General features: G+C 44.7%; 1 long non-coding RNA gene across 2 annotated transcripts; it reads right to left on the bottom strand.

Annotated features, from left to right (window-relative positions):
* Positions 1-15,366: 15,366 nt before the first annotated feature.
* Positions 15,367-45,377, bottom strand: LOC132534757 (uncharacterized). Of its 2 annotated transcripts, XR_009546467.1 has the most exons (4): positions 45,270-45,372; positions 41,667-41,705; positions 21,342-21,469; positions 15,367-15,551 (listed from the first exon to the last, which is right to left on the bottom strand). It is a non-coding gene; the product is annotated as an uncharacterized LOC132534757 (long non-coding RNA). The 2 variants fall into 2 exon arrangements; XR_009546468.1 differs by lacking the exon at positions 41,667-41,705 and having other exon boundaries at positions 45,270-45,377.
* Between the last annotated feature and the right edge of the window lie 26,712 nt (positions 45,378-72,089).

Here is a 72,089-nt window from a genome sequence, read left to right as displayed (position 1 = left end):
ACCCACATTCCATTAAGAAATCTCCAAGTATGGGGACATATATCTCTATCTGTGTCAGTGGATGGTTCACCAGTTTGGGACCACCCCTCCCCAAGGAAATCACTATAAGTCATTATAGTTTTACTATCTTGGACTCAGCAGACAGGAAAATCCATAAGGCTCTTAAATGTTGTTGTGTGTCATATACTCATAGACTCACATTTGCAAGTGGGTTAGCATTTGGGTAGTGTGACTTTGGACTTAATTCTCTGTAGAAAAGGGACAGGCTTTGATGGGACAGACATGGGATAGTTCTTTCCTAGAGTTGGCCAAAAGTTAACATTTCCAGGGCTGGTGAAATAGTTCACTTGGATAGTATGCTGCTTCTTTCAGGTACGCTACCCAGGTTTGAGTCCACCCCCCACCACTTTGAAGGAAGCTTCAGTGCTGTGGTCTTTTTTCTCTCACTCACTCCTTCTGTCTTTGCTTTAAAAAAGAACCTGACATTTGCCTTCACACCCATTAGGGTGCCTTTTATCAAACAAAAGGAGGGTCAGAGACAGTTCATTGGGTAGCCTACATTGTCATGTGTGCAACTCAGGCTAGAGATTCAAAACCACGGGGGGTGGGGGGGGGGCTATGGCAGAGGAGGAAGACCTGATGCCTTGGCCTCTCTTTCTCTCTCTTTCTTTCTCTCTTTCTTTCTTTCTTTTTTTATATTTATTTATTTTTCCCTTTGTTGCTCTTGTTTTCTTATTGTTGTTATAGTTATTATTGTTATTGTTACTGATGTCATCATTGTTGGATAGGACAGAGAGAAATGGAGAGAGGAGGGGAAGACAGAGAGGGGGAGAGAAACATAGACACTTGCAGACCTGCTTCACCAACCTGTGAAACGACCCCCCTGCAGATGAGGAGCCGGGGGCTCGAACCAGGATCCTTCAACAGGTCCTTGCACTTCACGCACTTAACCCACTGCACTACTGCCTGACTCCCTCTTTCTTCTTTCTTTCTTTCTTTCTTTCTTTCTTTCTTTCTTTCTTTCTTTCTTTCTTTCTTTCTTTCTCTTTCACTTCCTCTTTCTCTTTCTCTTCCTCTTTCCCTTTCTCACTCACAATGTGAGTGGTGAAATCAAACATGCACAGGGTCTTGTTTTCACAGAAAGAAAAAAAGAAACCGAACACAGAGACAAACTAAGAAGCATTGTGAGCGTGTAGAGAAGTTGGAACCCTTGTGCATAGCTGGCCTGAGTGCAGTATGGTGTCCCACTGTGGTGAACAATGTGACCATTCCTTAGATAAGGTAATACGAACTTTTTCAAATACAGAGAGATGGGTCTGTGGAGACAGCATAATGGTTCTGCAAAAGACATTCATGCCTGAAGCTCTAAGGTTCTGGGTTCAATTCCCAGCACCACCACCAGCCAGAGTTGAGCAGTCCTCTGGTCTCTTTCTCTCACTAAAATTAATAAATCAATAAATAAAATACGTTTAAAAGAGAAAGTGGCTAGAAAGACGGGGGGGGGGGTTGGGGGAGGAGAGGGAAAGAGAGGGAGAGCTTCCCCTTCCCCACAGTGCACTGGGGACTGGGCTTGAATTTGACAAAGGAAGTGCACTATCCAGATAAGCTATTCTGCTAGTCCAAGTTAATTTATCTAATCTATATAACTAAGTTATATACATGTAACTACTGAGTCATTATATGCAATTTAGTCATATATAGCTACAGTATTTATAGTCAGCAGTTAACTACTTAGTGATTATATATAACTTCACTATAAATATAAGGTATGCACACCCCCACACACATGTGCAGTAGAATGAAGGGAGTGTGAGACGGCTCAGTATCTCCCCACTGCCTCTGCCTCCCACACTCTGACATCCCAGCACTCAGCTCCGCTCTCTCCCAGGCCCATGGCTCTGAGGGTCAGCAGTGAGCAGCCCTGGTACTTCCTAGTCCTCTCTGGCATCTGCTGTGCACCCCCCACCCCCAATACACACACACACACACACACACACACACACACACACACACACACACACACACGTGCTTTTTATTCTAAAAACTGTTCGTCAGAATTGAGCCATGTCGCTGGGGTGAGAGCTCAGCTGGTACAGTGCAGGGCTTGCTTGCCAGAAGCCTCCCGGGTCCATTCCCAGCGTGGTGTATCCCAGAGTAGCATTCTGGCTTCTTTCTCTCTCTCTCTCTCTCTCCCGCTCATGATTTAAATACTAAAGTAAACTATTTAAAAGTGATAAATTAACAAAAACATAAAGGAAAAAAGAAAAGAAGGGAAGAAAGAAAGAAAAAAGTAAAAAGACAGATGCTGAGATGACCCAGAGTATTTTTACTGCCCCTCACCAGCTCTGCTCCATCTCCTCTGATAATTTTATGATTGCAACCTAGATGTAACTTCCTAGGTTAAGAGTTAACAGCTGCTCCCACCTCTTTTTTCTCCATCTCCCCTCTTGCCTTCCCTCTCTCCTTCCCTTCTTCCCTCCCTTCCTTCCTCCCTCCCTCCCTTCCCTTTTCTTTCCTTTCTGAGAAGCTCTTGCCTCTCACGAACAACTCTCACATTCAGATATATATATGGAGAGAGAGAGAGAGAGAACTCTCATGCCTGAGGCTCCAAAGCCACAGGTTCAATTCCCTGCACCACCATAAGCAAGAGCTGATAAGTGCTCTGGTAAAAGAAAATGGTGGGTGGGGGGAGAAGGGGAAAGATAACACAGCAACACAACTTTTTCTAGTGCTATAGCACCTCCCATGTGGTGCCAGGGCTTGAACCCAGGCTGGACATGTGACCAGGTAGGTGTTCTCCCAGTGAGCACTCTCTCTCTGGCTCAACCCAGGCTGGACATGTGACCAGATGGGTGTTCTCCCCAGGGAGCACTCTCTGGCTCTCCTCCTGTTAGGCTTCCATGAAACAATGATCCATCTTCCCCCCAACATCCCATAACCATAGAAAATAGGCACCCTTTCCACTATTTGCAATAAAAAGCGATTTCCTCTTGAAGCTCTGGCAAGACTCATGCATCTCCATGACCTCTCAGACTTGAGGTCACCGCAGCTGGCTTCCTCCTGAGAACAGAGGTGGGAAAGGCTTCCCTGTTCCCACAGCCAGCTCTGCATAGGGCCTTGAGGGTCTGGGGGAGGCGGAGGCAGGGAGCCCCACGCACAGGGCGGTGCTGAATAAGAGCAGGCACCCTGAGAAGGAGAAGACTAGTGGAGGAGGCTGGGTCAGGAGGTGGCCCAGGTCTTAGGGACTATGAGCTTTCCAGATCTCTGAGGTGACGAACAGTTATGAACAAGTGCCATCGACTTTATGAGTACACAGCACAGTGAGACAAACACTCCTGGAAATGTTGACAGTGACTTGAGAGCTTCCTGCTTGTGTGGACCAGGGTACCAGGCAGAGTGACCCCTGCAAAGGGCATCCTCAGTCAGCCAAGTCCATCCACAGGCAGGACCACTGCTGATGAGAAAGGCTAGGCCGTGCGGCCTGGTGGCCTGCGGGTGCTGCTGTGTGTGCTTGGGCATCATACAGACGAGTCCAGCCCATGACCAGCAGAGCCATTCCCTGTTCTTGCTGGAAACTGAGGATCTAAGCAAGAAACACCTGCCTTGAAATGATCAGTGTTTGTTTGTTTCAAGTTAAAAAGTTTGTTTGTTTAGAGTAAAATTAAAAAGTTTTCATCGCAAGAAAGAAATCTTATCCTGCATGAGCAGGGCTCATCACCACATGGGACACCGTGTATGGCATGGGGAGAGCTCCAGGCTGCTGGCGCAGTGCCGCCGTGCCTCTCCACTCACTCTCTCCACTTTCTGTTAAAAGGCAAGAAAAAACAAAAAGGCAAGAAAAAACAAACAAGAAAAAAAAAAAAAACCCAACCGAACGAAAACAAATTGATGGGCCGAGGTATCAAGCCTGCATGGGATCACGGATCCATTCCTGATCACATATTAAAAAGGAAGAAGGAAATAACGGGAGTGAGTGGCCCAAGTGATGGTCCAGTGGGGAAGGTGTTGAAATGTGAGGTCCTGGATTCAGTCCCTGGCATGGAACACACCAGAGTGATGTTCTGCCCCCCACCCCATAAATAAATACACCTTTGAACAGAAAATTATGTGATTACTTACGGCGACTGATATTAAAGAGCCTCATCCTGGGGGTGCCTTTGCAATGCTTACAAGCACCCAAACTGTCTGCTGGGCATTTGAAACTATTTGGCTGTGTAGACAGAAATTTTCCCTCAGTATAAACTAAGGTTACATATTAGGTCTGTGTGGATGTAGAGATGAGTTTATGAGTGTTAGACAGTAAATCGTTTTCTCTGACCTGAATGCTTAGCTGTCTTCTTCTGATTTAAGAAAAATGAAATACAAGCCTGTCAGCATACCCTTGATGGTGGAACAGTGCTTTGGTCTCTCTCTTTAGAAAAATAAACAAACAAACAAACAAACAAACACTCCTTGCACTGCTGTTTGCTCTGCTCAAAATGTTCTTTGCCCACAAAATCCCACAACACACATGCACCCCGGAGCCATGTCTCTGCAAAATAGCAACTTGCTGTAAATGTCTGATGTAATGGTCCTGCCTTCCAGCATTAGCCACCTATCTCCATTCATTGAATGCTTCTCTCTCTCTCTCTTTCACACACACACACACACACACACACACACACACACACACACACACACACACACACACCAATCTGACAGGGAAGAGGTGAGTTTCTATGGTTTGGATTCACATTTCTCTTAAGAATTAGTTCTCTTTGGATCTTGTGTCTGCTGGTGGTCTATATGCCCTTAAAAATAATATATATGTAAGTCTTAATTTTTTTTTTTAATCAGAGCACTGATAAGCTTTGTTTCATGGTAGTATCGGGGATTGAATCTGGACTTTGGAGCCTCAGGCATGAGAGTCTATTTGCATAACCATTATGTTAGGTCATAACCATTATGTCTACCCCCACCCCAATTAAGTTTATTTTTTTAATTGAATCCTAGGATTTCTTTACATATTGTGGATACTAACCCATTATCAGACAGTTGGCAGATGTTTGCTCCCATTCTATAGGCTTCCCTTTCTCTCTGTTGCCTGTTTGTCGTGCTCCTCAGAATGTCTAGAATCACATGCTGAACACTCAGTAAGTCACTGTTAAATTAAAACAAGTGAGAGATATGTAGAACGAGGAGAGACATGTAGAACGGGGCTAAGGAGACAACATAGTGGTTCGGCAAGAAGCCCTTCATGCCTGTGGCTAGGAGGTCCCCGTTTCAATCCTCAGTGCCACCATAAGCCACAGTTGAGCAGTGTTTTGGTAAAAAAGAAAGGAAGGAAAAGAAAGATGCTGAAGACTATGAAACAAGTTTAGAACTCTTTTGCCCCAGGGCTGAAATGCAAGGAATTAATGAGAATGGCTTCACCGGAAAGAGTTCTTACCAGGGGCCAATTATCAGAGAGTAAAAGAGAGAATCCTTTCAGTGTGCAAACAGAGAGAGAGAGAGAGAGAGAGAGAGATGGGGGGGGGTGTTAAGTAGAGCAGGCACCAGGAATCACGCTTGGAGTAACAGGTATGATCCTTTCAGTTGCAAAACTCTTAAAGAACAGAGCTAATGGCTCCTTGAAAGGTGCAGGGAGGGGCTTGCTTCAGGCCTTCTGGGAACCCAGCTCCACTGGGGGGTTGGGTGGGGGAGGGGGTTGAGTGAGAGGCTCCCCAACTCTCCTCCCCTGGAGTGGCCTTTCTGGCAGACTCCACTTTGGAGCCAAAGAAAGGCACTGCTCCAGCCTCCCAAACCCAGCCTGAGAAGAGTCTCTTCCCAGAAGAATCTGTTAGGTCTCCTTGTCTTTCTTCTGCTCTAATGGGGCCATTTTTTGCCTTTGCACCAGGGCCTTCAGCAGGGTCTGGTGCTCTTAAAGGGGGCTGCTGAGTAGAAGTCTTAGTACCAGGGAGAGTGGTAGGAATATCCCCTGACTCACTGAGTGTAAGGGTGGGGGGAGAGGGCACCACTGAACACACTTACAGTAAGAGAGTGTTTGGGGGCTGAGTGGCCAAAAAAGGAAAATGTCCCCTCTCTTGGCCCAGGAAGGCGAGTGTAATGGATTGGTTTGGCGTGAGAGGACTGAACTGGAGCTAAGAGGCTGCACAGAGTGTCCCTGGGGACAGTAAGGAGAGCTCATTAGCAAGTGTGGAGGGAAATTACATTCTCTTTCTCACAATTCCTATGATCTAAGACAGGAAGAGAGAGGAGGTTCATTTTGTTGAAATGGCAAAAGAAAGGGGGGGGGAGAGGACTTTTATTCTGTTTGCACCCAGCTCCAGCCCTAAACTGCCTGTGTGGGTGGGAAGTGAATTATCTTATCACCCCGAGAAGCCCTGTATAGAAGGACTATTCTTTCCTGACAGGATTATCTTAAGTCAGTCATTTCTGGATCTAGGAAGTGGTGCAGTGAATAAAGTACTGGACTCTGAGGCATGAGGTCCTGAGTTTGATCCCTAGCCTTACATGTGTCAGAGAGAGTGATATGCCCTTACTAATCAATAAATATTTTAGGGGACTACGGAGACAGCATTTGGTTATGTAAATGACTCTTAAACCCAAGACTCTGAGGTCCCAGGGTCCACCCCAAACACCACAGGTGAGAGCTAAGCAGTGCTCTGGGCTCTCTATCCCTTCCTCTCTCTCTCTCCCTCTATGTTAAGGGCATGTGATGGCTAGAACCTCCCAAAGGTCATTTGCCTTCTAGTCTGTCCTATGAGGAGCAGGATTTAGAGCAACAGCTGTGAAGCCCTTCTGTCCCAAATGCTTTGGTTACTGTGAGTATTCTCATAAATCGTAAATTAAAAACAAACAAACAAAAAACCACCGCTTTGGTCCTCATTCTGTATTTGATCTCCCCCATTCTCACAGTCATGCCCCAACTATTTATTTATTACGAATACCTTCACACAAGCATACTTTGGCCTGGACTTTCTGGAAACAATCAGACCTCGGCTCTCTCTTTGGCCAGCGACAAGGGGAAGGTTAGTCTTCTGCCATTTCTGTTCATTGAAGTCAGAGCCAAGAGATCACTCCTCAAGTTGGGTTTACTTATTGGTCTTTGCTGCTTGAAGTTAATTTATGACATACCCAACCAAATCCTTATCTCCTTATTGGCCCATGATGGTTTAATTTTGCATCAAGGCGAGGGAACTCTAAAGAAGTATGTGACGGCCTTAGTCTTTCAAGTCCTGTGTTTGTCTCCTTGACCATGACTTTACATAGCAACCGTCAAGCCAAGAGGCCACACTCTGGCATTCTTGTTCAGTATGCAAGGCTGTGTGTTTTGATCCATCTGACCATTTCAAATTACCATCATTTTTATTGTGTCACAGGGCTATCTGTTGAATTCTGCATGTACACAGGAAACATTTCAAGACATCGCTTGCATGGGAAGATTTGAAGTATCCCAACTCAGATAATAGCATATGTCAATTTAGCTTAATTTATGAATCTCTACCAAGATCACATTCCATAGGCATCTCCCTTGGGATCAACAATGAGTGACTCTCAGAAGGCTGGACTAAGCTGTTCTCACTTGGATGCATTTACTGGACTACAATACCACTAGTTTAAAGCTCTCTTCCCTAGAATGTACAGATTTCCTTTTAGCCCAGGAGGCATTACCATCCCTTCAACTTTCTCTGCTCATCACTGAATGAATGATGGTTAAACAGTGGTATACCCATTCCAAGGAGCTGAGTCCAGATCATGGAGTAAGAAGGAACAAAGTAGACATTCTTCAAACAATCTGGACAGATCAGAGATGGGTCATGCTGAGTCAGTCCTAAAGTTACCCACTGCACAATTCCACTTCAGTGTTTATTTTGACTTGTGTTTGACAAGACAGATGCAAATCGAGAGAAGAGGCAAAGACAGAGAGAGAGAGAGAGAAAGATAGATAGATAGGTAGAGAGAGAGAGAAAGATAGGTAGGGAAAGAGAGAGAGAGAGAGAGGCCTGCAGCCCTGCTTCACTGCTTGTGAAACTTCCCCCGTAGGTGGGAGAAATGGAGACTGCGCATGATACTGTGCCTGTATGTGTGTGTTTATGGTTATGGGGAAGTTGTGACAAAATGAACACATCTCCTGCCTCTGTTCCCTTAGGTCCCTGTGGCAGTGACCCTCCATGAGGGGAACACTTTCACCTCAGCCATGGCTTCTAAATACTCTAACTCTCCGCTGAAAGGAAGCAAGGCTCCGTAGAGAAGGACTGATTTCTGGGCTGGGAGGAAAAGTACCAGCTGGCCCTGGAGTATTTATTTATCCTAGAAAGCAGGGAGCTGGTCAGAGGATGACAGGCACTTGTCAAAAGGACTCAGAAACCACTTTAAAGGGGTCCCAAAGTCTGCCACACTTTAAGCACACAAATATAAATAGCAATGATTTATAAGCAACTGGACAAAGAAAGCATGAGTGTATTCTGACACAAATATGTCAATGAAAGAACATGGGGCCAGGGAGTGGTACAACCAGCTGAGTGCACGCATTACCATGTGCATATGCAAAGATGCAGGTTCAAGTCCCTTGTCCCCACCTGTAAGGGAGAATCTTCACAAGTGGTGAAGCAGAGCTGCAGGTGTGTCCCTTCCTCTCTCCCTCTCTATCTCCTCTTCCCCTCCAAATTTCTCTCTGTCCTATCAAACAAAAGAGTAAAAAAAAAAAAAAAGAAAAAAGAAAAAAAAAACCCAAAAAGAATTAAAAGAAAAGGCTGCTAGGAGCAGTGGATTTGTGGTGTAGTCACTAAGCCCCAGTGATAATCCTGGTGGGGGAAAAAAAAAAAAGGAAAAAAGAAATGAAAAAGACAAGAGAATACTGCAAGTCTGATGGGGATCAGGAAGTTAGTTACATAGAGAAAAAGAGTAAGTTTGAAGGGAAGGAAACAGACCAATACTGCTTCCATCTGGTAAACAAAGCAGACCTCATCCGTAAGGACAAGAATTGAAACCCTGTACCACTGGATAAGACGCAAGAGGAAAGGGGCAGTGTCACTTGTTTGGCTCACTTGCCAAAGATGCACAACCTGACCAGAACCACAGGCCAACATCAGGCCAGGCCAGGCTGGGGACATGCAACAAAATAACCACTGACCTAACATCCTCAGAAGAGTCAAGGGCAGGAGCAGCTAGAAGAGACCAAGTCTGTGTTCCCAGAGGAAGAGACCTCACAGCTGCACGCAGCCTGTGATTCTGGGCAGAGCTCTTCTGCTGGAAGAGACTTGATGGGCATTTGGCAAAAGCTGGCAGAGGTCTGAAGAAATACACGGCAGTGTTATAGCAAGCTGATTGCCTTGCTTGGTGGTTATCTGCTGCTTACACAAGAGAAACGTCTGTAGGAAATATTTAATATAGAACTAGGGGGATGGTGAGGCATCGGGTTAGCAACATAATTAGACACAGCAGTTAAGCTCTGGAATAACTATAACTAGTGAGTAGGGGTAAGAAGGGCTAGGCGCTGACTGGCAGCACAACTCACCTGGTTAGTGTGCTTTGCAATTTGGATTCTCGGGGTCTACTGTGCTGGAGGACACTTTGGTGGTGGGGTCTCTCTTCTCTTTCTCTCCCTCTATCTCTCTGAAAAAATCAGCCAAGTGTGGTGGAACCCTGACAATAACAAAAAAAAAAGAAAGGTTAAGTGCTCCCCCCACCGCTTCGAATAATACTTACAACTTTTCTATAAGCTTGAGGTGTTTCAAAAGTTAAAAGAAGGACCAGACAGATGCTCAGCAGGTCGGGCTCCTGCAAATCCGTGAGTGTGTCCCAGGTTTGAACCCTGGCATCCTGTGGGAAGTGCTAAGACCCCAAGTGTTGCTGATGGTCTGATGTCTTACCTGCTATCTGAATGAAGAAGCAGCCCAGGGCTATGCACATGCAATGCACAAAACCCCGGCTCAAAAGCAGACAGCACATAGACAAAGAAAACAAAGAATGAAGAAGCTACTGTCACCAAACTAATCCAGGTATTTAAAATCAAGTATCTCTCAGGTGTCATCACTCTTCAAATTTGCTCCTCCCTGATTTTTTTTTACATATTTATTTATTTTCCCTTTTGTAGCCCTTGTTTTTTATTTTGTAGTTATTATTGTTGTTATTGTTGTTGTCATTGTTATATAGGACAGAGAGAAATGAAGAGATGAAGGGAAGACAGAGAGGGGGAGAGAAAGACAGACCTACCTGCAGACCTGCTTCACCGCTTTTGAAGCAATTCCTCTGCAGGTGGGGAGCCGGAGGCTCAAACCAGAATCCTTAAGGGCAATCCTTGTGCTTCACACCACATGCGCTTAACCCGCTGCGCTACTGCCCGACTCCCTCTTCCTGATTTTCTTTAAAAAATAAAACAAGGCTTTATTTATTGAATAGAGACAGAGAGAAATCGAGAGGGAAGGGGAGGTGAAGAGGGAGTGAGACAAAGAGACACTAGCAGCCCTGCTTTACCACTCTTAAACCTTCCCACTGCAGGTGGGGATCAGGGCTGGAACCCATGTCTTTGCGCACTGTGATGTGTGCACTCAACTGGGTGTGCCCTGCCCGATCCTTCCTCCCTGATTTTCTCTTCCCTTCCCTTCCCTTCCCTTCCCTTCCCTTCCCTTCCCTTCCCTTCCCTTCCCTTCCCTTCCCTTCCCTTCCCTCCCCTCCCCTCCCCTCCCTCCCCTCCCCTCCCCTCCCCTCCCCTCCTCTTCTTTTCTCTTCTCCTCTCTTCTCCTCTCTTCTTTTCTTTTCCCTGAGCACTGCTCAAGCCTTGCTGATCGTGGTGCGGGGGATTGAAGATTGAACCTGGGACTTCAGAACCACAGGCATGAGAGTCTCTTTACAACCATTATGTTGTCTACCCCCACCCAGATCTTCAATCTTGATAAAATTATTATTATTATTATTATCATTATTTATAAAAAGAAAACACTGATAAAATCCATAGGATAAGAGGGGTACAACTCGATACAATTCCCATCACCAGAACTCCATATCCCATCCCCTCCCCTGATAACTTTTCTGTTCTTTACTCTTCTGGGAGTATGGACCCAGGGTCATTATGGGGTGCAGAAGGTGGAAGGTCTGGCTTCTGTAATTGCTTCCCCACTGAACATGGGTGTTGACAGGTCAATCCATACTCCCAGTCTGCCTCTCTCTTTCCCTAGTGGGGCAGGGGTCTGGGGAAGTGGGGTTCTTAGGACACATTAATTGGGTCGTCTGTCCAGGGAAGTCAGGTTGGCATCATGATAACATCTGGAACCTGGTGTCTGAAAAAAGAGTTAACATATAAAGCCAAACACACTGTTGACTAATCATGAAGCTAAAGGCTGGAATATTGCAGATGAATATTTGGAGTCTCCATTTTGAAGATAGCTAGTAGGCCTATTTTAGTTATATTCCAAAGGGCCCATGACTATGCTAGTTTTTTAATCTTTTCTGAGCCTGACATCTGATATGCAGGTGGATCCAAGTTATTGTCTGGGGAGACGATGTCATGGCTGGAAAAAGGACCAGAAAGCTGGATCAGGAAGAGAGTAGCTCCCAAATATGGGAAAGGTGTATAAATATTGTTGACTGTAGACCCCATCGATTTAATCTGATCTGGGGGCCATATTCAGCTTAGGAGCCGATGTAACCTCTGAATCCCTGTAGATCTGAGCTCAGAAGCTAGGAATGTTCCTACTCATGACCACAGAAAATATTTTTTTTTAACCAAAGCATTTACTAAAACTGCAGCCTCAGGATCCTAACATCATCTTTTCTCCTGCTCCCACATCTATCACAGAAGTCTCAATTTGAACCAACTTTCCTCACCCCATCACCACCACCTTAGCTTTTTGGCTGGTCACTGCCACCAGGAAGCTGGATTCTTGCATCCAGTCTATTCCTTGATAGTCTTGCGGGCAGCTGTCTTAGTCTGGCTTATGAAAAGCCACTCTTTCCTTGATTGTCATTGTCCTCTTACGACCGCTCATCTCAAGCTCGGGATTAAGTCTGTTACTAACTGAGTAGCTTTCCAATCATACCCAACCCATGCTACCCAATCCTAATCTTAACTAACCTCACCAAGCCCACCCACTCCTAACCAATCCATTCTCAAGCCAGCCAGCCTTAATCCCCAGCCTATACTCATTTTATTTCCTGCTCTTCTTGAAAAGTTGCAACCGGTGCCCGAATTTTTTCATCTTCCTCAGGTTGGGGCCAGCCATTTTATTTTATTTTATTTTATTATTTATAAAAAGGAAGCACTGACAAAAACCATAGGATAAGAGGGGTACAACTCCACACAATTCCCACCATCAGGTCTCTGTATCCCATCCCCTCCCCTGATAGCTTTCCTATTCTTTTTATTATTATTAATTTATTTTTTAATATTTATTTATTCCCTTTTGTTGCCCTTGTTTTATTGTTGTAGTTATTATTGTTGTTGATGATGTCATCATTGTTAGGACAGAGAGAAATGGAGAGAGGAGGGGAAAGACAGAGGGGGAGAGAAAGATAGACACCTGCAGACTTGCTTCACCACTTGTGAAGTGACTTCCCTGCAGGTGGGGAGCCAGGGGCTTGAACCGTTTAGTTAAAAAGAAAAGGGGGAATTGTCGTATGCTTTACATTGGTTTGTCCTAGCCCTCCCCCCGCCAAGAGAATTGGATCAGTCCTGTTAATTTCGCGGGCCTGGTTGGCCCCGCCCGAAGGAACCCCGAGAGAGGGTTCCTGAGTGACAGAGTTCCTGAGTTCGAGAGTTGCAGAGTTACAGAGTAAGAGAGAGTTCCACAGTGGAAGAGTTTCAGAGAGTTCCCCAGTACCAGAGTTCCAGAGTTGGAGAGTTCCCGAGTTACAAAGTAAGAGGGAGTGCTTGTGCCGCCGCAAAGAGACAGCAGAGTTCTGTTTGGTGATTAGTTTGTCTTAGTTTATGAATCGTTGTTCCTGAATAAAGAAATACAGCTTCCCTGCCCAGCCGTTGTCTCCGTGTCTCTGTTACCCGCCCGTGAAGCAAGCCAGCCCGGCAAGAGCCTCCGAAAATTTTAACAACAAACCGGGATCCTTAAGCTGGGCCCTTGTGCTTTGTGCCATGTGCACCACCGACTCCCAGCTTTCCTATTCATGCTTCCAGAAGGATAAAGAATAGCTTTCCTGTTCTTTATCCCTTTGTAAGCCTGGACCCAGGGTCATTGTGAGGTGCAGAAGGTAGGAGGTCTGGCTTCTGTGATTGCTTTCTTGTTGAACATGGGCGTTGGCAGGTCAATCCATACTCCGAACCTGTCTCTCTCTTTCCCTAGTTTGGGGGGGGGGCCCTGGGGTAGTGGGGCTCCAAGACATATTGGTGGGGTTGTCCAGGGAAGTCTGTTTGGCATCATGGTAACATACGGAACCTGGTGGCTGAAAAGAGAGTTAACATATAAAGCCAAACACATTGTTGACTAATCATAAATCTAAAGGCTGGAATAGTGCAGATGAAGAGCTGGTGGGGGGGTGTCTCTGTTTTGTAGATAGCTAGTAGGCATATTTTAGTTATATTTCAAAGGGCCCATGACTATACTAGTTTTTTTTCCCCTGAGCCTGAAATCTGATATGCTGGTGGATCCAAGTTATTGTCTGGGGAGATGATGTCATGGCTGGAAAAAGGACCAGAAAGCTGGATCAGGAAGAGTAGCTCCCTAAAATGGGAAAGGTGTATAAATATTGTTGACTGTAAACCCCATCAATTTGATTTGGTTTGGGGCCCATATTCAGCTTAGGAGCCTGTGTGACCTCTGCATCCCTGTAGATCTGAGCTCACATTCTGTGGTCATGAGTAGAAACATTCCAGGCTGCCCCAATATCAGGACCCATCTTCCTCAGGTGGAACATAGAGTATGTTGTCCATCCTCCCTTTGGAGGACGGAACATTCTCTACTGTTGTTGATCCAAGCTGAGGGCAAGGTCCTATGGGGACCCACAAAGGGGTCTATTTTGTTGTTCCTGATAGAGATGACTGATAACACTTATTCAAGGTCTAGGCCCACGGGAGTGCCAGCATCATGTCTGTTTGGGAATGTCAGGACTCCCCGACGAGGGGGCCAGCCCTTTTAAAAAAGTTTATTATTGATTTAATAATGATTAACAAGATTTTAAGATGATAGGGGTATAATCCCATACAGTTCCCATCACCAGAGTTCTGTATCCCTTCCCCTCAATTGGAAGCTTCCCTATTCTTTATCTCTCTTGGAGTACTGACCAAAATTCTTTTTTTTTTTTCTGCTTCCAGGTTATCACTGGGACTTGGTAGCTGTACTAAGAATCCACTGTTCCTAGAGGCTTTTTTTTTCTTTTGTTGTACTTGTTTATTGTTGTTGTTGTTGTTATTGTTGTTGTTGGATAGGACAGAGAAATAGAGAGAGGAGGGGAAGAAAGAGAGGGGGAGAGAAAGATAAACACCTGTAGATCTGTTTCACTGCCTGTGAAGTGACCCCCCCAGCAGGTGGGGAGCTGGGGGCTCGAACTGGGATCCTTAACACCAGTCCTTGCACTTCACGCCATACGCACTTAACTCCCTGTGCAACTACCCAGCCCCCGGACCAAAATTCTTTATAGGGTGCAGAAGGTAGAAGGTCCAGATTCTGTAATTGCTTCTCTGTTGGACATGGGCATTGGCAGGTAGATCCACACCTCCAGCCCGTTTCTGTCTTTCCCTAGTGGGCCAGGACTCTGGGGAGGTGGGGTTCCAGGACACATTGGTGAGGTCATCTTCCCAGGGAAGTCAGGATGGAATCATGGTAGCATCTGCAACTCGGCGGCGGAAAAGCATTAAGATATAAAGCAGAACAAATTGTTTAATAGACAGGAACCCAAAGGTAGGAATAGAGCAGATTGAGTTAGGGGTTCTCAGGTGGGAAGAATTAGGCATTTTATTTCAGGTATGTTCCAAGGGGCCAGGCCTTTTCTTTCTTTTTTCTTTAACTTTGTGGCTAACCTTTGCTGTTATCACTGCCCAAGTGTTTCCTGTGATGCTGGGAATTAATCTGGAAGCTTCACCAAATGCATCTGGCTTCCAAGATATTTTGTTTGACCAACACAGGGGTCTGTAAAAATGTGAGTGGGTATCCTCCAGGTGGAGTTCATCCTGAAACCTCCTCATCTTGAAAACTTTGCATATTCACTTGAATTGAGTCTCTCAACACTTCTCCCTTGAAGACCTTTCTTTTTTTTTTTAATTTATTTTTTCTTTAAGAAAGGATAAATTAACAAAACCATAGGGTAGGAGGGGTACAACTCCACACAATTCCCACCACCCATTCTCCATATCCCATCCCCTCCCCTGATAGCTTTCCCATTCTCTATCCCTCTGGGAGCAGGGACCCAGGGTCATTGTGGGTTGCAGAAGGTGGAAGGTCTGACTTTTGTAATTGCTTCCCCGCTGAACATGGGCGTTGACTGGTCGGTCCATACTCCCAGTCTGCCTCTCTCTTTCCCTAGTAGGGTGGGTCTCTGGGGAAGCTGAGCTCCAGGACACATTGGTGGGGTCGTCAGTCCAGGGAAGCCTGGCCGGCATCCTGATGGCATCTGGAACCTGGTGGCTGAAAAGAGAGTTAACATACAAGGCCAAACAAATTGTTGAGCAATCATGGACCCAAAGGTTGGAATAGTGGAGAGGAAGTGTTGGGGGGGGGTACTTACTGCAAACTCTAGTGTACTTCTGTTTTCAGGTATATATTTTGCACGTGTTTATGGATACATGTGAACATATGCTCTCTCTCACAGAACCTGGTGTATATCTAGGTTTTGGGACTTTGTTAGAAATTGATCCACCTGCGATGGAATTAGAGAACACTATGAAACGCAACGATTGCCACCTCAACATGCTTCAGCTCAGACTGTCCAGAGACTTTAGGTGTGGAATGACAACCCTTCAGCTTCATTACTCGGGTAAGACCTTTCTTTGAAGACCTTTCTAACTTCTCCCCCATCTGGGCTCTGTTAGAACTTGCAGAGAGCACTGACTGCACCATCTCAAAGTGTCTGCTCTGTGTCGGTCCTCTCTACAACTTCTGAGCAGGCTCTGTGATTTCAACCCAAATTCTCCTGAGGCAGGGACAGGTGTGCCTTGCAGCATTACTCAGGTGTTCAGGAGGGAGTGACTCCTCACCTGGAATGTTTCTGAGCTCCAGTGGAATACTTGGTACTTTTGTTCCATATCAAGCCAGTTCAGAGGTCTTTTAGAGGAAAGCCTACTTTGATTATTTTGACAATTTTTTATCTTCTTTGGGAAAGTAGCGACCACCATTTTTTTTTTTGACTCAGATCTCTTGCTTTGTTTGATTATACCTTTTGGGCAAAATGTGAAAGATATATATATTTGGACAGAAACAGAGAGAAATTGAGTAGGGATCAGGAGATAGAGAGGGAGAGAGCTAGAGAGACACCTGCAGCCCTGCTTCACTACTCATGAAACTTTCTCCTGCAAGTGGGGACCAGGGGCTTGGACCTGGGTCCTTGTGCACTGTAATGTGAGCACTTAATCACGTGTGCCACCATCTGGACTCCCCTAAGTCCATTTCTCTTTCAGGTCTGCAGATCTTTGGACAGAGAATAAGCAAATAAGAAAGAGGAGGACGAGAAGGAAAAGAAATATGTATGCATATCTCAGTCCAGTAGGGCAGCAAACAATCTTTGCTACAACAATTAAAGAGCCTTTTGGTTCTGTGAGTGAACACCAGAACATTGGCGCAGATAGCAATGAGCAAAGAGCTTTGCATGATTCCACCACTAGCATATGAATATTTATTTATTTATTCTCAGTATTTTTTATTTATTTTTTAAAATTTATTTAAAAAAGGAGACATTAACAAAACAGTAGGATAAGAAGGGTACAACTCCACACAATTCCCACCACCAGATCTCCATATCCCATCCCCTCCCCTGATAGCTTTCCTATTCTTTATCCCTCTGGGAGTATGAACCCAAGGTCATTATGGACCCAGGGTCATTGTGGGATGCAGAAGGTGGAAGGTCTGGCTTCTGTGATTGATTCCCCGCTGAACATGGGTGTTGACAAGTTGATCCATACTCCCAGCCTGTCTCTCTCTTTCCCTAGTGGGGAAGGGCTCTGGGGAGGCGGAGCTCCAGGACCCATTGGTGGGGTTGTCTGTCCAGAGAAGTCTGGCTGGCATCATACTAGCATCTGGAACCTGGTGGCTAAAAAGAGAGTTTACATACAAAGCCAAACAAATTGTTGAGCATATTCTCAGAATTTTAAGAATGTCCTCTTACTACAGATTGTGACAGAGTTTTCAAAATGGAGAACCACACCGAGTAAATAAAGAGAACTGAAGTCGCAACAGATGCGCACACAAGTGAGCCCTGCGTGTTCCTGGTCCTGTGTGCTCCTCAGGAATCAGGACTCAGAAAGCCACGAGTCACAGGGATGGCAAACAGATGCCAGGCACATGTAGTTCACTTTAGCAACACTCTTCCACAGGGCACTTGTCCTGCTCCTGCCAGGCCTCCCCGTGTATGTTCCGTGACTCCATCCTGTGGCAGGGAGGAGGGAGGTGGACTCTGAGAGGATGGGGTAGCACAGGGCATTCCTTCTGCTCCACTAAAGGAGTAGCACAGAATTCCTAGACCAGCTCCCTTGCGGATGTGCTGAGGAAGCATCCTATGGTTTAGCCAAACAGCCCAAGTGAGCAGACTCTCTTGCTTCTTCTTTTCTGCCTGTCTGTTAGATCCAGTGGGTAGTAGTGGAAACGTTCCTCAAGATCTAGAAAAAATGTCTGAACACCCACTGTGTAGATGAGGGAGGGTGTGAGCGAGCCCTGGCAGAATTGGAAGGTGGAGTTGTCTGCACAGTCCTTTTGGTGGCAAGTGGGCTCCTCAGCTTGAAAATGGTGAACACTCACAAATGCAGTCGACCTTCTCTCCATTTAGTTCTATCAAGTGACCTGGCAATTGATGAGACATATGGACTCCACAGAGCACTGCCTGGGATCCCTCTAAGCCTGGGAGGAGGGGAAGGCAGTGAGGGGCTGTGGGTGACCAGCCTAGGCAGCCTAATTTCTGCTCTCTAGGCTGCGGTTCTGAGAAGCCAGGAGACAAGGTGTCCCATCAGCCTCATAACTTGGGGAGGGGCGGTTCCTCAGTGTGTGTCTGGATGATACCATATAAATCCCGAGTTTAGAAATGGTGGAGAGTGGCAGGGCAGGAGGAGGTTGGAATGCATCTTACAACCAGGCCAGAAAGATGAGTAGTTAGAAAGAGCTTGTTCCAGGCTAATTGGCAGGAAGGTTGGAGAACTTCACAGGCACATGACTGGCAGTGGGAGCTTTAAGCTGGACAGGCTGCCATCACAATGACAGAAGTTGAGGGAGACCACTCAGTAGGAAAGTGTAGGCGTGAGGACGTGAATTCAATCCCTGGCAGCACATGGAAGCACGATGGACAGCATCAACGGGAAGAAGAGAAAAAGAAGCTCCAAGAATGTTGGAGAGACGTTTTGTGGTCTTCCGCGTTCTCTTCTCCTGTCCTTTCCCTCTCCCTCTCTAAGTTCATAGAATAAACAACAACTACAGCAACAGGTGGGCTGGGGAGACCATTGGGCTATGTTGTGGATACACGAAACCCTCAGTTCCTTTCCCAGTGCTGCACTAAAAATAAATAAAAATAAAATACAATGCCAGAGAAGTAACACTTCAGGACACTGGGTTTCCATTACATGTGGTGCATGCCACATGGTCTTATTGATAGTATTTTTTGGTCTAACGCAATACATACAATGCAAGAGGGGTCCTTTTTCCATTGTGTGTAGGCGTCGCGTTATCGGAAGCCTTCCTGAAAGCAATCTGGAAATGTGGCCCAGACACTTGACTGCATCTAAAGTGTCATTTTTTGAAAATGTCAGGAGGCTTTATTGGAGCTGATTTCCTAGTTGGTGCAAAGTGACAGCACGTGGAGAAAAGAGTTTATGTCTTATTTGCTTTCTGACTTCATGACTTTTCTGCTTTTTCTGTTTGTCTTGACTCCCTTGGACTGAACAGAAGGGCTTTAGTGAGGGCGGCTCACAGCGAGTACATGCGTACGTGTGGCTGACATACATGGCATGGAAGCAGAGCTGTTTTCCTCCCAGCCCATGAACACTGGTCTTGGATGTGAGCTGAGGGGTATGATGACTGAAGGCGCTCAGGAGGGGCTGAGGTTTCATTATAAACACTCTGGAGACTTTTCTTGGCCTGGCTCAACTTACTGCCACCTGTAGTCAGAACTCTAAATCTTTCTTCTAAAATATTTTTATTTATACATTATTGGATAGAGACAGAGAGAAATTGAGAGAGGAGGGGGAGATACAGAGGCAGAGAAGCAGAGAGACACCTGCAGGCCTGTTTCAGCACTAGTGAAACTTTCCTCCTGCAGGTAGGGACCAGGGATTTGAACCTGTGTCCTGTGCACTGTAATGTGTACATTCAACCAGGTGCACCACTGCCAGACCCCCTGTAGTATGCTATTTCTTTAATACGACAGGCCTGAGAAATGTGGCCCTTTTCTATTTTATTATTTTTATTTTATTTTCATCAGATGGGACAGAGAAATTGAGAACAAAGGGGGAGATGAAGAAGGAGAGAAACAGAGATAGCTCTGAAGAAGGAGAGAAACAGAGATAGCTCTGAAGAAGGAGAGAAACAGAGATAGCTCTGAAGAAGGAGAGAAACAGATAGCTCTGAAGAAGGAGAGAAACAGAGAGAGCTCTGATGAAGGAGAGAAACAGAGAGAGCTCTGAAGAAGGAGAGAAACAGAGAGAGCTCTGATGAAGGAGAGAAACAGAGATAGCTCTGATGAAGGAGAGAAACAGAGAGAGCTCTGAAGAAGGAGAGAAACAGAGATAGCTCTGATGAAGGAGAGAAACAGAGAGAGCTCTGAAGAAGGAGAGAAACAGAGATAGCTCTGATGAAGGAGAGAAACAGAGATAGCTCTGAAGAAGGAGAGAAACAGAGATAGCTCTGATGAAGGAGAGAAACAGAGATAGCTCTGATGAAGGAGAGAAACAGAGATAGCTCTGATGAAGGAGAGAAACAGAGATAGCTCTGATGAAGGAGAGAAACAGAGAGAGCTCTGAAGAAGGAGAGAAACAGAGATAGCTCTGATGAAGGAGAGAAACAGAGATAGCTCTGATGAAGGAGAGAAACAGAGAGAGCTCTGATGAAGGAGATAAACAGAGAGAGCTCTGAAGAAGGAGAGAAACAGAGATAGCTCTGAAGAAGGAGAGAAACAGAGATAGCTTTGATGAAGGAGAGAAACAGAGATAGCTCTGTTTCCCAGCATTGCTCCACTATTCATGAAGCCTCCCCCTTGCAGGTGGGGAACAGGGGGTTTGAACTTGTGTCCTTGCCCATGGTAATGTATGTGCTCAACTGGGTGGACCACTGCCTGGTCTCCATAATCATTTATTTTTATGAGAGAGATCAGGCCCCTGCTCAGCTCTGGCACATGATGGGACTGGGAGTAGAATGTGAGCCCTCAGGAAGGTGAGTCTGGTGCTTTCTCTCAGCTCATGATTCTTCTTGTACCCAAACACTTTTGAGCAATTTCGCCTCTTCCCCCTTCCCCACGTCCCTTGTCTGTCTGCAGACGGATGTGGTTACCTCATCTGGGGAGTCATATCACAGCTTTCCCAAAAGCGGTCCCAGAGTCCAGAGAGAATTTGTCTTCACTGGGTCTTACCACACAGATCAAGTTGCTGACCACCTTTTGTTTATCTTGGGACTGTCACTGCCAAGGTGGCAGTGGGTGATGGCCACCAGGACTCTGCTTCCCCACTGTGAAGAAGCCCAGGTATGCTATCACCTTACGGGGGCTTGGCAGGCACAGGCCATTCTCAGGGCCAGGCAGTTTAAGCACACACATTACAGTGTGCAAGAATGCAGATTCAAGCTCCTGCCCCGCCCATCCCCCCGCAGGGGGAAAGCTTCACAAGTGGTAAGGCAGGGCTGCAGGTGTCTCTCTGTCTCTTTGCCACTCTATTAATTTCTCTCTGTCTATATCTAATAATAAATAAATAAAAGTTAAGAAAAAAAAAAGGGAGCCGACCATTCTCCACTGAAATGCCCACACTCCACGCACACAGACATAAGCATCAGTACAGAGATGCCTTATCTGACATCTTGCCCTTACATGTTTTTCTTGTTATATTTTTCCTCTCAAGATGTGGGGTGACTGTAGTCCTGTCTCACATCCCAGGATCTTTGGGGGTTCCAGGAAGCCTTGCTTTGTGTCCCTCTGTCTGAGAGCTCCCCCTGGAACTGCAGGCAGATCTGGGAAGCAGGCAAGATACAGAAAAACAGCCTGCTAGCATGGCAGGGAGACTTCCTGTGACCCACCTGTTGTTTTCTTGTCAATTCCCAAGTTCAACAACAAAGGGGAACTTTGGCCCTGTCCCTGGATCTCATTCCTTCCTGGAAGTGAGAAGGCTGTTGGCACCAACACACACATTCAGAACAAGAGGAGCCTGGAAAACACAGTCACATTCGAAATTAGTTCCTTATTGTTAGCAAGGGGATAAGATATTTCCAGTGCCAAGGTCAATTGCATGTGCAAAGTACCCTCAGCCTGCATTCTTCAAGAAGAATCACATGGAAATGGGGCTGAGCTGGAGCTTGGTGAGAGAGTATGTGCCTGTATGAGGTGCCAGGTTTGATCCCAGTAGAAAATCAAATGATATAGAAATTTTAAAAATATTGAAACTAAAAAAAAAAACCCATGAAAGCGATGGGCAAATCATTGCCTAGGAATATGGTCTCGTGGTAGAGTTCATGCCTTGCATGAATGAAATCCTGGGTTTGATCTGCAGCACTAAAATCAAACAAATCCTGAATAGAAATAATAATAATCATTGCTATTATTTGGGAGCCAGGTGAGCACACATATTACGATGCTCAAGGACCCCTGATCCCCACCTGCAGGAGGAAAGCTTTGCGAGTGGTAAAGCAGTGTTGCAGGTGTCTCTCTCCCTCTCTCCCTCTCTCCCTCACCTTACCCTCTCGTTTTCTGCCTGTCTCTAGCCAATAAATAAAGATAATAATTATTTATATGGAAGGAGAGCTACTGAAGCAATGGTCCGTTGCTCTGTTATGACACCTATTTCCTCCCAGCCCCCAGCGGTGAGCCAGGGGTCGAACCTTGGCCTAGGAGCATATTGTCTTCTGGGCAAGCCCTTTGCCCACCCTTGTTCTGTTTTTTTTTTTTTTTAATATTTTACCTTTTGTTGCCCTTGTTGTTTTATTGTTGTAGTTATTATTGTTGTTGATGTCGTTGTTGTTGGATAGGACAGAGAGAAATGGAGAGAGGAGGGGAAGACAGAGACGGGGAGAGCAAGACAGACACCTGCAGACCTGCTTCACTGCCTGTGAAGTGACTCCCCTTTAGGTGGGGAGCCTGGTGCTCGAACTGGGATCCTTAGGTCCTTCAGCTTTGCGTCACGTGTTCTTAACCCACTGCGCTACCACGCGACTCCAGTTTTATTTTTTTAATTAACAGAAGCTCAGCAAAGTTCTGCAAAGCATTTCCTTAACTTCCAATTGGCTGTGATTATATTTACAATATTTGTTTACTCCTCTTTTAAGTACACTAAATACTATTGTTTTGCTGGCCTTTGCTGTGTCAAACTGTTATTTCTGGCATTTCAATGTAAGTGTGAGGTCAAATAGAATAGAGAACAGCAAATAAATTTCTCAGTAGGAAGTCCAGCTTCCCTTCTATATGCCCGAGTTTCTGATTTCCAGGAGAAAGCCTACAATCTTGTGGGGAGATAAAATCATCTGCGTTTTGTTCTCTTTCCTGCTCTGTGGAAACTAAAGAGACTAAATGAGAGTATCCTTTATCTTAGTGAACAGTTTTTGTATAGTCAACAGTAAGCATCCATCTTCTTGGCTTATGTGTAGAGCAGAAGCTTAGAATAAGCTATGCTTAAGTTCTGAACTTATGCTGCTCTCACTGAGTCCTTTCTCAAGCAGTTCTTTCACAGAAGACCCACCAAAGACCGTGACATCTCATTTCCAGAGCTCTCCCTGACGAGCGCTTTCCAAACTTTGATGTCTGTCTTTAAAAACGTTTAATCACCGTAATGCGTAGGACAACGAAGAAGGCTCTTGACATTGTTTATCTTTGTGTGGCTGGGGAAAAAATGCAAAAATAAATTGTTTGTGGAGTGCTGAAAATGGAGGTTGGGATTGAATTGACCCAAGGTTAATGATAGGCTGGACATCAACTGTCAAATAACACAAATAGCAAGCGCATGCTAGACCCTTGGCAATAATTAATGTTAAACAATGACTAGATTCACATCATTGCAATGGGAGATGATACGCTGCTCTGGCCGTCCTGAGGTCAATGTTACTTAGTTTCCTCTGGTTAGGGGTAAATGAGAAGGACTTGCTGATAAAAAACAATATAAGTGGATTCACTGAGCCTACAGTGACCCAAGGCTCACGGAGACATTGTTAGACTGTATAGCAAGTTTATAAAATATGTAGTAACCAATGGTGTTTGGGATTTGGTGCCTGGGTGGGGCCAGAGGAGTCTTTGGAGCCTGGGAGGTGTATCTCTAACTAGAAAACATACCAAGATTGCAGTCCCCAGCTTCTAACACATTGGCTCACATCCTGTAATTCTAACCAATCTTTTCGTGGCTCCTTCATTTTGTGAATGGCACCATTCTCACTGTCAGAGATCATCAGTTGTCCTTGCCCGGATAACGTGTTACATTAAGATATCAGAGCAACAGACGTATGCAAGTCATGCATTATCAGGACAAAGCACTCCAGGGGTGATGTTTTGCACAAAAGAGTGCTCCCCTTGACTAGAGCAGGTCCAGAAATAGAGTCACAGAGTGAGTTCAGCCAGAAGAAAGGTGACAGCCTGGGACCTAGCATGTGACTATAGCTTCGAGATGACCCCCCCCCCCACACACACACACCCTAGCATGGGGGCATATTCTTGTTTCTTTTTTTTTTCTTTAAAGGTTTTATTTATTCATTAATGAGAAAGATAAGAAGCGAGAGAGAAAGAAGAAGACATCACTCTGGCACATGTGCTGCTGGGGGTCCGAACTCAGGGCCTCATGCTTGAGAGTCCAAAGCTTTATCACTGCGCCACCTCCCAGACCACCATATTCTTGTTTCTGTTGGACCATTGGGTCATCACTGAAACCCTTGCACATCTGACTTCCAACTCTGACGAAGAAACATGGTGGAGAGAAGGTGTTATGAGAGGATGGTCATGGGCAATGAGTTGTCCCACCCTGGTTTGTTCCTGGGAAGTCCAGCCCAGCTGGGGTACACACTCAAGTCCCCCCTCCCCCAGGTGTGGGCAGCATCTCTCTCTTGCTGACATAGTAAGATGGTGGTATTTGCTCACTGCAAGCACTGCTCAACACTTTATCAAGTCCCACAACCTGGGTCAGGAGCTTCCAGATAAACTCCTGAAGTCTAAAGAAAGAGCCCATATTCTGGAGATTCTTGACGCCTCAGGAACAAACCCCAGCACTCCACTGAGGTGTTGAGAGAAGAAAGAAAAGAGGAAGAGAGAGCAAGCCAACACACCTCATGCCAGATGGGGCAGGTGTGAGTTCAGCATTTGTGAGGCCAGAGAAAAGGCATCCAGGTGTGTGGGCCCTACCTGCAGGCATTCTGACCTCATAGGGATGCTCACATGTCTGTGTGCAGACAGCACCCTGCCTGGTCCAGGGTTTTTTTTTTTTTAATTTATTTTTCATTGGATAAAGACAGAGAGATGTTGAGAGAAAAGGGGGCTAGATAAGGAGAGACAGAGGGAGACAGAGAGAGACACACACCTGCAGCCCTACCTCACCACTCATGAAGCTTCCCCCCTGCAGGTGGGGACCAGGGATTTGAACCTGTGTTCTTATGCACTATAGTGTGTGCACTTAACCAGGTGCACCACTGCCTGGACCAGGGGGTCCAGGATTCTTTTTAAATCTAATTAAATTATTTACTTATCGGATAGAGACAGAGAGAAATCAAGAGGGAAGGAGGAGGTAGAGAGGGAGAAAGAGAGACAGACACCCTTAGCACTGCTTCACTGCCTGTGAAACTTTCCCTCTGGGGACTGGGGGATTGAATTGGGGACTGGAGGATTGAATCTGGGTCCTAGTGTGCACTATAACGTGTGCACTCAAGCTACATGAGTAGTATGCCTCAGCCCAGCCCCTGGTTCATGATCCTTCTGGCAAAACCCTAATCCCATCACTGCTGTCTTTGTACAAAAACTGCCTCTCTTGTTCCCCACCACACTTTGCAGCTACTTGGTTTGAACAGCAGAGAGTACAAGGGACAAAACACTCGGGACTCCAAGGCCAACTGGCTAGAAACTGAAGTTGCACTGAAATGTGTGTGTAGGGGAGCCGGGGGGCGGGGCGCAGCACACGGGGACAGACTGGTGAGGTGGCTAAGACTCTCTAGAATCTCAGAAAAAGGGTTCCACATTTCCCTCGCTGAGTCCTCTCCTATAGATGAAGTGATTACTCCCTCCTTCCTTCCTTCCCCTTCCTTCCCCTTCCCTTCCCTTCCCTTCCCTTCCTTTCCCTTCCCTTCCCTTCCCTTCCCTTCCCTTCCCTTCCCTTCCCTTCCCTTCCCTTCCCTTCCCTTCCCTTCCCTTCCCTTCCCTTCCCTTCCCTTCCCTTCCCTTCCCTTCCCTTCCCTTCCCTTCCCTTCCCTTCCCTTCCCTTCCATTCCTTTTCAGCTTTCTATGAGAAAGCAGTAATCATCTTCTAGGAAGAGTTGGCAGCTTCAGCCAACACCTAGAGGGAAAGGCCCCACTTAGAGAGTAGCACCCCAGAGGGGCTAGCTTTGGCCCTGGAGGGAAGGACTTGGGACGAATTGGAGGATTGGAAGTCTTTGCTAATGTGTTTTTGTGGTCATGGCGGCAGCTTGTCTCAGAACTCGCACATGGCTTTCTGGGGGGGAGATGTTGTGAACTAGCTGGTCACTTATTATTATTATTATTTTTAATTGTTGGTCACTTTCTAAGTGGATGACTTTGATGGGCAGAGGCTCTGTCTCTTCATGGGCTGATAAGCTCTTCACTTATCACCAGATGTCCTGGGAGAGAGAGAGTAAGGGTAGGGAGAACCTCAATGCTTTTCTAGTTCTATTACCTTGTGTGGAGAGTGCAGGGCAGCACACGCACACTCACAAGATGGGCCTGAAAGGGAATCATGGTAAATGCTAGCAGCCTGGAGCAGCAGACCCAGAAATAGGCTTGTAAGGGAGACAATTATCTCCCACGCCACGCGAACTTGGGTCTCCTTGGGTGTGTATCTGCCAGTGACCCTGCCACTGGCACTTAGTACCGGATGATATGAGAACTAATTGAGGCTCTCTCTGTCTCCCTCTCTCTCCTTCTCTCTCTCTTGTCACATTTCACCAGAACAGACTCAGTCCTCATAAGGCTGTGGATATACACCAAAGTCCCTGAAACACTGAGATTAATTCATTAATTTTAAATATTTTATAAAATGTAACCACTCAAAGACTAAAAACATATATCCATCAATTAAAAATTAAACAAACAAGACAAAACAACACACACACACACACACACACACACACACACACACACACACACACACACACTTATGAGAAGTCAACCATCCCATCCATTATCAAGAATAAGCCCATCCACAAGAGAACCAGCAAAGACAGCTCTGAGCTGGCCTGCAACTTCAGTGCATTTATCAGCCCACTTAATAAATGCCCTTGGACACCCATGGCCTACTTCTCTGTGGTGCTGGACTGAGCATGGTTCACACTTCCACACTCTGCCTTTGAGGAGCTGGGAGCTGAGGAGAGACAGTGAAACCGGGAGAGACAGTGAAACCAACAACATTCGGGCATGTGCTATTGACTCAATCAGGTGTGTGCTATTGACTCACTAACAGGAAGCCGTGCTTTCTCTACAACCAGTTAATTCAAGTGTCCTTTGGGGTGGCTTCATCTTCAATGGCCAGAGCTGGGGAGACAGATGTGTGTGAAGGCTCTGGTCCTTTGAGTACATAACGATTCACAGTACTGACCGAGGGGAGTAGAGATTGTTTCCAACTTCCTAGGGCAACTTGGCAAGGCCTTTTGAGATCTGTGCAAGCGTTTCTTCCCTTTGACCCAGAAATTCTCTTTACAGAGATGTATTTCAAATAACTAATTGTGGGGGTGGCGAAGATTCAGTGGTGGACACGTTCACTTCAGTGTTGTTCAGTCAAGTGTTTGTAAATGTGCTGAATATTTCTAAAGTGTGGGGTTATTTCACTCTATTAGGGAAACGCATGCAGTCATCCAGCAAGCTTCTGACTGAGAGCCTGAGCTCTCCCTGCCACTAGCTGGTGGGTGGGCCCCTGGGAGGGAGTGCAAAGAGGGGCACCATGCCCTACCCCACCCCGGTGCCCCAGTCCTAGAACATTATTTGCATCTTTGTCATGACACCCAGTTTCCCAGAAATCTCTGCTCTGGGTAGTAAAGATACCCTTCCCAGGAACCAAGTTCCTTAGATGTCTACAACTAAACCGTGCTCATACTCATGCTGCGTTATCCTGATTCACCAAATACCAGAAGTGACAGAAGGAAGAACAGAGCTCTGCAGAAGGTCCAGGGCACCCTCAGACCTGGCAGGAAGGGGCATGGCGGCAAAGAAGAAATGGTCACATGCATCAGGAGCCCAGGCACCTGCCTGCACAGGACACAGGCCGAGTCCTTTGAAAGAGCCAGTTGGGAAGCGTCATTCATGGGCTCTAAAATCTATCTAGGAGGTCTGACCCAGTGCTTACAGGAAAAATAAGCTAGAAATAAGAGTCAATCTAGCACAGCGGGTTAAGCACACATGGTGCAAAACATAAGGACTGGCGTAAGGATCCTGGTTCGAGCCCCTGGCTTCCCACCTGTAGGGGGGTCACCTCACAAGCGGCGAAGCAGGTCTGCAGGTGTCTATCTTTCTCTCCCCTACTCTGTCTCCCCTCCTTTTTATCCAACAACATCAATGGCAACAATAACAATATGACAACAACAAGGGCTGTAACAACAAGGGCAACAAAAAATGATAAAAAATGCCCTCCAGGAGCAGTGGATTCGTGGTGCAGGCACCGAGCCCCAGCAATAACCCTGGAGGCAAAAAAAAAAAAAAAAAAAAGCAAGAGTAAAAAAAAAGAAGTAAGAGTCCATCTATATTGAATAATAAGAGCCAGTTCTTAAATAGTGTTTGTGTCAGTGACTACTTGCTTATGATGGCACCTGTTCGGTCAGACTAGACTGTTAGACTAGAGCACCTCTCAGCTCTGGTGTATCCCATGCTGGGGATTGAACCTGAGACTTCTTGTGTGCAACTCCTGTGACTTACCTCTGAGTTATCTCGCCAGTCTAGCAATACAGTTACTGTGAGAATCAACTCAGCTTACACATATAAAGTGTTCAGAAATGTTTAGCACATATAGATGTGTGTGTATGTGTGTGTGTGTGTGTGTGTGTGTGTGTGTGTGTGTGTGTGTGTGTATGTTGGTGCAGGAAGCCTCAAAATGCCATAGATGGATAAGAATGAACAAGAGTGGTGGGGTAGATAGCATTTTGTTTATGCAAAGAGACTCTCATGCCTGAGACTCCAAAGTTCCACATTCAATCTTCCTGACCACCATAAGCCAGAGCTGAGCAGTGTTCTGGTAAACAAATAAACAAACAACCCCAAAACACACACACACAAGAAAGTACGTGGTCCTTGGGACATCCGTCTCACTCCTTCCCACACTCCTCTAACTAATGCTGTTGACTGCTTCTGTATTCCTGCTCCCAGAATCCTTACTTACTCAACTCTGAACATCAAAACAGAGATTATCCAGAAGGATGTGTTCATTTTCTTTTTCCCCCACTTGCTTACTTTGGCCATCAGTTTCTTATTATAGAGTGAAAGACCTGGTCTCTTTTCAGAAGACACCTCTCTGGCCAGTTCTTAAATCGGGTTTATATTAATGACCACTTGCTAAATGTGATGGATAAGCTCTGAGACGGCACCTGCGTGGTATAATTCTCAGTAGAGGGTTTGGGGAGAAAATGCCAGGACAGCAGAGAGAAGAAAGAAGGCGGCACCAACCAGTGGCCAGACACCCCTCCTCCCGGACTCACCCTTTAATTACACAACTGCGTTGCTGCGCATACTTAGATAATAGCCCGTTTGTAAGTCTTGTCTCCCCTAGATCACAAGCTGGCGTCTGTTCTCTATTATGTCTCCTCAGTCCTCAGTGCTGTACTTACCCCTGGGTGTGGAAGTACAATTTGCTGACAAACTGAGGTTGTTTATGCAAATCAATCTGAATACACCACATGTTAGATTAGTTTAAAAGCCAGAGAGTCCATCCAATTTACTGAGTCTTAAATGACAGAAATTAAAGGAAAGAGTCAGAGAAAATGAGAGTGACTGACTCTTTATTTCTAATTACGTTTTGGATAGAGATATCCGAGATGCCGGCACGTAGGTTTTCTCCTCATGGAAATTATAAGTATAGACAGGGCGTGTATGTTACAGAATGGATCTATGGAAAGGGTGTGGATGCATGCGTGAGATCCACATGTGTGGAGGAGTGCGTGGAGTATAGGTCGACGTGTGTGCTCTCACATGTGTGAATGAAGCTCTCGTTCCGGGAGGTCTCGGCCAGAATCACTTTTGAAAATTGCATCTATCATCTAAATTCCAGGCTCAGAAACTCAGAAACTGAGGTTTGGCTTCTTTGTTTCAAGTCACATTCTCTCTGTGGCCTTGACCTCTTTGGAGCTGCTGGAGCCTAGAGCCAACTCACACCATGGGGTAAAAACAAAAGATTTTTTTTTATCCCTTTGTTATGCATTGAGGTTGATGTACACGGAATACTTTGTGATTTCACAGAAAAGGGGTTTGGTGATGTGCATTTCCCCTTAAATGGGAGCACTTTCATTATTTCATTTAATTCTGACTAGAAAGCAGCAAAGCAAGGATGGGGGTGGCATGGGGGGAGAGGGGAAGGTGAAACTTCTGGAGGGATCTGCTCACGGCAGGTAGGTGATAAACTAGAGCAGGGATGGGAAATGGAGCCCAGTGTTTGGCCTTCACCCTCTGACACTCTCTCCCACGAAGCTTCTCCCAAATTAGAAAGTCTTTTTTAAAAAATATTTTACCTAGGGAGTCAGGCAGTAGTGCAGTGGGTTAAGCGCACATGGCGCAAAGCACAAGGACCAGTGTAAGGATCCCAGTTTCAGCCCCCGGCTCCCCACCTGCAGGGGAGTCGCTTCACAGGCAGTGAAGCAGGTGTGCAGGTGTCTTTCTCTCCCGTCTGTCTTCCCCACCTCTCTCCATTTCTCTGTGTCCTATCCAACAACGATGACATCAATAAAAAAAATAACAACAACAATAAAACAAGGGCAACAAAAGGGGACAAATAAATAAACATTAAAAAAAATATTTTACCTTATAATTTATTTCATAGAGACTGAGAGAAAGGGGAGATAGATAGGGAAAGAGACACACACACAGCACTGCTCCACCTCTCCTGAAGCCCCTCCCACCCCCAGCAGGTGAGGAGTGTGAACTTGAACCCAGGTACACTGTAACGTGCCTATTTACCCATGAGCACCATTGCCTGGCCCCAAGAAGGAAGCCTTGAAGCTATGGATTCGTGACTCCCCTTCTAGAGTAGGAGACAGCATGATGGTTGTACAAATCGGCGTCCTTATCTGAGACTCCATGGCCCCAGGTTCAATCCCTAGTATTACAGTAAGTCAGAGCTGAGCAGTGCTGTGATGAAATGAACTAAAAATTGGGCTATTGGAAAAGTCACAACACAGTTTTTTGCATAGAAAAATATAGAGAAATACCTCATGCCTGTTCTGAAAGTCAATAACGCTGGGGAGCCAGAGATGACCCGAACTGCCCCTGTGGCTACAGACAGACTATGACCCACATAGTCAATGACTGCCACCTCTCCAGATTCAAAGGAGGTCTCGAAACTTTACATCAGGCTCAACCTGATGCTGTTGACTGGCTACGGAAGAAGGGCAAACACTAGAAGAAGAAGAAGTAAGCCTTTCTAGAGTACCTTGTGATGGTGGGACTGGTGAACTCTCTGTCAAATCCTCCTGTTGACAGGAGAACTGAAGGCGGGTTGTGCCAAGAGGTGCCCTGGGTCTCCACTCTGACAGAAGGACGAAGACCCAGGACTCTCGACACTCCGACTCCTTCTGCCCCAGCTGAGGAACTTCATCTCAGGATAACACAAGAAAAAACCTTCACTGGCACATCTTCAGATTATAATGCTCAGAAGAAATGGTAACAGTTCTTCAGAAAACAGCAAACAGCACAAATCATTTAATTAAATAAATAGATTTAAATGACAAGTATTAATAAATTTTAAATAGGAGTATGTATTTTTTTATTAATGACTTAATAATGATGGACAAGATTGTGGTATAAAAGGGGTACAATTCCATACAGTTTCCACCTCCAGAGTTCCATGTACCTCCCCTCCACCGGTAGGGTTCCTAGTCTTTATCCCTCTGGGAGTACAGAACAAAGATCTTTATAGGGTGCAGAAGGTGGGAGTTCTGGCTTCTGTAACTGCTTCTCTGTTGGATATGGGTGTTGGCAGGTAGATCCACACCCCCAGCCTGTTCCTATCTCTCCCTAGTGGAGCAGGGCTCTGGAGAAGTAGAATTCCAGGACACATTGGTGAGGTCATCTGCCCAGGGAAGGCAGGATTAGTGTCATGGTAACACCTGCAACTTGTTGGCTGAAAATCATGAAGAGGTAAAGCAGAACAAATTATTTAGTAATCAGGAACCTAAAAGTAAAACTAAGGCAGCTAATATTTGGGGTCTTTATGTTGGAAGAAGCTAGGAAGTCATCTATTTTATGTATATTCCAAGGGGCCCATGACTTTACTGATTTTTGTCTGAGCCCCACAGATAACATGCAGATGGGCTAAAAGTACTGTCTCAAAAGATAGTGTCAGAGTTGGGAATAGGACTAGAAAGATGAATCAGGGCAGAGAGTAGTTCCCAAATATGGGAACCATATCAATTATGAGATTTAAATGAAGTTGTTTTTTTATTCATTCAGTAGACAGTTTTGTGGGTTATTTTATTTTATTTTATGTTTTAGTGATAACACTCCATTGTCTTAATGAATGGGATATTATTGTGGGACGCACATTGCTTTAGCTGATGGAAGAGAAATTATTACATTTTTAATTTTTAATTTTATTTATTTTCCCTACTGTTGCCCTTATTGTCTTATTGTAGTTATTATTGTCATTGTTATTAATGTCGTCATTGTCAGATAGGGCAGAGAGAAATGGAGAGAGCAGGGGAAGACAGAGAGGGGGAGAGAAAGATAGACACCTGCAGACCTGCTTCACTGCCTGTGAAGCGACTCCCCTGCAGGTGGGGAGCCGGGGGCTCGAACCGGAATCCTTAAGCTGGCCCTGCGCTTTGCACCACATGCGCTTAACCCGCTGTGCTACCACCCGACTCCCGATTATTATTAATTATTTATTAACTCTCTCCCCTCTTTATTGGATAGAGACAAAAATAGAGAGTGAATTGGCCGCTAGAGAGGGAGAGAGAAAGAGAGACACCTGTAGCACTGCTCCACTGCTCTTGAAGCCCTTCCTCCCCTCTGCAAGTAGGGACTGGGACTTGAACCCAGGTCCTTATGCATTGTAGCAATATGCACTCAGCTGCGTGTGCCACAGCCCAGCCCCCAGTGCTTGCTTTCTCTCCTAAAAACAAACAAATGAAACAGCCCAAGGAATGAAACCAAGGCTTGAATGTGTGCTGTACTGCTGGGTGGCCTCCACAGACTAACGCTCTCTTCTTTTTAAACAGCGTAGTTCCCCCATTCTTGAAGGGCCCTGGGTGCTGTCCCTGGAGCTGCCGTGTGCACTCGAAGCAGGGCCTCACTCATGGCACAGCGTGTGCTCTGCCTGGATGTGCTCTCCTGTCCCCAGAGTCTGTATCTTTTAAGACAGCAAAGTTGCATATCTACAGCCTTCATAGCCAAAAACGCACGATGCTTTCAATCTTTCAAGTGCTAGAAAAGAAAATCTCCCAAAGCAATCAGATATGTGACCAAAGGCTTTTACCAAAAGTAGCCTTTGTCATAATGGGAGCTGATATCCATGCATGATCCTTTTACTCATTTTCATTTATTTGCCTGTTGTTGGATATGAAACAGAGAGAAATTGAGAGGGAAATGGGAGATAGAGCAGCAAAGAGACAATGAGATACCTGCAGACCTGCTTCACCATTTGTAAAGCTTTTCCCTTTCACATGTTAATTTCGCGCTCTTTTTCATAAAGTGGACAGAAGCTTTTTCTAGACTTCTCCACTCTTTCTTCCTGTTCTGTGATCCTGGTGGACAGAACTTTCCTATTTACTAAGAATCTCTGGGAGTGGGGCATACAGCATAATGGTTATGCAAAAATACTTTCTTGCCTGAAGCTCTAAAGGTCCTACACCACCATAAGCCAGAAGAGAGAGAGGGAAAGGATTGTCTCTGCTGAACTATGTATTAAGGTCTTCCAACAAGATTGAGAGACTCAGATGGAGATAGATAGGTGATAGATTGATAGACAGATTCTAGGTAGAGAAGGAGAAACTTTTTTTTAAAGTCCTTTTTTTTTTTTTACTATTTATTTATTTATTTATTCCCTTTTGTTGCTCTTGTTGTATTTTTTTATTTTTTAAAATATATTTTTAAAAATATTTATTTATTCCCTTTTGTTGCCCTTGTTGTTTTATTGTTGTAGTTATTATTGTTGTTGTCATTGTTGGATAGGACAGAGAGAAATGGAGAGAGGAGGGGAAGACAGAGAGGAGGAGAAAAAGATAGACACCTGCAGACCTGCTTCACCGCCTGTGAAGCGACTCCCCTGCAGGTGGGGGAGGAGAAACTTTTTAAGTATTTATTTAAGAAGAGAGACAGAGACAGTGAGCCGAGCACAGTTCTGACCACAGGTGGCACTGGGGAATTGAAACTGGAGCCTCAGGTCTGTAAAACATGTTCTACCCAGTGAACCACCTCTCTGGACACCAATGTCTTGCTTCTGAAAAGCAAATCGTAATTAGACATCTGGAGCTGGAAGGCCACTGTGCTCTCTTTGTACACAGGCAGTCCCACTCAGGCCACACTGTTGCTGCTTTAGGAAACTCAATATAAACCACTCTGCAGCCGTGCTACACTAAGTAAACTGGCGCAGACATGATAAAACAGCTTACCGTTTTACTGTGGCCCATCTCCCACTTATTTTTCACAATCCAGTCATTTCTCGCTATCATTAGTAATATAGTAGGGACAGAAATTGCTCCCCCATTACAATTACTGTCAAATTATCAGTGCCTTCCTTGCAAAGGCAGATGGGAATTTTAAATCGGTTGTTAACACTGAGGTGACCAACTGGGAAATGACTGAGGAACCAGGGTGCACCTGTGTACCTGCTCCAAGCAAAGTCGTCAGACTGAAATAATTTAAATTTTTAGAGAGTATAGCAGTAACTGGGGAGGTGGCTCAAAGAGAGAGCAGAGGATTTGCAAGTGCTGTGTCCCAAGTTTGATCCCTGGCACTGTGTCTGCTAGGGTGATGCTCTGGTTTGTTTTCTCTCATCAACAAATAAACCTGTTAAATAAAATAAAATACACACGGCAGAGAATCAGCCCATGGCTGAAGTCAGATAATGCATTCTTGGTAAGATCCCACCCGGTTCCTATTCTCCAGGTGTCCATTCAAACTCACTGCATATTTGATAAACAGTCAAGCAAGGAGGATTATTCTGAGCAGTGTGGTTATCTGCCATTACAGGTGATTAAAAATCCATGTATGTAAATTAGCTCAATGTGACATTAATTTGGTCTCCATGAACAACATGGGACAGTGTCTCTGAGCCTTTAATGTGGAAATATGTGTGAATCGAACTGGCATTTTAGAGTCGCTGACAGTAGCCAAATACATCACGGCTCTCTCTGTTTCTCTCTCCCTTCCTACCTCCCTTTTTTCCCTCTTTCTTTCCTCCTTCCTTGTATTATTCAATCTTTCTTTTCTTTTTCTTCTTTCCTCTCTTTTTTTCCTTTTTTTCTTTCCTAATGTATTTTAGTGAAGAGAAATAGAGACCAGAGCACTTCTCAGCTCTGACATGTGGTGGTGCTGGAGATTGAACCTGGGACTTTGTAGCTTCAGGCATGCATCACCATGATACTGTCTCCTCACACTGTCATTGCTTTATTTCTGAGCAGAATGGGCAGTGCTTTGTGTGAGACTGGAGGCTAGAGCATGACAAGTTCATCACTATGTTCAGAGACTCACTCTGGAGCTAGTGCAGTGCTCCATGGTCTGCCTCAAGAGCTCACCAGACAACGACCATGTGCTCCTGAGGCCGCTAGCCCTGGCAGGACACTCATTGTCTCTTAACTGCAGGAGAACTTTGTGACTGAACATCCCCTGGGTGCTGAGTGTGATGGGAGATTAAAGAGACAGAGAGGGACTTCCTTCCGTCTTCAGTGAGCTTCCTCTAAAGTCCAGGGGAAGGTTCTGAATCAATGGGAGATTCCTGAACCCCCAGAATCCAGTAATCAGAAGGAAGTGTGAAGTTCAGTATCTTCTGTGAGAAAGTCTGAGGGGAAGAGGGAGCCATTTTATTTATTTATTTTTTTCATTTTTGTTCCCTTGTTGTTGTTGATGTCGTTGTTGGATAGGACAGAGAAAAATGGAGAGAGGAGGGGAAGACAGAGAGGGGGAGAGAAAGAGAGACACCTGCAGACCTGCTTCACCGTCTGTGAAGCGACCCCCCTGAAGGTGGGGAGCCGGGGGCTCGAACTGCCATGTTTGCTTCACGCCATGTGCCCTTAACCCGCTGCTGGGCTCCCCTTTAATTGGGTTAAAGTATTAAGTCATCTAGGAAAATCACAAGGTTGAAGAGGTTGTTTCTTGAGTACCATCCTTGTTACCCTCAGCACTGTTCTAGAAACAATCTTTATTCCATAAGCCAATAGTAAAGTGGGTGAAATAGCATAATATTGATGCAAAACATTTTCATGCCTGAGGCTCTGAGGTCACAAGTTCAATCCCCAGCACCACTATAAACCAGAGCTGTGGAGTTCTCTGGCATCTATCTATCTATCTATCTATCTATCTATCTATCTATCTATCTATGTATCTATCTCTATTTTCCTCTCTTTCTTTCACTAAAATAAATAGATAAAATAAAACAAATAAGCCAATAGTAACTACCATCTGGAGAAGCAGCCCCCATGTGTATCTAGACTGCGTTTGCTGCACCTGTGTCATGGTTTCTATCACACACACCATAACACAGACAGTTGGAGGGGTGAACTATATTTGAGAAATCAATATTTGAAAACATTTATGATTCACAGCATGTTTTGATGATGCCACTTTTAATCAGTGTACCATGTTTGAATAGGCTTTGTTCACTGAAAATTGTATTTTTGACATTTTGTGATACAGTAACTCAAATGTCTACCTCCAGGTTGGGTTGTGTGGTTGACATGGACTCATCATATTGCTGCAACTTGAGCTCTGTAGGACCACCTCTGGGAAGCCGAATGTAGCTTCTGACAGCAGCTAGGCCTGTTGTCTTCTTGATTTTTTTAAAACGATATTTTAATTTTATTTATTTATTACATATTTACTTATTTATTTGGGGTAGAAACAGAAGGAAATTGAGAGGAAAGGGGGAGGTTAAGAGGGAGAGATACAGAGAGACACCTGCAGCACTGTTTCACCACTTGTGAAGCTTCTCCCCAGCACTTGGGAACTGGGGATTTGAACCTGGGTCCTTGTGCACTGTAATGTGTGCGCTCAACTCGTTTGCCACCACCCAGCCCCTCTTCTTGATAGTTTCAGCTCAGTGGGGTCAACTTCTTGTCTAATCTGTTTAGAATGTGGTTTTCACTGGGTGACAGGGCTGGAGAAGGTTTGTCCGAGGAAGACGAACATCACCTCTTTATCCCTTTATCCCATATGACCTCTACCGGCCTCAGTAGAATCTTCCATCAGAAGGACATCTCTCTCTCTCTCAGCAAGCTCTTGGGGTCCTGTGTCTATCTGGTGAGGTCTAGCTGACTGCTTTAGGGTTTTCACTTTTGTCCCGATCTTCTCCTTCAATGGGTTCTCATCTTTTACAGCTACAAAACGCTTATGGTGTGTCTATTTATACTGCCTGGGACAGTTAACGACTGTTCATTATGGTGAGATGTTTAACCTCAAAGACATAGTTCCAAGGCTCCTGCTTTATGATTTGGCTGCCACTAAAAAAAAAAAAAAAAAAGGAAATGGAGGGGCAGGCGGTGGCACAGCTGGTTACGTGCACACTGTACTATGTGGAAGGACCCATGAAAGGACCCAGATTCTAACCCCGGCTCCCCACCTGCAGGGGGACACTTCACAATCGGTGAAGCGAGTCTGCAGGTGTCTTTCTCTCTCCCTCTCCCTCTCCTCCTCCCCTCTCAATTTCTCTCTTTCTTATCAGAAATAAATAAATAAATAGTGGTCCAGGAGGTGGCACAATGGATAAAGCACTGAATTCTCAGTCATGAGGTCCCGGGTTCAGTCCCCAGCAGCACATCTATCAGAATGATATCTGGTTCTCTCCTCCTATCTTTCTCATTAATAAATAAAATCTTTAAAATAAATAAATAAATAAATGAATAAGGGGAAAAATGGCCACATTCATAGTGCTGGTACCTGAACCCCAGCAATAACCCTAGAGGCAAAAAAAAAAATGAGGAAATAGAACTTTTAAAAAAGTGCACTGATAGGTCTTTATGCCACAAGAAAAGTACAATTTTAGTAATTACAGAAGTTGGTGGGCAGGTGATAGCTCACTCTGCAGAGTGCAGACTTTGCCAGGCATGAAAACCTGGGTTTGAGCTCCTGACACCACAGTGGTGTCACACAGACAGCACCAGGCACAGTGGTGCAGTCCTGTGTTCTTGTTCTCTCCTCCTCCCTCTCTCTCTCTCTCTCTCTCTCTCTCTCTCTCTCTTTCTCTCCCTCTCCCTCTCCTTTTCCCTCTCTCTCTCCTGAGAACTTGGAGAGTGAGTTTAACTTGGATCACTGGACCACCCTTGGCTAAAAGATGAGTCAGACACATTTTCTTCCCAAGAAATGTTAAGTGGTAGCGTTCCAGGGGGAATCCTCAGCAAATAGTTTTTTTTTTTAATGGTTGCTCGCATTTTTACTATTACTAGAAATGCATAGTACTTAGTATATCAACTAAAGTCATGTTCTTAATTTTTTTTCTCTACAAAGGTATTCCTGCCTTTAAGGTAGCTTTGCCTTACAACACTATGTAGGGGTCTGGTGTACAGCTTCTCACCCTGGCAGCTGAGGTTCCAAACAAGCTGAGTCTGATGCTTTGTCAAAAGCATTCAGAAGTCTATGGCCATACCACCCGGAACGTACCTGATCTGGTCTGATCTCAGAAGCGTCCAGAATACAAGGGAAAAGTGTGGATTGTTAGAAAGGGAAGAGTGGAGAGCTCTGCTGAGGAATAGGTTCTTCTTGTCCACAACTCAGGTTCAAGCCCTTTTTACCTTTTGTCCCATGGACCCATGCAGAGGACTTCAGAGCCATCCTCTCAAAGACTGGGAATGTGGACTGTGAAGGCACCGATTCCCATTCTTTCTGCCTTGGGTGAGACATGTCAGGTTCCCAATGATTCCAAGAAACTTTGTTGAAGAATGAGTGTGCTCTGGTGGCCCCTGGAGAAAGCAAGGATTGTAGAGGAGCAAAGCACCAGAAATGTGCGAAGTGTGTGAGGTCTGTGAGGTGTGTGAGGTGCATGAGGCCTGTGAGGTATGTGACGTTTGTGAGGTATGTGAAGTGAGTGAGGTGAGTGAGGTCTGTGAGGTGTGTGAAGTGAGTGAGGTGTGTGAGGTGCACGAGGTGTGTGAGGTGTGTGAAGTGAGTAAGGTGTGTGAGGTGTGTGAAGTGAGTGAGGTCTGTGAGGTGTGTGAGGTGCACGAGGTGTGTGAGGTGTGTGGAGTGAGGTGTGTGAAGTGAGTGAGGTCTGTGAGGTGTGTGAGGTGTGTGAAGTGAGTGAGGTGAGTAAGGTGAGTGAGGTGAGTGAGGTGTGTGAAGTGAGTGAGGTGAGTAAGGTGAGTGAGGTGAGTGAGGTGTGTGAAGTGAGTGAGGTCTGTGAGGTGTGTGAGGTGCACGAGGTCTGTGAGGTGTGTGAGTTGCATGAGGTCTGTGAAGTGAGTGAGGTGTGTGAGGTGTGTGAAGTGAGTGAGGCCTGTGAGGTGTGTGACATTTGTGAGGTGTGTGAAGTGAGTGAGGTGAGTGAGGTCTGTGATGTGTGTGAAGTGAGTGAGGTGTGTGAGGTGTGTGAGGTGAGTGAGGTGAATGAGGTGAGTGAGGTGAGTGAGGTGTGTGAGGTGTGTGAAGTGAGTGAGGTCTGTGAGGTGTGTGAGGTGCACGAGGTCTGTGAGGTGTGTGAGTTGCATGAGGTCTGTGAAGTGAGTGAGGTGTGTGAGGTGTGTGAAGTGAGTGAGGCCTGTGAGGTGTGTGACATTTGTGAGGTGTGTGAAGTGAGTGAGGTGAGTGAGGTCTGTGATGTGTGTGAAGTGAGTGAGGTGTGTGAAGTGAGTGAGGTGAGTGAGGTCTGTGATGTGTGTGAAGTGAGTGAGGTGTGTGAGGTGTGTGAGGTGAGTGAGGTGAGTGAGGTGTGTGAGGTGTGTGAAGTGAGTGAGGTGAGTGAGGTGTGTGAGGTCTGTGAAGTGAGTCAGGTGTGTGAAGTATGTGAGGTCTGTGGGGTGAGTGAAGTGTGTGAAGTATGTGAGGTATGTGAAGTGTGTGGGGTGTGTGAGGTCTGTGAGGTGAGTGAGGTGTGTGAAGTATGTGAGGTCTGTGAAGTGTGTGAGGTGTGTGAGGTGGGAAGCTGGAGGCACACTGAGCAAATGTTCATTCAGGGAGGAACGTGAGTCCAGGGACAGTGGAGCGGGATACCTGTGTACCCTGCTGGAAAACCGCCCCCCCCCCCCCCCCCAGTATTTCCCACAGGACAATCAGGAGGAAGTGTCTGATAATGGTGCATGGGCCACATATACTCATCACACCACCATCTCTAAGTCTCTCTAAAAGAACTGAAAAGGAAATAAAAACCAACTTGCTAAAATCTGGAAGGAGAAGGAGAACAGAAGAGGCAACAGCAGACAAGAGCTCACAACAAAATGTTGGAAGACAGAAGGCAGATGGAGGAATGATAACAAAGTTAACAGAGCAGCAAGAAGGTTTGCTTTGCTTGGAAACCATCAAGAAGCAAGTGACTCTCTGCTCTAAAAGCTTGCAAAGACTCAGCAGCTGTAAGTATGGTTGCTTCTGTGGGAAGGGGAGGGACAGAATGAAGGAGGGTAGTCGGAGCTCAGAGCTTCTCCTGGACAGATGGGGGCCAGCTGGCAAAAGGAAGTATAATAGTTGGGGGGAATGGAGCCAAACTCTTTAGAGTAGATGATACTGGCTTCGGTAGATAATGGAGATAATGACTAGAAAAGAAGGCTTAGGTCACATCTCCACACCACACACTGAACAGAGTCCTCTGTCCTCCCTGACTTCACTGGGATGCCGGGATCCTGGCAACTAGATTTACGTTTCCCAGACAGGAGGATGGGAGATTTCCTGCTGATGAGATCAACTGGCCAAAGAAAAGACTCGGTGGGGCATGTGGCGGTTAAGCACACATAGTACTAAGCACAAGGACCTGAGCTAGGACCCAGACTCAAGTTCCCACTCCCCACCTGCAGGAGGGTGGGGTGTTTTTTGGGCAGTGAAGCAGGTCTGCACGTGTCTTTCTGTCTCTCTCCCTCTCTATCTCCTCCTCCTCTCTTAATTTCTCTCTGTCCTATTGAATAAAATGAAAAAAAATGGCTGCCAGGAGCAGTGGATTTGTAGTACCAACACTGAGTTCCAGTGATAACCCTGGAGGCAGAAAAAAGAAAGAAATACAGAAATCAGAAATCAGAAAGAAAGAAAGGAAGGAAAGAAGAAAGGGAGAGAGACAGAAAGAGAAAGAAAGGCTCAGATAAGTATATGGAAGTTGCCCAATGAAATAAATGATCATAGTAAATGATAGCAACTTACAAGTATTAGGAATACATTGTGTTTCTGATCAGCTTTTTAATGCATGTATAGAGGAAGTATTTGTTTTATTTTTTATATTTATTTATTTATTTATTGAATAGAGACATTGAGAAATCTAGAGGGACGGGGAAGATAGGAAGAGATACAGAGAGATACCTGCAGCCCTGTTTACCACTTGCAAAGCTTTTCCCCTGCAGGTGGGGACTGGAAGCTTGAACTTGGGTCCTTGTGCAGTGTAACATGTATGCTCAACCTGGTGTGTCACCACATGGCCCCCTAGAGGAAATATTTGCATCACTCCAAAATGCATAGGCTGAAAGCTAATTCCCAATGTGATAGCATTTGAAAGTATTTGGATGGTATTTGTAAGGTGTTTTGGGCAATTGCTAGATCCCACAAACACCATCCCGTTGGGAATAGGATCAGAGCTCCTAGGAAAGAGACCCCAGAGAGCTTGCTTCCCCTAGGTCCTTGTGAGGACACAGTAAGAAAAATGGCCATATACGAAGCAAGAAGTGGTGGTCTCTTACCAGAAACCATCTGCGACCTTGATCTTGAATTTCCAGCCTCTGGAATAGTGAAAAAGAAAAAGAAACCTTTGCTGTTTAAGTCACCCGTCTACGGCGTTTGTTCTAGCAGTTCCATGGTGGTGCCTCTCCTTTTCTTCCTTCTCCCTTCCTTCCTTCTCCCTTCCTTCCTTCTCCCTTCCTTCCTTCTCCCTTCCTTCTCCCTTCCTTCCTTCTCCCTTCCTTCCTTCTCTCTTCCTTCCTTCTCTCTTCCTTCCTTCTCTCTCTCTCTCTTTCTTTCTTTCCTTCTTTCTTTCTGATTTCTTTCTTTTTTCACAATACTTATCTCTGTGAACAGAGAGTTATCACCAGATACATAAAGAAGGTCTCTAATATAAAATGGACAAAGATAGCTTGGCCTAAGCAAAGACAGCTCAGTGAGAATAATAACACTCAATAAACTTATTAATAACTAGAAATACAAGATAAAGCATTGCACAGACAAAATAAGAACACAATGGCTGGGGAGATAGCATAATGTTTATGCAAGACTTTCATGCATGAAGCACCAAAGGTCTCAGGTTCAATCCCCAGCACCACCATAAGCCAGAGCTGAGCAGTGCTCTGGTAAAAAAAAAATAATAATAATAGTAAATAATAATAATAGAATAAATTAAATAAGAGTGTAATATTACATAAAAGAACATTTGGAGAATGAGAAATGGTTTTGGAAATTAAAAATAAGATAAGAGAAATAACAGATTCAATTAAAGGTGTGGAAGAAAGGCAACTAAGCAAAAAAAGAGAAGGGAGAACTGCAGGGTCAAGCCAGTCAGAGGAGCCAATAAGGGCAGTCATCGTTTGCTAACAAGAGTTTAAGAGAGAGAAAGAGACAAAAGAAAAAAAAAATATATAAAGAGTTTAAGGAAGAGCAAAGTACAGAAAACGCAGAGAGGAAATGATCAAAGAAGAAATTAAGAACCATCTCTAGAACTGAGGATATGGCTGTAGAGATGGAGAAACTCACAAGTACAAGCCAGTGAATGAAAGAGAAAAAAAGAAAGCTTCTGGATCACAATCATTCTCTCCTATATGAAGGGCAATTCTTCATGGCGGATCTATGTAGATCCTTCTTCCATAATTTCAGTCTCTCAACTTGTTGACTCCCTTTTCTTTAAATGTTGAATTGTTTTTTCCATCACTTTTAAAAATATTTATTTACTTCCTTTTGTTGCCTTTGTTTTTATTATTGTAGTTATTGTTGTTGTTGTTGTTGGATAGGACAGAGAGAAATGGAGAGAGGAGGGGAAGACAGAGAGGGGGAGAGGAAGACAGACACCTGTAGACCTGCTTCACCGCCTGTGAAGCGACTCCCCTGCAGGTGGGGAGTCCGGGGCTCAAACCGGAATCCTTACACGGGTCCTTGCGCTCTGCGCCATGTGCGCTTAACCCGCTGCGCTACTGCCTGATTCCCTCCATCACTTTCTTCAACCAACTTCAGGTCTGGTGCAAGACCTTATCCATCTCAGGAACTGCATTCCCATCTACTGGACCTCACTTTCTGACCACCACAGCCTGTTTTTCCAGTTCACCCCCACTCCGGTCCCTGCTGCTGAATCATTCCAAGTCCCTCTCAGATCGAGAAATCAGTTAATCTGCTCCAATCGTCTTGTCATGATCCCTCCCCCACCATGCTCCTTACCGTGCTTAACGTCCACGCTACCAATGTAAGCTTCCAGCTCTCTTGCTTCTCTCACCTTTCATTTTTATTTTCCAGATAAGGACCCAGTCCTGGCTTAGTACAGCTTTCACTTCTTGGCGTCTTGGACAAGCATCCTGCTTCAAAGGGGTGGGGGAAAGCCAACACACACACGAGGCACCCCCCCCCCCCATTATCGTTCACCTCCATCCAGTGAGCCTTTTGCCACTTAGAATCCCACCACAGTCTCCAGCCTACTTGCTGTCTGCTCTCCTGGTTTATTTTCTCTCCCACTCTCAACTTCTTTCTGCTCCTACTCTCTGCCCTGAGAGAGAGTTCATCTGTGCTTTGAGTGAAAGCAATGCCTCTTCTTGTAGTCAGGAACCTTCCCAGTTGGATTCGTGTTCCATTTATTGTTCCTTCTCTCTCCTGTATCATTTGTTTCTTGCCTCTCTTGGATGACTCTCACCAGTCAATAAATGTGAAATGATAATCATCCATTAAAAAAAAAAAAAAAAAAGAAAGCCTCTTCCTTAAAGTATGTCTCCACACCCCTGGGGGACAGGACTTAGAGTTGTCTGTGTTTACCATCTCTCCTTCCTTCCTCTTGAAACCATTCTCCCCCTGCTAACACTCTGCTATGCAGATCTAGTCCATGGCCTGGCAACCACCATCTTGCTCAGTATCACGGTTGAGCCTCAGTTCTTTTGTACTTAGTCATCCAGCAGTCAATCACCCTCTTCTCCTTGAAATTGCTTTCTGGTTTTCTCTCTACCTCTCTGGCCATGCCTCAGTTTCCTTTGGTGGGCTTTTCAAAATCTTCTTTCCAGTCGCATCTCAGACCTGAGGTAGTCCTCTTTCTATATTCCTTTGTCCCTTTGCTGATTTCACCAATTCCATCATCACTCACATGCTGAGGACTTCAGAGCCCCTGTCTTGCTAGACCTCTCTCTTAATTCCAGGCTCCAGGTTTAGCCATCTGCTTGAGATGATAGTTAATCTCCAACTGGAATGTCCAAAGTGGGTTTCTACTCTTTCTAGGGATTCCTCCACTTCAGCTAAGAGCAGCTCCTTCCTTCCCTTTGTTCAAGAGGAAAGCATCGGACCCTGTTTGACTCCACTCTCCTTTATCTCACTTACACTAATCAGCATCCCCTGCTGGCTCTCCACACACAGCACAGCCAGCAGCTGACATTTCACAATACTTCCAGTACCACCAGTCAGAGTACCCATAGCTGAGGGTTGCCCCATGGCTGCTTACAGCCATCTCTTCTTAACTGCTCCCCTGCTTCTACCCTTCACTCTCTCAGTCTGTTCTCAACACAGCAGCTGGAGTGAGCCTTCAGACAAGCCATTCCCATCATGACATTGCTCTGCTCAAAACCTTCCCTGTCTCCTGAGCTTATTCTGGATAAGAGCCCAATCCTTAGAGAAGCCTCCAGAGCTTAACACGATGGGTCACTGACTATCTCTTGTGCTCCATGTCTTCCCTTTCTGCCCCTCATAAAGGCTGCCCCAGCCTCCCTGGGCCCTTGCTTTTCCTCTTGCCTCACAAGGTATGCCCACCATCTGAAATGCTCCTCTCTGAGTGGCCCACTCCCTCAAGAGCTCCTTGAGAACTTTTCTGACACTTTAAGAAAGACAAAACAAGGGCCAGCGCACCTGGATGAGTTCGGGCATTATCATGCTCAAGGATCCAGGTTTGAGCCCTGCTCTCCACCTGCAGTGAAACAGGTCAGCAGATACTATTTCTCTCTCTCCCTCCCCACTCAATTGCTCTCCGTCATATAAAATAAAATAGAAAGAAAGAGAGAAACAGGAAAAAAAGATCACTGGGAGCTTGTCGTGTCACACTGAACCCCAGTGATAACCCTGGTGGCAATAATAAATGAAGGAATGAATAAATAAATAAGACAAAACAGTAATACCTTCACTAACTCTGCTGGGATGCTGTTTCCAGCCTTTACTCCTCTGCATCGCTGGACTGTGAGTCGAGGCTGAGGGTAGGAAAGATCAATGGAGGGCAGGCAAGGGTCTCTGCAGAATTCTGGCCCCAGTGATTTTTCAGGAAGTTCCAAGAGGCTGTGCCCCATTAACATGACCTAATACCCAGGAAAGAGGAAGCAGAGTATCCAACACATTGGAGAGGCAATAGGAATCCCCAGGGCGGTGGGGATTCCTGGCATCCCTAAGCAATGGTGGTGTGGTGGACCAGACTGAGGAGAAGGAAAGAACCAGAGGGGAAAGGCAGGAGTGTAAGATCACCTTACACACATATGTTTTTTTTTTTCTCTTAATATTTATTTATTTATTCCCTTTTGTTGCCCTTGTTGTTTTATTGTTATTGATGTCATTGTTGTTGGATAGGACAGAGAGAAATGGAGAGAAGAGAGGATGACAGAGAGGGGGAGAGAAAGACAGACACCTGCAGACCTGCTTCACCACTTGTGAAGCGACTCCCTTGCAGGTGGGGAGCTGGGGGCTTGAACCGGGATCCTTATGCTGGTCCTTTCACTTTGTGCTACGTGTGTTTAATCCGCTGTGCTAATGCCTGACTCCCGCACATATGTGACCTTATGAGAGCTTTCCTTGACTGTTTTTAGTGGTGCTTTACCAGAGCACTGCTTAGCTTGCGATGGTGCAGTTCTGGCCAAATAAGCATGCTTCCTCTAACCCTCTTTACAGAAGCTTATAGAAAATAGTATATGTCACCCAGCAGAACTTGCTTTTTCTGTTTTTGTCATCTTAGGTGGAGTCCTGGCTTGAACCTGCATCACATGCGTGACAAAGAAGAACCTCATTTCTTAATTTAGAAGATGCTAAACACTTAACTACAGAGTTGTGTTTTGTTTGTATTTTTAAAATTTATTTTATTTATCTATTCCCTTTTGTTGCCCTTGTTGTTTTATTGTTGTAGTTATTATTGTTGTTGTCGTTGTTGGATAGGACAGAGAGAAATGGAGAGAGGAGGGGAAGACAGAGAGGAGGAGAGAAAGATAGACACCTGCAGACCTGCTTCACTGCCTCTGAATCGAACCCTCTGCAGGTGGGGAGCCGGGGTTCTAACTGGGATCCTTATGCCGGTCCTTGTCCTTTGCGCCACCTGCGTTTAACCCGCTGCACTACAGCTCGACTCCCGTTTTGTTTGTATTTTTAAAAAATATTTATTTATTTTCCCTTTTGTTGCCCTTGTTGTTTAACATTGTTGTGTTTATTGATGTAGTTGTTGTTGGATAGGACAGAGAGAAATGGAGCGAAGAGAGGAAGACAGAGAGGGGGAGAGAAAGACAGACACCTGCAGACCTGCTTCACCACCTGTGAAGCGACTCCCCTGCAGGTGGGGAGCCGGGGGCTCCTTACACTGGTCCTTGCGCTTTGCGCCACCTGTGTTTACGCCGCTGCACTACTGCCCGACTCCCTTGTTTGTATTTTGTTTTGATCATCTCTGGGTCTTCAGGGCTCTGGATGATTTTTTTTTTTTCCAGAAAAAGAGAGGCAGAAGAAGTGAAGACAAGAGGAGAGGAGGGGAGGGAGAGGAGCCACAGCACCACAGCTCCCTTCAATGCAGTGAGGACCAGGCTTGAACCTGGATCATTCACACACATTGAAAAGCAATGCACTATCCAGGTGAGTTATTTTGCTAGCCCTATTTAAAAAAAAACAACTATTAATAAAGTAATTCAACCAATTGTATATCATGAGCCACTGCTACAGAGCATTTCATGATACATGATAAGAGCACAGTAACTGTGTTTGTGCACAATCACATTCTCTCTTCCTTAAATCCACTTACTACTTCCTGACTCAAATGTCTTTCTCCTAAGAACTCTTGACTTGACAGAGCTCAGGTGAGCTTAGAGCTGTTACTCCATTAATTCAGCTTGTGAAGCAGCGAGCTACCCACTACTGTGACCCTCATTTCGTGGGAAGGGAAATGAAGTTACGTGTAAGTCAAAGTGATTTGCTCTTTTATGTGTCATTGTCACGGGTTTTCCTGCCATCAATTCCTGGCACCTCAAAGCCAATATTTGGTGGCAGTTTCATGAGAGCCTTTCAGTGAAACTTGCTGTAAAGAAATCAGCCTAGCAAAAATACTTTATCTTTATTACACTTCCCTGGGACTCTCGAGTATTCTGCACCTCGGGCCTCGAGCAAGGAGCAGTAAATTCTGAGGGCCATTTCATGCTGGGTGAAATGATTGAAGTCAACAGTCATTAAAGGTGATGAAAGTGATAAATTCGGCGCCATCTTTCAGCTGTTGATCCTGCTAGTTTTTTAAAGTAGTCAATCAGAGCAACAAAGGCCAGCACCTGTCCTGGGAGTGCTAGTCATTCAGATTAATTTTCGAATCACTTTCGCAAGTTTTTAACCTAGCATAAAGGGAAAGCTGTTTGTTTGTTTATCTTAATTCTACTGACTTTATAAAAGAGATAACTGTAGTGGCTGCTCAACACATCAGTGGCCTCCCAAATGTCATTCTGATGAACTCAAAATGGAAGTTGTAAATATCAACTCGATTAGTGGTTCCCAAACCTGGCCACAACTGGTTCATCTGGCCAGACTTAAAACAAAATCACAAATATCCATGGCACAGACCAGATCTCCAGATGGTCTGGATTTTCAAGTCTGTGACCTGAGAATCAGTGTTTGAGAACCGACTTCCCATGGATTGAGACACAAACAGGCTGTGAAGTTTCAATTGGTAGCGCAGGTGAGAAGAGGAGGCGTTGGAATGACTCCAACTGGCTGGTTCAGGAATGGACCCACTTAAAAAAAATTTTTTTTTAATTTTTAAATTTTATTTATAAAAAGGAATCATTGACAAAACCATAGGGTAAGAGGGGTACAACTTCGCACAATTCCCACCACTAGAACTCTGTATCCCATCCCCTCCCCTGATAGCTTTCCTATTCTTTACCCCTCTGGGAGTATGGACCCAAGGTCATTGTGGGATGCAGAAGGTGGAAGGTCTGGCTTCTGTAATTGCTTCCCTGCTGAACATGGGCGTTGACAGGTTGATCCATACTCCCAGCCTGCCTCTCTCTTTCCCTAGTGGAGAAGGGCTCTGGGGAAGCGGAGCTCCAGGACACATTGGTGGGGTTGTCTGTCCAGGGAAGTCTGGTTGGCATAATGCTAAGCATCTGGAACCTGGTGGCTGAAAAGAGAGTTAACATACAAAGTCAAAGAATTGTTAATCAATCATGGACCTAAAGGCTGGAATAGTGCAGATGAAGAGTTGGGGGGTCCTCCATTTTATAGATAGCTAGTAGTCATATTTTAGTTAAATTCCAAAGGGCCTGTGGCTATACTAGGTTTTTTTTTTTTTTTTTTCCTTTTTCTTTTTGCCCCTGAGACTGAAATCTGATATGCTGGTGGATCCAAGTTATTGTCTGGGGAGATGATATCATGGCTGGAAAAAGGACCAAGAAAGCTGGATCAGGGAAAAGAGTAGCTTCCTAATATGGGAAAGGGATATAAATATTGTTGACTGTAAGAGCCCCATTGATTTGACATGATCTGGGGCCATATTCAGTTTAGGAGCCTATGTGACCTCTGCATCCCTCTAGATCTGAGCTCACAGTCTGTGGTCATGAGTAGGAACATTTCATGCTGCCCCAATATTGACCCATCTTCCTCAGGTGTAGCATAGCGTATGTTGTCCATCCTCCCTTCGGAGGATGGAACATTCTCTACCACTGTTGATCCTAATTGAAAGCAAGGTCCTATGGGGGCCCACAAAAGGATCTATTGTGTTGTTCCTGATAGAAATGACTGGTAACAATGGAGAGAGGGATTTATTTGAGGTCTAGGCTCATCAAGTCTGTTTGGGAATCTCAGGACTCCCCAGTTAGGGCCCCAGCTGATGGGATGGCCTGATAGTGACTAAAGAGTCATCGTTAAAGTATGCCAGTCTCAGGAGTCGGGCGGTAGCACAGTGGATTAAGCGTACGTGATGTAAAGCACAAGGACCAGCATAAGGATCCTGGTTCGAGCCCCCGGCTCCCCACCTGCAGGGGAGTCACTTCACAGGCAGTGAAGCAGGTCTGCAGGTGTCTTTCTTTCTCTCCCCCTCTCTGTCTTCCCCTCCTCTCTCCATTTCTCTCTGTCATATCTAACAATGATAACATCAAAACAACAATAATAGTAACTACAACAACAATGAAAAACAACAATGGCAACAAAAAGGGAAAATAAATAAATATAAAAAAATTTTTAAAAAAGTATACCAGTCTCTTGCCCTTATTCAGCTTTTGCAGTCCTTGCTTTGATAAGGTTAGCATTGGAGTGAGAGAGAGAACTGTAATAGGAAGTAGGTGAGGAGAGTATCTAAGTCTAAGTAGACACTATTTCATTATGAACTTGATACTGACTCACTACAGACTACTGTGTATTTTTGCTTTCAGGTATATATTTTGCCCTAATTTATGGATACATGTGAACATATGCTGTATCTCACGGGATATGGCCTATATCTAGTTTGTGGGACTTTGTTAGGAAGTGAACCTCCTGGAATGGAATTAGAGAATACCATGAAAGGAAAGGTCTCACCCAAGTAATGAGGGTAAAGGGTTGACATTCCATGCCTGACGTCTCTGGACACAGTCTGAAGTGAAGCATGCTGAGGTGGTACCCGTTGCATTGATTAGGTTGGGATTGGCAGATGCAATATCGTTTGGTGTGACTTGAGAGAAGCATGCAGGAAAGTGAGCCCCACCCCAGAGGTACCAGGACTGGGGGAAATACAGACTCTATAGAGGAAGCGGGAGGTTCCTGCTGTCTTAGGGTTTAAGAAGACAATAGATAGTTATTGCTACAATCACATTATTTGGCAATTGGGTAAACTATGAAAAATCCCTGTTAGGATTTGCTGTATCATACACACCATCACCACATTTTATGTCCTTTGACATTATTTGTATATAGCTGTGCCATAGGTTGCTTCTGTTCACCCTGGACTAAGCTTTTAAGAGGGTCAACATATCAAAGACTCAGCCTATGTATTAAAAAGACTCAGTCTATGCTTTAAAAATTTTGAGACATTCAATCAGTTTTTCCCCTCTCATATTACTTAAATAGTGATTTATATGACTACAAATTAATAGGAGTGTACATAAACACCATTCCCACCACCAAAAGACTGTGTTTTATCCTATCCCCACCCCCACCCCCCATGAAGCTGAACATATCTCAACCCAGGGTTTTTACTTTGGTGCCCTACTCCAAATTTAGTCAGATCCTGCTTTGAGTTTCCCTTTCTGTTATTCTTTCTCGACTTCTGTTTATGAGTGGGATCATGCCATACTCGTCTTTATCTTTCTGACTTAGCTCACTTAACATAATTCCTTCTAGCTCCATCCAAGATGGGTCAGAGAAGATGGGTTCATTGTTCTTAATAGCTGCATAGTATTCCATTGTGTATATATACCACACTTTCTCAGCCACTCATCTGTTGTTGGGTTGCTTCCAGGTTTTAGCTATTATGAATTGTGCTGCTATGAACATAGGTGTACACACATCTTTTTGGTTGGGTGTTATGGTGTCCTTGGGGTATATCCCCAGGAGAGGAATTACTGGGTTATATGGAAGGTCCATGTTTAGTCTTGTGAGAGTTCTCCAGACTGCTCTTCACAGAGGCTGGACTAATTTACATTACCACCAGCAGTGCAGAAGGGTGCCTCTGAATGGGCCCACTTTTATTGGAAGGTCTTTAAATTTTTTTTTATTACTTCCAGAATTATTTCTGGGGTTTGGTTCCTGCATGATGAATCTACTACTCATAATAGCCATTTTTTCCTTTTCATTCTTTCTTTTTTTTTTTTTCCTCTCTCTTTGATAGGATAGAGAGAAATTGAGAGGGGAAAGGGAGACAAAAAGGGAAAGAGAAAGAGAGACACTTGCAACACTGCTTCACCATTGGTGAAATCTTCCCCCTGCAGGTGGGTAGCTGAGGCTGGAACCTGGGTCCTTTCACATGGTAACGTCTGTGCTTAACTCCATGCACCACCTGGCCCTCTACTGGAAGGCCTTGATCCATAATGGCACATGGCTAACATAGCACAGTAGCTTTCTTTTCTAAGCAGGTGACCCCGTGGTATGTCAAACTAATGTGTCAACTGCCTTCCCCCTGCCTTTACTAAATCCACCCTGGAAGTCACCTACTCACCTGGAAGTCACCAGGGATTGTGTTTTGTTTTCTTTTGTTTTGTTTTCCCAGGACTCACGCCCCACCACCACCACCCCAGTACGCTCTACAAACTCCCTTCCACTCCAGTTCCTCCCTGTGCAAAGAGTGGCTTGGGAGACTCTAGTGGCAAGTGTTTAGTCTCAAATCAACCAGAGCACCTTCCCCTGCCTTCCTCCTCTTCTCCCAGCCCCAGCAGGCACTGAGTCCCCAATTTATTTTGATCAAGCCTTTTAAAATAATCACCCTCCATAAGATCATATTTTTCTTTTGCTGGCTTGCTCCCTAATCCTTTCCCTCTACTTAATTTGAGCATTGAATCATTACTGCCGCCAGATAGCCCTTCGATATTTATCACGACCAAACTCATCTCATCCGTCTCAGCCGCTGCTCCGATTTGTCATGATTCTGTGGATTTTAATCCAATCCCTTCTGTGGTGGGAGCCCTCCAGCGCCAGCCCAGATCCACCTTTCCATGAACACGGTCTCGGGTCTATCTGCCCAGCCGCCGGCTGTGATTATTATGTGAAGTTAATGAGACTGTAAAAAAAAAAAAAAAAATTCTGGTGCCACTGTAGCAGTCTAATGGGAGAACAGAGGACTTTGCCTTTGTTTCAAGACATTAATATCAACTCTTATGCTGGATTTGGCAGGGGGTGGGGTGGGGTGCGGTGGGGTGGGGTGGGGTGTTGGCAAGGCTTTTCAGCAGTGTAGTTGCCCTACTTGTCTCTGGCTTTTCTCTGCGTGTGAAGATGGCTGATTCTCTCATCCTGTGAAGTGGCAGCCCAAGATATTCAACCCTGCTCTTACCTCCATGGCTTCTGAGTCCCTCAGGTAGATTCATTCTCAACTTCTCCCCACCTCCATCCATTAAGGTGAAAATAAAACCCAAATTCAAAGTCACACAAGGATAATAGAAAGTCTTTGACATGAGACTACAAGTCTTGGACGTTTCTTTTTTGTTTTTTGTTATTTACTTTTTAAAAAAATTTTATTTATTTTCCCTTTTGTTGCCCTTGTTGTCTTTTTTTTTATTGTTGTTGTAGTTATTATTGTTGTTGTTATTGATGTGGTTGTTATTGGATAGGACAGAGAGAAATGGAGAGAGGAGGGGAAGACAGAGAGGAGGAGAGAAAGACAGACACCTGCAGACCTGCTTCACCGCCTGTGAAGCGACTCCCCTGCAGGTGGGGAGCCGGGGGCTGGAATCCGGATCCTTACGCTGGTCCTTGCGCTTTGCGCCACCTGCACTTAACCCACTGCGCTACTGCCCGACTCCCCTCTTTTTTGTTTTTTAAACATCTCTCTCTTTCTTTTCTTTTTTTCTTTCTTTCTTTTTTTTTTTTTTTTGGTCTTTATTTATTTGATAAAGGCAGCCAGAAATCAAGAAGGAAGGGGAAGACAAAGAGGGACAGAGACAGAGAGACACCTGCAACACCGCTTCACCATTTGCAAAGTTTTCCTCCTGCAGGTGGGGACCGGGGACTCGAACCTGGGCCCTTGCACATCATAGCATGTGCACTCAACCAGGTGCACCACCACCCGGCCCCCAAGTCCTGAACATTTCTAGGCGAGGTTGATGCTACATTTGAAATTGGTTCTGTAGAATCTGAGTTCCGGTAGACACAGGATTTTAAGCTCCCCACTCCATTTCACATCCCCTGCTTGCCCTGGACACTCATTGTGCTGGAATGGGTTAAGGCATAAATATTCCAGTGCCTTTTTTAAAAAATTTATTAGTGATTTAATAATGATTAAAAAGATTATAAGACAACAGGGGCACAATTCCACACAGTTCCCACCACCAGAATCCTGTGTCCCATCCCCTCCACTGGAAGCTTCCCTATTCTTTATCCCTCTGGGTGGATGCACCAAAGTTCTTTATGGGGTGCAGAAGGTGGAAGGTCTGGCTTCTGTAATTGCTTCTCCACTGTACATGGGTGTTGGCTGATCAATCCATACCACCAGCTTGTTTCTGTCTTCCCCTAGTGGGTAGGGCTCTGGAGAGGTGAAACTTCAGGACACAGTGGTGACGTTGTCTGCCCAGGGAAGTCAGGATGGAATCATAGTAGCATTTGCAACTTGGTGGCTGAAAGGCAGTAAGATATAAAGCAGGAAAAATTGCTTAAGAAATAGGAACCCAAAGGTAGGAATAGAGCAGATTAAATTAGTTATGTTCCAATGTACCCATGACTTTAGTAGTTTTTGCCTAAACCTGATAGCTAACATGCAGGTGGACTAGAAGTATTCTCTGGGAAGACGGTGTCAGAGTTTAGAATAGGGCTGGATCAGGGCAAAGAGTAGCTCCCAAATATGAGGACAATATTTAAAAACCATTAACTTAACACCATGTTATAACCTAGGGTCCATGTCCACTCATATTTAGCACAGGAGCCTGTGTAACCTCTGAGTCCCTGTCTGTCTAAGCTTGTAGTCCATGGTCATTGCTAGAACATTCCAGGCTGCACTCATTTCAGGACCAGCCTTCCTCAAGTGGTAGAGTAGGTTGACCCAGCTTCCCTTCAGAGAATGGGGCAGTCCCTACCGCTGCTGCTCTACTGTGACGGCAAGGTCACTCCAGTGATTTCTAGTCAAAATATACATCTACTAAAGACCATAACACTCAGTGGTGGCTACACTTGGTCCCACCTTACAATCACAAATGTCAGCTCTTTCTCGAGTCAGTGAATTTCTAAACACTTGGTGGAGAATGTTGACCACAAGTTCTTTTCTTTTTTTTCTTTTTTTAAAAATTTTTTAAAAAAATATTTATTTTATTTATTTATTCCCTTTTGTTGCCCTTGTTGTTTTATTGTTGTAGTTATTATTGTTGTTGTCGTTGTTGGATAGGACAGAGAGAAATGGAGAGAGGAGGGGAAGACAGAGAGGAGGAGAGAAAGATAGACACCTGCAGACCTGCTTCACCGCCTGTGAAGCGACTCCCCTGCAGGTGGGGAGCCGGGGTTCGAACCGGGATCCTTATGCCGATCCTTGCGCTTTGCGCCACCTGCGCTTAACCCGCTGTGCTACAGCCCGACTCCCCACAAGTTATTTTCTATTTCCATGTTATTAGGAAGTGCGAGAGCAAGGAGGGGTTATGGTTGCTGGTTTTGAACACTGTCTGTTGTACATTGTGTGTATGGAAGAGAGACCGAAAGAGCAATCAGAGCACTACTTCACCATCCCATGCCCTTCAGGGCTGGAACCCAGGTCTTCATCTGCAAGGCCTGTACTCTACCACTGAACTCTCTGAGTTTTAATGCCAAAAGATCCGTCCAGATTACTCCAGCACTGATACATGGTTCTGTCCGCCTTGCTCTTCCTTTTACATTCCCAGGGTTCACTTCCAAACTGGGATTTGAGTGACCAGCTTCCAGACCAAAGACCCTCTGTTCCTATTGCCACTTGCCTTGTTTTTTTTTTGTCCTATTAATTCCCAATCACTTAAAATTTACAATTTGGAATCTCCCTGCAACTGGGCTGGCTTACTAGTAATCACATTTCTGGTTTCATTCCCCCCCCCCGCCAAGGCATTTTGTCTCAGTAGGACCTGGGGTCTGGCACCTGGCTGTGTTTATCCTGGATCGTTCTGGAAAATCCAGATGGCGTCCATGCCACCACAGCCTAATTGGCCCGAAATGAGAAGAAATGTGTTTCTTCCAAGTCAACAAGTTTCTGTCTGTACAGTCGAACCATGTGGTGCTCTTCCTGGTGATTAAAAGGCCTCAAGTCACCCTCTGCCACACCTGTGAGGTCAAAAAAGAAAAAAAGGTATCTTATGTCTGGCTTACCCTGAGTAGAAAAGGCATCAACTACCTACCGTTAAACTAAAAGAGACTTCAAAAGTCAGTCTGTCTGAAACTTGCAATTACTGGAGAGATGACATGATTAGGACTTCCAAAGATAGTCTTTTGAATTCCTTCTAGTCTCACCAAATATTAGGGGCAGGAGAGAAGGGCCTTCACACATGTGTATTTAGCTCTCTCTTCTCTCTCTTATATGAGAATCAGGAATATAAAGCCAGAGAGAATCTAAGTAAATTTTCTAGAGCCTGAGCAAAACCCAGATCTCCAGGGCTAGTCTAATCTCGTTCATCTATCACTGTGCTTGACCTTAGTGGGAAAATGTTTCTATTTTCCTAGAGTTTTGCAAAATGAGATGCCTCTGCCTGAATAATAAAATGCAAGCATTATGAGGAAAATAGTGTCTCATGCACTGAAAGTTTGGAATGCCTTATGAACCATACCCTAGTGGAATAGACCATGGCATTTGAAAATGGAAAGAAAACAACAACAAATCACCTTGTCTCCCCCACCAGCTCTCTGCTGCTCTTAATTCTACCCCTGGAAGTGGCCCCAGGAGATGGTGGCCCCATGGAGAAACCTGTTTTGAAAGTGCTCAGGTTCACTCACTGGAGTAGTCAGTCGCACCATCATTCCTAATATTTTCACTTGCAGGTTAATTAAGCCCATAAAATCATACCTACAAGGCACAAAATGCCTGCCCCCAATCACGTAAGAACTAAAAAAAAAAAAAAAAAAATTATTGGGGGAGGATTAGTGGTTTACAGTCAACGGCAAATACAGTTGTTGGTGCATTTGCCAAATTTCTCAGTTTTCTGCAAAGCACTCCTACCCCCAGCCTAGGTCTTCCATTGTGTACCAAGACCTGCACTCCCACCCCAAGTTCTTTACTTTGGTGAAATATACCAAACTCATTCCAAGCTCTACTTTGCATTTCCCCTTCCCATTCTTTTTTTTTTTTTTTTTTACTTATTTCCTTTTGTTGCCCTTGTTTTTTTTTTTTATTATTGTTGTTGTTGTTGATGTCATCATTGTTGGATAGGACAGAGAGAAATGGAGAGAAGAGGGGAAGACAGAGAGGGGGAGAGAAAGACAGACACCTGCAGACCTGCTTCATCGTCTGTGAAGTGACTCCTCTGTGGGTGCTCGAATCTGGGGCTCAAACCTGGATTCTTGAGCCGGTCCTTGTGCTTCATGCCATCTGCGCCCCTGCTGTGCTACCTCCTGACTCCCTCCCCTTTCCATTCTTATTTCTCAGCTTCTGTCTGTGAATGAGATCATCCCATATTCATCTTTCTCTTTCTGGCTTATCTCATTTAACATGATTCCTTTAAGCTCCATTCAGCATGAGATGAAGGAGGTGAATTCATTTTTAATTGTTGAGTAGTATTCCATTGTGTGTATAGACCACAACACTCTCAGTCACTCATCTATTGTTGGACAGTTGGGTTGCTTCCAGGTTTGGGCTGTTACAAACTGTGCTGCTATGAATATAGACATACACAGATCTTTTTGGATGGGTGTGTTTGACTCCTTAGGATCTATCCCCAGGAGAGGAACTGCAGGGTCACAGGGTAGTTTCATTTCTAACCTTCTGAGAGTTCTTCAGACTGGTCTCCACAAGGGTTGGATCAAGTTCATTCCCACCTGCAGTGCAGGAGGGTTCCTTTGTCCCCACAACCTCTCCAGCATTTGTTGTTGCTATTGTTTCTGATGTATGACATTCTTAAAGCAGTGAAGTGGTATTTCATTGTTGTCTTTATTTGCATTTCTCTGACGATCAATGACTTGGAGCAAAGAAAATGCACCTTCACGTTTAAGTTATGAAGATAAAAAAGTGAAAAAATTGACTTGACTCTTTTGGAAGTGGCCACACAATTACTGGTCTTCCAGCCAGTCTTTGCTCCTCGGTGCCACATGGAAAAAATGGTGAAGTCCTTTGATGGTGGTGCAGTGCTCTGTGCTCTTGTGCTCTCTATTCTTATTAAACACACACACACACACACACACACACACGCACGTACATGCACGCGCACACTGAACCGGGGAAAGGGTTCATGGTAAAACACATGCCTGAGAAGCCTAAGTAGGGTAGCACCTTTCCCCACCAATCAGGACTCCAGTTAGAGCATCACAAGAGGCTCCAGTCACATGAGGCTCCAATTAGAGCGTCTCTTGGGGCTGCAGTGGACTCATGTCTATGTCTTTCTTCCTGGATGCTGCCCACCTTCCCCTTCTATGAGCCAGCAGTTTCACTTCCAGACATTTTGCTTACTTTGAAAATAGCCATAACTGGTGCTGTTGCTCACTACCAGGGCCCTGACAGAATGGAGGCTGTGTCAGGTGAGGGTTCATACCTAACTTCCACTCCACCATGATGGAGCTTAGCTGAGTTCTTCAGTATTTTTGGCCTCAGTACTCCCATCTGCCTTCCAAGATTATTGAGGACATCAAAGTGTTTACATGCATGATGTCTGCTAAGATTTACCCCAGAGAATGATGGGACAGCTCACCTGGAAGGGTGTCTGCCAGGCCATGTGTGGGGGTCCAGGAGTGAGTCCTCAACCCACCATGTGGGAGTGTAACGGAGGTGGAGGAAGCTCCGTGCCATGGTGCCTACCTTCTCTGGCTCTGAAAGTCGGCCCAGAGTGGGAAAATCACTCACTCCTGAGGGTTTGGAGATCTTAGACATATTAAATATATATATTCTTATTATTACTATTATTCTAACTATCTGTTTAGATGTGTATGATTCCTATGGTCTCTTCCTCTCCAAGTCACACCTACACCTGTTACTGCATCCGAATGTCCCTCCCTTTTTCCTCTTCTCTCTCCTGGTCTTGATGGAGATTTGAATATTTCTTTTGAGGGCCTCAGTAATAGTTGACAGGTAGTAGGTAGTCTCTTTTTAAAAAAAAATTATTAGTGATTTAATACTGATTTACAAAATTATAGGATAATGGGTAGAACTCTGCACTGTTCCCACCACCAGAGTTCTGTGCATAGCCATTATGCTATCTATCCCTGCCCCTACTACCAGAGTTCTGAATCCCTATTCCTTACACTGTAAGTTATAGCAGTTCTCTTACAGTTGCAGATATGGGCTAGCTATTATTTCAAACTATCTGTTTGGATTTGTATAAATTGGCTGCCTGCCTCCTTTGTTTTTCCTATGGTCCCACCTCTCTTCCTCTCCAAGTCATACCTACACCTGTTACTGCATCCGAATGTCCCTCCTTTATTCCTCTTCTCTCTCCTGGTCTTGATGGAGTTGGAGTTCCTAACCCTCTGGTCATCTTCCCCTTATTATTTCCTCCTCTGGGAGTATGGATTAAAATTCTTCTTGGGGTGCAGAAGGTGGGAGTTCTGGCTTCTGTAACTGGACAGGGGCTGGTCAACCCGCAGGTGGTAGTTTCTTTCTTTCTTTTTTTTCCTTCTTTAAAAAAGATTTTGGGGGGTCAGGCGGTAGTGCAATGGGTTAAGTGTACATGGTGCAAAGTGCAAGGACTGGCATAAGGATCTGGTTCCAACCCCTGGCTCCCCACCTGCAGGGGAGTCGCTTCACAGGCAGTGAAGCAGGTCTGCAGGTGTCTGCAGGTGTCTACCTTTCTCTCCCCCTCTCTGTCTTCCCCTCCTCTCTCCATTTCTCTCTGTCCTATCCAACAACAATGACATCAGTAACAACAACAATAATAACCACAACAATGATAAAAATCAAAGGCAACAAAAAGGAAAAAAAAATAGCCTCCAGGAGCAGTAGATTCATGGTGCGGGTACCAAGCCCCAGCAATAACCCTGGAGACAAAAAATAAATAAATAAATAAAATGTATTATCTATATTGATTAGATAGAGACAGCCAAAAATTGAGAGGGTAGGACGAGGTAGAGATGGAGAGAGACAGAGAGACACCTACAGCACTGCTTCACCACCTGTGAAACTTCCACCCTGCAGGTTGGGACGGGGGGCGGGGTCTTGGGTCCTTGCACATTGTAACATGTGCGCTCAACTAGGTGCGCCACCACCCGAGATGGTAGTTTCTTAAAGATTAGTTTCGCTGGGGCATCTAAACCAACCCAGTAACTATGGCCCATTCTATCTCATTGAAATTCATTCTTAAATAATTTTGTGACATGCTCTGGTTATTTGGAAATACTGGCTTCCTGACTGCGATTTTCCAACTGCGAACACCTTTGACTCTATGATACCAGAATCACATTTGTTAATGTCCCCGCCGAACTCTCTTTGAAAATCTTCAGGTATCAGAAGGTTGTCAGGCTGACACTGGCCAGTATAGATTTTCAAAACTTCTGATTTTTACTTGAACGTTTAAATTGTATCACTGGCAATAAACAGGCTCAGCTGTTTTTCTTCGAATAACAGGACTGTTTCAACCATTATCAAAAAAGAGAAATGTCTCTCCAGTGCATCGATCAGAAAAACTAGAACTTGAGAGGCACTTTTTTTCAAGTAAAAACGATGTAGAATAACAAAAGAAAGCGACTCACTGAGTTGCATTAAGCACTGTTCCTCCAGACGCTCTCTGTGCTTTGGAGACAGGCAGGAATGCTGTTCTTCCCTTTCCCATTTCTTCCTGGAGCTCCCTGAGAATCCTGCACTGATGGGATTAGTTTGAGTAGGAAAATCATGTATTGATTTTTTACAGAGAAAGAGAGAGAGAGCGGAGACATTTGCAGCACTGTTCCACTGTTTGTGACGCTTCCCCCACAGCCTGGGCTCAGGGGCTTGAATCTGGGTCCTCAGGCCTAGTGATGTGTGTGAGCCGCCACTCAGTCCCTCGAATAAAATCAATTAAGTTTTGCTGCTTCACTTGGGCAAGGAGCCCGGAACCTGGTTCACCTGGGACACTATTGCTGAGTTGTCAGCCTGTCTTTTTTTTTTTTTTTTTTTTTTTTTTGCCTTTCCCAGGTTATTACAGGGGCTTGGTGCCTGTACTACAAATCCACTGCTCCTGGCAGCCATTTTTTTTGCTTTTTTTTTTTTTTTATTGGATAAGGCAGAGAGAAATTGTGAGGGGAGGAGGAGATAGAGAGGGAGAAAGAGAGACATCTGCAGGCTTACCTCACTACTTGTGTAGTGACTCCCCCTGCAGGTGGGGAGGCCAGGGCTCGAACCAGTATCCTTGCGCTGGTCCTTGAGCTTAGTGCTATGTGTGCTTAACCCAGTGTGCCACCACCCAACCACCCAGCCCCCCTCACTCTGTCATTCTTTATGTTAGAGAGAGGAAGAGAGAGACACACAGAGAGAGGCCATGTCACAGTATGGTACTTCCCTGGCACCACCCAGAATGCTGGGGCTTGAACGCAGCGTCTCCTGGTAGCATAAGCTCTGCCAGGTGAGTTCTATCCCAGCCATATCTGATGGAACTGACCCTTCCCCACTTGCCAGTGTGTGAGTGGAGAAAGCACCTGGCAGTCCGCACAGTCACCAGCCTAGGGCACCAACACAGTTTCCCACCATTGCTTCCCTGTGTCGTGAGTGCATATGGAGCAGACAGGGGAAGTGTTGATGTCAACACAGGCTCCCTCAATGCCATGAAAAGAGTTTTGACCACATTGGCTCGCGAAGGTTCTCAGAATTCTCAGGAGTTGGGGCTGGGTGGTGGTGTACCCGGTTGAGTGGCTATGTTACCATACGCAAGGGCCTGGGTTCAAGCCTTTGGCCCTGACCTGCAGGGGAAGCTTCACAAGAATTGAAGCAGTACTTACTGTAGGTGTCTCTTCCTTGCTCCCTCTTTTTCTCTCTTTATTTCATTTATATTTTTTACCTCCAGGGTTATTGCTCGGGCTTGGTGCCAGCACTATGAATCCACTGCTCCTGGAGGCCTTTTTTTTTCTTTCCATTTTATCGGATAGGACAGAGAGAAATTGAGAGAGGAGGGGAGATAGAGAGAGAAAGATAGACACCTGCAGGCCTTTCGCTTGTGAAGTGAACCCACTGCAGCTGGGGAGTCAGGGGCTCAAACCTGGATCCTTGCACAGTTCTTAGTAGCATGTGTGCTTAACCCAGTGTGCCACTGCCCAGCCCTCTCTTTCTCCCTTTCCATCTTAGTTCCTGTCTCTACCTAATAAATATCTTTACAAAAAGTTCCCGGGGAGAAAACCTTCAGGGCAATGAACTAACGCAGCCACAGCTGGTCCTTAATTAAGGCAGGTGAGAGGCTCCAGTGGCAAGAGCTGAGGAGACGAGGTGTTGCCTCTTTGCTGTGAACACTACCCGTTTGCTATGAACGGGGTATAAAAAGTCTGTGCTCTTGCTAGAATTCCTATAATTTTTATAATCTAAAAAGCAGCCTGTCCTGCTTTCTCAAAAGATCATTACCAATCTGGTTTTATATCCAGATCCAACTCCCTGGTTTTTGTTTGTATTTATTTATTTATTTATTTATTATGAAATTATCTTTATTTATTTATTGAGTAGAGACAGCCAGAAATCGAGAAGGATGGGGGTGAAAGAGAGGGAGAGACACCTACAACACTGCTTTGTCATCTGATTACTTGAGAGCAGAGATTCCAGACTTCTGGCCCCTGGGGTCAGGGACTCCTGAAAGCTCACCTTCCTGGCTTTTGGTCCCTGGATGCAAGGGTTTTACAGTGCAGAGAGGTGAGGGGTGGTTGTGAAGGAGGCAGTGCAGGCCACAGGAGAGCTCGGCTGACAGCAGCGAGGAGGAACCAGAGGGAAGGTTCTCTTTCTGGAGGTGTGTGTGTGTTTTACCATCAACACTCTAGTGGTACAACAGCCACTACTAGGACGGGGACAACTCAGTGTTCGAATAATCAGATGACAAAGTAATAAATAATTTCAAAGCTACATTTTATGAGACTATCAAAAAGAATACATTGTATAAATGTAATGGTGAGTATAAAAACCAGGCTACAAAGGGAGATACAGTCGCAACGCCATTAACGGAAGGAGGTCAAGTCAGCAGGCTGTTATTCTTTTGATGGCTGGATTCAGGAGAATTCAATGGGGGTGGGGAGGTGGTGCACCTGGTTGAGCTCACACATTACCGTGCACAAGGACCTGGGTTCAAGCCCTCAGTCTCCTGCAGGTGTTGCAGGTGTCTCTCTCTCTGCCTATCTCCCCCTCCCTTCTTGATTTCTCTCTGTTTCTATCCAATACAAACAAATAAATAAATCCCTATGTAAAATGAATGGGAAAGGCTCACCTCCATTGCAAACTAGAGGTTGACTTTAGAGAGAGAAAGGCAGGAGTCAGATGATTTTTATTTTGTCTTTATTGTTTTGCCCCCACCCCCAGTTCTTATGGAGAAATAATTGACATGCCTCACTGAAGGATGGCTTCATTACACATACACTGTGAAACAATTACCATAATAGGTCTAGTTAACACTGTTCATCCTAAACAGATACAAGAAAAGGAAAATAATGTTCTCAATATGACATCTTGGATACTTTTTTTAAAAAAAAACATATGCTTATTAATTTATGAGAGAGAACCAGAGCATTTCTTGGGTATATGTGATACATCAGGGATTCAGGGATTGAACTTGGGACCTCATACATAAAAGTCCTAAGCTCTACCCACTGAGCCACCTCTCTGACCACAAAAAAGATCACTTTGACAGTGCAGTGACACTAGAACCTTTCTGGTGGGTGGGTGACGTCTGTATACATATTGAAAGATGAAGTTGTAGTCCTCAGGTCACATAGCTTTATAACCCAATAAAATCTGATAGGCAAATAAATAAATAGGTGGTGGGTTTATGGGGATTTGATATGTTTCCATTTCCCTGTTTTCAGTTTTCATGAATCAAGAAAACAGATCTTTACAAGGAAGATGGGTCAGAGAGAGAGAAAGAGAGAGAGAGAGCGCTAGGCCTCAATTTAGTGCCCACGTATCACTGGCCGTAGATGCAAGGACATACTCTCCAGCTTCACCAAGCCTCTTCTCCCTGCCTTCCCAATGCTACTACTGGTCCACACCTTTTGGGGGTGTCGTGAACTCTAACAGAGCCACATATATCTGGTACACAGCTTACCTCCCAAATATAATTTATTATCCCCCCCCAAAAAAAAAGTCATTTGACAACAATGACCCAAACTCCATGCTTTCTTAGAAATTAGGAAAAGGGGTGAGGGGTGCAGTGAGATATTCTTATTCACTGTATCCTGACCTCCCTGCCTCAGCTCCCGCCATCCCCCCCACCCCCACTCCCTCGCACATAGGTAATTATTTCCAAATGCCTTACATTAGAGATTAGGATTTTGGAGGATGGGGAGGCTGCCAGTTTAATTTCGTGTAACTTAATGGCTGCAAAGAACTACACCTCAGTGAAACTGAAGTCAGTTCCATTTTTCATGTCAAAGAAGTGCTTGCTGTCTGATTTCTCATGGCGTATGCATTATTTTTCTTTAAAAAATTATTATCTTTATTTATTGGACAGAGACAAGCAGAAATTGAGAGGGAATGAGGAGATAGAGACACAGAGAGACACCTACAGCCTTGCTTCACCACTCATAAAGCTTTCCTTCTGCAGGTGGGGACCAGGGGTTCGAACCCAGGTCCTTACACATGGTAACGTGTGTGCTCAACCAGGTGCACCACCACCCGGCCCTGTGCATTCTTTTTTATGTAGGTCTTTATAGCAGTAGAATGAGGAGGATTTTGTACGGCCAGCTCTCAATTATCCTGCTATGGAGATATCACAGTGCTCATGTAAATCTAGAGGCTTCATCTGAATCAATACTTTTGAATTCTGTCCCCCTCCTTTTTTTTTTTCCCAATTGTTGTATGAATGAATAGAAAATATATTAAGATTCAACTTTCTACTCCTTCTTCATGCTAGAGAATTTATTTATAGAACTATGAAGGTCAAAATATTTACAGCAATAAGTGTTGAAAGAATAAAGTGACTGATTCATTACAATATTGCTGTTTCTTTGGGCCACTTCTCAAATATCTACTGAAAATCAAGTTGACCAAAATGGCTGCCTTTTGTTTTGTGTTGCACACCTCTATACCAAATTTCAGTGCTTCTCATCACTAAGTTTAGTTCACAGGAGAGAACGAGTGGAGAGCAGAGGCAGGTAGGAGCCTCGCTCATCAAGGACTGTTGTGTACATTATGCACTGCACATTATAATGTCGTGTACATTATGCACTGCACATTATAATGTCGTGTACATTATGCACTGCACATTATAATGTCGTGTACATTATGCACTGCACATTATAATGTCGTGTACATTATGCACTGCACATTATAATGTCGTGTACATTATGCACTGCACATTATAATTTCGTGTACATTATGCACTGCACATTATAATGTCGTGTACCTTATGTACTGCACATTATAATGTCGTGTACATTATGCACTGCACATTATAATGTCGTGTACATTATGCACTGCACATTATAATGTCGTGTACATTATGCACTGCACATTATAATGTCGTGTACATTATGCACTGCACATTATAATGTCGTGTACATTATGCACTGCACATTATAATGTCGTGTACATTATGCACTGCACATTATAATGTCGTGTACATTATGCACTGCACATTATAATGTCGTGTACATTATGCACAGCTCATTTACACCAGCAGCCAGACCTGCATGCAAGGCCTTCAAAGAGATGTCAAGGCAAGGAATATGAAAGGGCACAGCAAGGTCTCTGAAAATACCCCCACAAGCCAACTGGTTAGGTGGAGTTCACCTTTACCTCACAAATAAGTGGAGGGTTTTGGAGACCCAAAGTCCATTATCTGCTGCAGCAGATAATGATGAGAGGAGGACTCAGTGGGATGCATCCTGGGAACTTGGGAGTAAAGATAGTGTAGTCAGCACATGATACAGAGGCTTGTGTGTTGGCAAACTTATGCAGAGGCTGAAAGTGAGGAGCACGTGGACTTGATAAGCAGCCAAATCCAGTATATGTAGATATTAATATTTATTTTCCCTTTTGTTGCCCTTGTTGCTTTTTATTGTTGTTGCAGTTATTATTGTTGTTGTTACTGATGTCATCGTTGTTGGATAGGATGGAGAGAAATGGAGACAGGAGGGGAAGACAGAGAGGAAGAGAGAAAGATAGACACCTGCAGACCTGTTTCACTGCCTGTGAAGTGACTTGCCTACAGGTGGGGAGCCAGGGGCTCGAACCGGAATCCTTACGCCAGTCCTTGTGCTTTGTGTCACCTGCACTTAAACCACTAAGCTACCGCCTGACTCCCATCCCCCCCCTTTTAAGTGGTCAGTGGGAGACAATGAAAAATAAAGTGAGAGAGCCCAGAGAGAAACAGAGATTCCTGTAGCTCTGCTCCATAGCTCATGAAGCTTCCTCTCTACAGGTAGGCGGTGGAGCCTTGACCACCAGTCCATGGTAAAGTGTGTTCTCTGTTATGTGAGCGGCTACCCTGGCCTGTTTTCTGCATTCTTAATGACAGCATAGGGTAACAGCAACCAGTGTTGGGATATGAACATACTCCGTGGAGAAGCCCACCTTGCCATTAGTAGATCCGTCTGAAGAGTACAGTTTGCACTGTTTCTGCACCTCTGAGAACAAACTTTCTAAGCTTGCAGAGGAGAATGAATACTGGACATTCTTGAAAGGTATCTTGAGTTTATTGCCTTGGTTGGAAGTGTACAATGGACAACCCCCTAGAGTTCTTCAGTATATGAAGGCATCAATGGGAAATACTTGAGTTCTTTGTAACTTTAACATTCTATGACTCTAGTAACAATGATTGCTGATACATAAAGAATGAGAGTGGAGGAAGAAAACATCACTGTCCATGGATTGCTCTTGTTTCATTTCATAACTGGATTTGTATATGATCAAAATTTCAGTTTTAATAAAAAAAAAAAAGCACCATCTCATTCCTGATGCTTCACTTGCAATCTGAATAGAATGCCTTTGATGTAAGCATTGCAGGGCTGTTGTTTAAAAATGTGATTTGGAGATCAAGTTCTTGACCTAATATGGTCAAGGTCTATTTTGAACTCTTTCATTTGAAAGTAGCAACCACAGATGAAGGCCAAGTTTATACACTACAAATTGAAAGTAGACACGTCTCTTTGACTAGCATTTAATTTCTTGCTCTTTAGGATTCAAACCTGATAAGTCTTCAGAGGTTGCATATTAAGATTACATTACTGCCTTATGCAGAGCTTTTTTTTCTGGTCTATATAATTGAATGGCAAATTCTCAGAGAGGTCCACCTCTTGCTTTCATGGTACACTGATAGCAACAGATTTGTGACCCATTAGTAGGTCAAGTTCGTTGTCAGTAACTATCATGTTATCCTAACCTCTCCTGCTGGCCACAGAACAAATGAACCAGAAGACAAGGCTCTTTCCTGGATCATTAAATTTTTCCATTTGGGCAAATGTATATCTTGCCTGATGTAGCAAAGTTGCATTAGGAATTGTCATTTCAAGAGTTGAAGCAAAGGTGTTATAGAAAGAAAAGCTTTCTTCCAACACAGCAGAGGTGTTAAAGTGAGGTCTTACTGCCCTGAGTGTACATCCAGATTTTCAGGCCTCGGTTCTGTTCACATATTCAGATAATAATTGAGCTCAGAGGTAACAGCAAATAACCAAACTCACTAGAGATTGATGATCTAACACCTGTGTTCTGAGCGTCCCACTATGCTAGAATAATTACTACTTTACGAACAGATTATACCTGCTACATATTCAGAGACTACTCTTCAATGGATTTCAGCTTCTGGGAAGTTGAATTTTCTAGAGATGTTAGTTATACAGTCAGGGTCCAATCAAGAGAGAGAGGAAATCATACAATAATTCAAACAGGGACTATGGCTTACAAAGCATTACTAACTAAAACAACGAATTGGAACTTTAAAGAATTAAGTAGAAAGAAATATAAATAAATATTAGGTTTAGAGGAATGGCAGCTATAAGAAGCAATTCCTGTGGCAGAAAGAGATCTCATTGTCCCATGTCTGTACAACCCAGGTTCTAGCCTCAGTACCACCCGAAAGCTGTTAGGGTTCCATCAATCTCTCTTGCTATCTGTCGCTGTCTGGATGCAAAATGAAATGTTGCCCAGAACAGAGAAAATGTGCATATTCAAAGACCAAATGCCTCAATCAATCAAATAAGAAGCAACCACTACCCCTACGGCTGAGAGATCAAACATCTAAACACCCAAGAAAGAAACAGACTTTGTTGGAAAGGGTATGGTCATGACACACTCGGGCAGCAGACAAATTGTGGAGATGCTTTGTCAGTAGAACTTTCTAGAATCTCACTTTCTGAAATGTCAGAGAAATCACCCACAAAGTGGTACCACACATTGGAACTGCTTTGGGAGGACTAGGAGGAAGGGGCTAGTGGTCGGGTACCACTGGTAGCTGCATTTGCAGGAGTCTGTCAATGAAGATTTCAGAGTGAAGAGAAGAGGCTTCCACAGTGTCCCTTCTGCTCCTTCTCCTTATAGTGATGGCACGTCCTTTTCCATGCCATGTATGAACTTTAAAGAATTAAGTAGAAAGAAATGAATAAATCTTAGGCTTAGAGGAATGGCAGCTATAAGAAGCAATTACTGTGTCAGAGAGAGAGAGAGAGAGAGATCTGTATGGCATGGAAAAGGGCAAATACGACCAGGGTTCTGCCTAACCTCAGAGTTGGTAAGGAAGGACTGAGTTAGATTGACAGGAGTAGGCTGATAAGGGAAACATTGGACTCGTAAGTCAGTCACCATGGAATTCGTTCAAAGAGAGACTTTTGGGGGCAGGGGAGCAAGCAAGTCATTTGAGTTTGGTAGAGGAGTGAGGCGTACGGTTATACCCCTGAAACAACAATATCCCTGTAAATTAACATTTCCTCAGCAAAGTGATTAAAAATTTTTTTTATTTGATAGGACAGAAATTGAGAATGGAAGGGGAAATAGATAAAGAGAGCGAGAGAGAGAGAGAGAGAGGCACCTGCAGCACTGCTTCACCACACACGAAGCTTTCCTGCTGTAGGTGAGGGACCAGAGGGCTTGAACCCTAGTCCTTGTGCATGAATAAAATGATTTTTAAAAATATGTCCATCAAGCCAGGGAAAATTCATTGTCTCCAGCCAGGCAAGTAAAATGGCTATTCAAGGAAAATGTTTATGGGAGCCTAGCTCGTGGCTCTTGGGTAGTCTGGAATCAACACAATCTGTTTTTTGTCCTTTGTTCTAAGTTCTGTAATGACCATCTTCTTGCTGGTTTGTCAAAGCAGAATACCATCAACTTGACTTATAATTTTCTTAGATCTTTGTCTTGTTCATACATTATCTCTTTCATACTATATATATTTTTTCTTTACTTTTGATTTATCTTGGTTGTTTCTTCCTCTCTTCAGCTGAAGCATCACAATACCTCATTACAGGTGGCCAATCCCAGGTCAGAGTTTCAGGCCAGATGTAGCCTTTGTTACAAGTTATGAGTTATCTCTCATTACAGGTGACCAATCCCAGGTCAGAGTTTCAGACCAGACATAGCCTTTGTTACAAGTTATGATTTACCTCTCATTTCTATCTTCTTTCATCTCTATGGAAGGAGATGTAATTCTTTCCAACCTGACCAGAGAGAGGTAATGACATTTATTTTTATTTTTTGGATTGATGGTACTTGATTTCAAGTGGTACAAAAAATAAATAAATAAACCCACTTTCCTTCCTTACAAAGATTCTTATTCCCTGGAAATAATAAGCTTTACAAAAGGGAAATAATAAAATAAAAGCTCACTTATAAGCATAAATATTTACTGACTCTGCCACGTTAGATACTTTCTGTGTCTTGTTCCCCCCCCCCACACACACACAAAGCACACTGTGAATGCTAGTCATCTTTTTTTGTTGGATTATTGTGCAAATCAGCTGATTCAGTTCATATAAAACACTTAGGTCAGTATCTGCTACATGTAAATATACCTAAATGATATGTGAACCTGATGTGAAAACTAAGGACTGGCTGAAAGTATCTTTATTTGGAGGGAAGGAGGGGAAAGATCAGCAAGAAGCAGTTTGCGTACTTTGGGGAACGAAAATGGAGGCATAGCCACTAACAGACTAAGCATGTATGGCAGCACATATGCCCCATTTCTTAAGAACAGCAGAGATGTTTGGCATTTAGATTTATCCCTCTAGGAACACCCGCAAGCAGGTGCACACGCGCACACGCACACGCACGCAAAAGTAGCCACTGTCTCCACTGGGTTCCTTCTGAACTGGGATGTCGGGTGCAGCCATCAGAGTCACTAGATGGCGTTCTAGAGCAATTGAGCTGTGTGCTTGTTTTAGGTGATTTTAAACATTTTTTAAATGAGATTATTCTTGCATAAACATTTTGCCCCAGCGTCGGTAGTTACATGAAGTGAGGAGAGTGTGGTAGGCTCAGCAGGTGTTCTTCCCTCGAGAAACTGGTGTGGAATCATGAGAGATCTTAAGAACCAAGTGGATGAGTAGACATGTGGGAAGGTCATGGACCATAAATCCAAGGGCAGAGTCAGTAGTCTGTTGGGTTCACTAAATGGTGATGGAACAAGTATACAGGTCAAGGTCAAATTGGTACAGCATGTCCAGAATGACGGCGGGAGATAAATGAGCACACTTCACAGCCAGAACACTGAGAGCACATGGGTTGACGTTATTCTTTCAATGGGGAACTTTTCTTTTCTTTTCTTTTCTTTTCTTTTCTTTTCTTTTCTTTTCTTCCTTCTTCTGCTTTTTTTTTTTTTTGCCTCCAGGGTTATTGCTGGGGCTCAGTGCCTGCACCATGAATCCCCTGCTCCCGGAGGCCATATTTTCCCCTTTTGTTGCCCTTGTTGTTGTAGCCTTGTTGTGGTTATTATTGTTATTGATGTTGTTCGTTGTTGGATAGGACAGAGACAAATGGAGAGAGGAGGGGAAGACAGAAAAGGGGAGAGAAAGATAGACACCCGCAGACCTGCTTCACCGCCTGTGAAGCGAGTACTCTGCAGGTGGGGAGCCGGGGGCTCGAACCGGGATCCTTACGCTGGTCCTTGCGCTTTGCGCCACGTGCGCTTAACCCACTGCGCCACCGCCCGACCCTTGGGGAACTTCTATTCTTTCCTTTACTATTCTTTTCTTTTCGCCTCCAGGTTTATTGCTGGGGTTCAGTGCCAGCACTATGAACCCACTGCTCAAGGAAACCATATTTCTTATTTTATTGGATAGGGCAGAGAAAAATTGAGAGAGGAGGGGGAGACAGAGAGGAAGAGAGAAGGATAGACACCTTTAGACCTGCTTCACTACTTGAAAGCTTTCCCTACAGGTGGGGGTGGGGGCAGGGGCTCAGACCTGGATCCTTATGCGGATCCTTGCGTTTAGTGCTATGTGTGCTTAACCGGATGCACTATTGCCCCGCCAGGCCCCTTGAGTGTGGGATTACAATTACTCTCTAGTTCTCCTCCACATTGTTAGCAGAACTTAATTTTTTTCCAGACTAAATTTTGAATTTGGATTTCCACTTAGTAAAAGATGTGCCTAAAGGAGCTGGTTTCTACACAGATGTTAAGGTTATAGAGAAAGAAGAGACGGTGTGGGCCTTGTTGAAGCATTTGACTCACACTCTGGGGCAGTAAAAACTGGTCGATCCAGCTCATTGCCTTCAATCTCTTCAATCAGCACAGCCTTGCCAATTTTTAAAACAGCCAGTGGAGAGCAAGAATGGCTGGACAGCTGAGCTGCTACCCCTTTATTGTGCTACACAGGCTGATAGCTCGATCCTGCTCTGCTCTAACAGCAGCAAGGCGCAGATTCCACTTAACCTATGGATTAACGGCCTCTGATGGGGACGTAGGAGATAAGGAGAAGTCAGCTGCCATGACTCAAATGGCAGAGATGGTGGGAAGAGGAAGCTGTCTGGCATCCTTAGCGCCAATAAGAAATGGAGATAAGAGATTTACAAGGGTGAGCACTGCAGAGAAAATACCAAGGAACTTAAAAGGAAATGATTTTCTGGCTCCAGGAAATTAGCTGCTGATTCGTTCCTTGTAAATGGGATTGTTAAATCATCTGATGAACATGTCCCTGATTTGTCTGTGACTTGGGCTCTTTCGTGATGCCCCAAAGTGCACGTAACATTTCAGTCATCTGGCACTTAGAAACTCAGGTGGATTTAGAAGTGTAGTATTTTCAGTCTCTTCAAAGTTCACCAAGACTAAGAATTAATTCTTCATTCTTTTCTTTTAAAAACCCCCTTTTTTGGTTTGTTTATTCATACATTTATTTATTATTTATTCATAATGAGAGAGATACAGAAAGAAAGATACAAAGAAAGAAAGACCAGAACACTGCCCAGCTCTGGCTCATGATGGTGCTGGGAATTGAACCTGGAATCTGGATAAAGATAGAGAAAAATTAAGAGGGAAGGGGGAGGAAAACAGAGAGGGAGGGAGGAAAAAAAGAGAGCTGTCGTTTTTGACGGGTTATGTTGTTTTCGCCGGGCTGGCTTCACGGGCAGGTAACAGACGACCAGGGACTCATAGTTGAGCTGTAGGCAGTATCTCTTTATTCATGCAGGACTCAGCACAATCTAAGCCGAGCTAAGCTAAACTCAAGGTAAAGTACTCTAAAACTCACAATGCTGTCTTTATATATACTTGCCAAGTAGGGTGGAAACAGGGTGTGACATAGAGAGGGTGGAGAGAAAAGTGACTGGTGACAATCAGAGTGTGACAAGGAGAGGATCAGGGTGTGACAAGGAGGGGGGGTGGAGCAAAAACATATCATGAAACAGTGGGGATTGAACCAAT

The sequence above is a fragment of the Erinaceus europaeus genome, chromosome 19 (genome assembly GCF_950295315.1).
Source record: "Erinaceus europaeus chromosome 19, mEriEur2.1, whole genome shotgun sequence".
Classification (NCBI taxonomy): Eukaryota; Metazoa; Chordata; class Mammalia; order Eulipotyphla; family Erinaceidae; genus Erinaceus; species Erinaceus europaeus.
Note: the sequence above shows the minus strand (reverse complement) of the source record. Positions and strands in the feature narration are given on the sequence as shown.